At 40.8% G+C, this 72,089-nt stretch overlaps 1 protein-coding gene across 4 annotated transcripts; it reads left to right on the forward strand.

The window, feature by feature from the left end:
- The first annotated feature begins 11,411 nt into the window (after window positions 1-11,411).
- On the forward strand, window positions 11,412-56,227 carry LRRC3B (leucine rich repeat containing 3B). 4 transcript variants are annotated; one of them, XM_030943157.1, is made up of 3 exons: window positions 11,412-11,523; window positions 54,964-55,137; window positions 55,224-56,217. In XM_030943157.1, exon 3 carries the CDS (start codon window positions 55,225-55,227, stop codon window positions 55,906-55,908), a length of 684 nt encoding a protein of 227 aa, XP_030799017.1. In that variant the 5' UTR covers window positions 11,412-11,523; window positions 54,964-55,137; window position 55,224; the 3' UTR covers window positions 55,909-56,217. The 4 variants fall into 4 exon arrangements, with proteins under 4 accessions (XP_030799017.1, XP_030799014.1, XP_030799016.1 ...); XM_030943156.1 differs by lacking the exon at window positions 11,412-11,523 and adding exons at window positions 11,544-11,738; window positions 20,757-20,847 and having other exon boundaries at window positions 54,964-56,217; XM_030943154.1 differs by having other exon boundaries at window positions 54,964-56,227.
- Window positions 56,228-72,089: the final 15,862 nt, after the last annotated feature.

Below are 72,089 nucleotides of genomic sequence, written 5' to 3' on the forward strand. Positions count from 1 at the left end.
CACAGGAATATTTAGGTAGTTAGCATGTGCATACTTTGTAGCAGCCACAAATGATGTAGTTTGGAGGGCTGCATAAAGGAGCAATGGGTAAGCATGGCTTATGACAGGGTCACCTGGTGCTCTTCACTGCTCTGCTATTGATGGGACTGGGAAAATGATCGTGCAGATATATCCCCCAGATCTGATCACTCACTTGCAATGTGAGGAAGTTTACACTTGGTCCCCAGACTAGTGACTGCCCTGCAAGGCCTGTTTGATGACCTGAGATTTAGAGCAACTCTGAGCGAGCGTTTCACCACAATTGTGGCTAAGGAGCATATTACCTGTTGGTAATAACTAATGGCCTATTACCATTTTCATGAGTCATCTGATTATTTGATTCAAAGCCTATAAATCAAAGTTTGCAGTTGCAAGACTTTTAGCAGTACACCTCCAAATATACTTCTTTCTTAGTTCTGCAAATGTAGGGAATAACTGCCACAGGGAAAAAAATAAAAGAGAAAATGCATTCCTAGTCAAGTGTATGCAGTATATGATGCATTTCACATACATACATACACACTGCAACAGTTTTCAAATTCATCCTTCTTGAAATAATTTTAGGCACAAAGATTTTTTTCTTTGAAGACCTGTAATGGCCAAAAATCTTTAATTTTATACTGAATTTTATCTTTCTTAAACAATAACAACTAAATGTAGTTAGGTGAGAAACATGAGTTCTTTGACACTCAAAACACCTTACAAAGGAGCACAGAGTGCCAATTCATCATCATACCCCACCATGTCAAATGACTCATGTTGTTATCAACAGATATTTAAAACCAAATTCCATGGAATTTCAACTGTTTACTGCACTATCTCTGAACATTATTTTTGCCAACTAGTATTGCGTATGCCAATATTGCAATGTTTCTTGCCTAATTTGGCCTGGGCATTACCTCAGATTATGAACTCCCATCTTCTTGAGCAGTTAGCTTTTAAAGACAAAGATGCCTTGTAGAATCTGAATGCAGTTTCTAAAATCTGAAAACTTCCACTAGCATTTTTGCTTGTCTTTGAGCTGGGTAAGAGTTGAGCTATTTAATTTTAGAAAGCTGTCCAAATAAGCCACTCTTGTGCTGGTGGAGTAGTGTGCCAAATACTAGCCTAGAGCAGAGCTGCTTGGCACTCTTAAAGTCCTGAACTAATAGGCTCATAATGAAAACAATTCAAACCAACCTGTAAGAGCTATGGAAAGGCCAATGCACTCCTCATTAAAATGAATGTTTCTTCATTGCCATTCTGTGGTAACAGGGGCCATGTTTTGACTCACCCTCCAAAGTGTGCACAGTAATTGTGCTCTAAACCTCTCCACAAGGAGATTCCTCAGTACATATAAATGTAAGACAGGAAACAAGGAACCAGATGTATATCGTTGCTTGACTTAGAAAAGATAAGGATCCTACTTCAGTTCTGTCTTGAAGGCTTAAATGGAAGAAAATTGCACAGGCCTCTTTCTGCATCAGGGGTGGATGCTGTTCTGACACCTGGTGCTGTTTAGCATGCCCAACAAGGAAGAGAGGAATGCTGCATAAAAAATCTGCTTCTTTGTAGGTCAGATACAGATACATGTCTTGACTCAGTGATGACTAATAAGAACTTCAAATTCAGTTATTTTTTTCTTTTCCAGTATACAGTTCCAAATGAGTTAAAGAATTTCTTTCCACCCTGTTTTTTACTGAATCATATTGTTTCCAAGATCATGATCTTCTGATCTCGTGTATACACAGAGATCTTATGATCAAAATGTTTTCAAGTACTCGTTTCCCTCAAATTCATTTTTACACATATTTTCATAATGCTTCCATATGATCCAGAGAATATTTGTCCTAAATTGGAAAACTGATGTACAGCTCTTTCTTTACCTGTTCTTGACTTTTGAAATGGATCTGTCTTTGGTTTTAGACAAACAATGCTATATCAGAAATGTCTTATTAGTAAAAACAATAATGTAGTTGATGTTTTTGTCCTGACAATGTAGCATCCTATATAAGATCCAATATTACTGTGCTCATGCTGCATTTCTGCAAGCACAAACAATGCATCATCACTGGGCAATCGTTTTGCCAGATGAAGGCTGTGACTTTGTCCTCTGTAAGCAGATAAAACTAGACAGAGGGATTTACAATGAAATTCTTTTTAGTTATCATGCATAAGTCCACGGAGCTTCTGAAAATGGTCCCTCTTTGAGTAATTTTAATATGTTTCTAAAAGATTTAAAGTGATATAGGCTCTGTGTCAGAATTATATGTATGGCTATTTTGAAATGGTAGTGTAAAACCCCAGCTGCACAGCTTTATCTGTGTTCATATTTTATTAATCAGTTTCTTTTAATGTCCTCACTTCTATCTCACTCTCATTATCTTCCTTTAAGTCCCTGCCCAGCTATTTCCCAGAGACCATTTTAAAATTAATTCTAATGATTTTAGGCACTTTTAAGATGATTTTCATCATAAGACTGTTCTCTTAGTGAACTAAGTTGTTAGCTGACAGCAGTATTATTTGGAGATCTTGTCTTACTGTTTCTCCCAAGCTAGCAAGAGTCAGGCCAAACTTGGTCTAATCCTGTTTACTTATTTACGATTTAAATAAATTTAAATGAATATTCCACAGAATAATTGACTCCCTTAAAATATAATAGGAAAATAAAGAGGGTCTAAGCTCCAGCTGTTTTTCAGAGAGGAAGACAGCTCAGGCAAATGCCGTGACCAGGCTCATTTCCTGCAACCAGAAAAACCCTGAACACATGGGGCATTTTCTCCGGCCTGTTGGGAATCTGGGGCAATTTGTCCCCTCTGATTAATGATACTCCATTGAATCTGAAAGAGCTCTTGGCAGACCACTGATTGTAAGTGGGATCTAATGTTTTCTGGGGTTAAACACTCTGGATGGCAACCTTTAGTGCTTTTTAACACAATAGTGAATGAGAAGGCTAGCCAGGACTTGTGTTAGTTAACTAGATTAGTTAAAAGAGTGAAAATGTCTGATTTTACTGACATCCAGAAGAAATGAGGCAATTATGCTTCAAAGATTTCTGGTTACTTGAACATCTTTTGTTTTATCATTGTTGCTGTGTATCTATCACGAGTCTGTAACTTCAGCTTTGGCAATTTGCCTAAGATCAGTGCCTTGTAACAAAAAAATCCCTTACTGGCCTCCTTTGCAGAAAGTCCTGCCTCTCCAATTTCCTAATAAACTAGAAAGACAGTGTTCATGCATGTTATTTCTCTGGACGTCTAGTTCTGCTATGGTGCTTCTCCATCCTGGTTGTACTGGCAAAACTTAATTCAGTGGGGGGCTCACACTGGACTTTCTGCAAAATTCTCCAAATAGGAGACTGTTGAAAGGTGATAATAAGAGTCACAAACTGTGTTAAATCTCCACCAGCTTCTTTCTAGAGTTTGATTTATTACTGTGGAGAAATCTTAGGATTTCAATCTTGGTCCTCCCTGGTGTTCAGCACAAGAGAAGACTAATAACAAGGGATGGCTAATATCTGAGAAGGAAATCTTCACACATAGGACATATATATATATATATGTTACTACAGATCATGTCATTTCCCCTGTAATACCTGTTATTACACCGTAACATATTTGTCTATATCAGAACACACCTGTTATTACACCAAAACATAATTTTTTGTGAGACAATTTCAAGGAAGATAAAAGCACTTTTTTTCAACAAACTGGCTGCAGAAAAACAACAGCGATCTCATAGTAATAACTGCTTTTATGGAGTATGTTTCATCTTGTGAGCAAGATCTACCTTGAAAGTAAATTGTATATACTTTCCCATTTTATCTAGATGCCTAAGCATGAGGTATCATTTAACCTACATATTGTGTTCTCCCAGTGTTTCTGTAGGTATTGTTACAATTATTGTTATTGTTGTTGTGTTGTCATTCAACACAAGACTTAGGCACATAGTTTACTTTAAAACCTTTAAAAGGCTCAATTGAAGTCAATACCAGTACTCTTAGTACTCTTGGCACATTATTATGAGCAGATGTGTAAATAGGTGCAGGATCAGTATTTAGGTTGGCAGCTTCTTTGGGGCACAACATGCTTCCATTATTGTAAAAATACCACATAAAAATGTGGAAAAAAATGCATTTTCTGTAAATATGCACAATATCCCAGCAAATTTGGCTAAGAGTTTTGTACATAACAATACTAGACATAATTAAAAAAAATTCAACCTAAAACCAGTCAGTCAAGCCAATTATTCTGAAAGACTCAAGATAGCACATCCTGGGTACCATGTGAATTCTACCAGAGCAATCAAGTTCTGTAAGTCCTCATGATACTGTACATAAAGAAAGAAATATCTTCAATATCCTCTGAACGGTGTCTCAAATGTCCACATCTCAGATGGCTGAAATGAATAGCTGTCATGCTACTGTCAGTTGTTGCTGGACTACATTTTAAAGTTTGTTTTTTCCTTTTCTGTTTAAGGAAGACAATAAATCCAGCAAAGTTTTTCATTTTCTGCCCAGACACCTTGCAATCTGCTTCTGGGATAGTGCTAGTTGTTTCTTATATGTGCCATCATAAACAACAATTCTTTATGGAAAAGTCTTTTCCATCCAGCTACTAAAATGACAGCAAAGATTATGCAACAGAGGAGTTGCTTGGAAAACATAATTTGCAGTCTGTACATACACTCAATGACACAAGCCCATTTCTTAAATAAAACTGTAGTTTAAGAGAAACCTGTGATAAATCTAAACTGAGAAGAATATATTGATGAGCTAAGGGTATAATGTGTCCTTTTCTTCTACCCTTCAGCAACAAAAAATATCCACTTTCTGTAGTGATAAGCATTATATGAAGCTATACCTACTGTGATTTTGTAGGCTTCCAGGTGCAAACATCTTGGGGATCTAATACCATTTTTGTTTTTAAATAATTTGCAGTGTCACACTGTTCATTGTACTGACTAGTGGCACACACAACACTTATTTTACAAGTATATTATTCAGAGGCAGTAAGTCATGGAGATGTGTTTCTACCTTGTTTCACCAGTCTGAGCTCATCTTCTCTCATTCCTTTTTATGACTCTTTGGCTAAGATGTTAGAAACAAGTTTTCACTAATTATGTCAGTCTATACAGAGAAACAGCTAATCTGTGTTTATTCAGTAATTATTTTGCTGGATGCAGCCACTCTTGCCTTCTAACCACACCAAAACACCACAGTGTGTTCATAAATGTTTTGCCAGAGAAGGTGTTAAATATCCAAGTTTTCATGCAGGGATGCTGAGCACCCTCATGTCATGAAGATGGAACACCCCCTAGTTTAAAGCTGGAAGTCTTCAGACACCTGCTTTCAATAGGGCTTTTCCACAACCAAGCTGCCGCTCTGTCCTGCAGTTGTGTCTGTCAGCCTGGGCAGGATGGGACTAGTGATGGCAGAGGCTGTGAGGACAGGTCTCCTCTACTACAGGCAGATACCTCTGATAACTTCTTCTGATGCTTGCAAGGCAAAGACCTGCAAGCAAATGGCAATATTTTGTGTTTGTGTGTTTTTAAATTCTGGTGGGAATTGCTTGGTTTTTGAATTCTCACTGAGTTCTTCTATCTCTGACCAGTGGCACTGGAGACTATTTGGTGCTTGTGGCTCATGGTGTAACCATGGTCTGAGAGCCCTGGAAATTGGAGGCTGTTGTTTTGTACAAGTTTTAAGTTTTCTTACAATTTAAGGCCAAGAAAGATCATCAAGATCTGTCTTGCATATAGGTGCCTACTAAATGTTGTACATGTATGCCAAGGCTGAGAGAACCACTTTCATTAGCCCGTAGTATTTTAGTCCTCGAGAAACCAATCTAAAACAGTGCCTAAAACAGTACTTGAGCTTCCTATGATACTTGAGAACTGATTCGGCATGCCCAGACAACCACAGAAAAAAAATCCATGCAAAATATCCACCATGCTTGCCAATCTGAGCTATTAAAATTTCTACTGCTTCTGGACTGGGCTTAATTCAAACCCAAGCATCAGATGTCTAAAATAATTTTCTGCATTGGTTTAATCTCTTCCTGGCTACAGCAAGATAAATAATACATGGTTCAAGGGAAGGCAAAAAGTTCTTCTGCAGAATATATGAGACCAAATATCTCTCAGAGGAGTGGAGAAGAGATTCTTCCTCTCTGCTGTAGGCAGCCAACTGGAGCTCTCAAGTATGGGATTTGATTATACTTATTACCTTAATGCCAGCCTGAAAATGTCTGAGTGGGCAGGGTGCAATTCAAGCCATCTTGTTCCAGCCATAATGGAAGAAGTTGCACAGATGCATTGTTCTAATGGATGGGGCCAGAGGGATCATCAGGGGATGTAGCCTGATGTGACCCTCCTTCCCTCCCTGAGCCTGCTCTGTCCATTAGAAGTTCTCCCAGAAGATGAAGTAAAGCTGTATTTAAGAAAGACAGCCTTTTTTAGGACGAGATCAAACAATGGTGAGTGCACCACCTCCCTTCATAAGCTGTTACAGAGTTTAATTACCTTTACTGCTAGGAAATTGCATCTGATTTCAAGGTTGATTACATCTAACCTGGAACTTCCAGTCATTGGATTTAGTTGTGCTTTTGTCAGCAAGAGTGAAAAAGCCCACTGTTGTTATCTATTCCCTGCGTTCTCTCAGTCTTTTTTTAAGTAGAATATGTCCAGCTCTTTAAGCCTCCTATATCAAGACTTGTACTTGACATACAAAATATTTGGATTTTCTCCAACATTTTCTCATCATCTTTAAAGTGCAGGCACCAGAACTGCGCTTGATATCTTTGAAACATGCAAGGACTGTGCTGAATCCTTTCCTCACCAATGTACACAGATCTCATGTAAGGGGTGATTCGGATAATCACTTTTTGAGTCTCTGCTCTCTGAGACAGTGTCCATTCCTACAAGCTTTTGGACTGTAGTGAAATTAATTTAGTGTGCTGCCTGTTGGACAGTGATCATTTAGCCAAATCAAATTACTGCAGAAGTAATATATCTTCTTTGTTTATTGCGCTATATGCAAGCCTTTAAAGCAAAGATTCTATCTCATGGCCCGAAATGCCGAAAACAAAAGAAAACAGTATCAGGCAAGACTGTTTCTGATTCTGCTTGGAAATCTCCTCACACTGAATGAAATCTCCCCATTAAAAGGCTACATTTTGAAATTTGTCAGTGAGACACTTCTTAATCCTCACAAGAGGTGACCTGTTAATTCCATGTAATGCAAGACTTGAAATCAAAATGTCATGTGGTATTAACTGCCTTGTAGAAATCCAAGTACCTCCTATCAATACAGCTGCTTTTCTCCTGCAGACCTGTAATCTTTTATATAAATCTTCAAAATAACCAAAAATTCCACAAGTGTACGTGTTGAGAACTGCCACTAACCTGTTTTGACCAGGATTAAATAGATTTATTCTTTTTCTAATATTTAAGTATCCCAGAAACACATGCTATCTTGTGAGAAGACCAAAACTTCAGTTGCAGCTAATGGATGGTGGGCACATAGCAGAAAAATATATTTCCCTATTTATATTGTTCTCTAAATCAGAGCTAGGTGGAGTATGAGCTGAACTAGTTGAGCTTATTTACAACCACTGTTTCTCCCTCAGAGTAAATGAATTACTGACAGTCTAAGGATCTTCTGTTATTTAAAATAGAAATTCTCTCCTAAAAGTCACTTAATCTCTTTCCTATAAAGGTACTAAGTAAAAGAACAACAAAAGCTTTCAAATTATGGAATCTGCCAAATACAGGAACAACAGAAACTACTGGTGCTTCTTAAAGGGAGTGTTTATTGCCCAGTCCTCAAAGCCTTGTGAGAGTATCTGTGCTTAGATGGTCTGTACATTGCCAGCACAGAGCTTAAAAAGATTAAGAGACACAAGGGATTTGTACTGGCCCTCTGTAAAGAGGCCTTTGATTCATTACTGATCTTCTCAGGGCAAAAGCTCATCACCTATACATGCAGTAGCACTACCCATGGGCTGAGAGGAGAATGAGGACTCCTGGTACCATCAAGCCTAGAGAGAGAACAGAAACAGGTATACAATCTAGGAATGCAGCTATAGTGTAAACATTGTGGTTTGTGTTGCTTTTCGTATTTCCAGGTTGCAAAATTTCATGCTTTTTGCTGTTCTCCTGGCTCAACACAGACTACTGCTCTGGGCTCTGCCCATGTCCTCCCTTGGAGTATGGAGTAATCCCAGGGAGAATGTGCCCCTGACATGTCTTTGCACTGCTCTCTACAAAAAAAAAAATCACACTCTAGACCATGAACAGAATATTCTCTTTAAACTCCTAAGCCTGTGCTAGTAGAGTTAAAAACGTTGTGAGATTTAGCTCTTTAATGTACCTACATCTAGAATATTAATTTCATACCACTGTTGGCTATGAAAAGAATTGATCCTGTAATGAAAGGAATATTAGTCAAGGGATAAAGAGAAGGTCACTCAATTTATCTCAGCACTGGAAGAAGCGGTATTCTTTGCTGATTTTGTAAAAAGCTATTAATGTCTCAGAAAATAAAGGGAATAGATGGTACCAGATGATTCCTTAATATAGCCATTGAAATAATTTGTTAATATTTATACATTTTTAAGGATCTTATCCTGTAAAGTCTTGTTTATATGAATAATCCGTACTCACAAACAGCCTTGCTGAATTATGGAGGGTTTTTTGTGTTAGAAAAAAAAATCATTTGTGTAAAGATCAGTACTACCAGGCCCTTAAATATTTACAAACACTCATCAAAATTATTTTATGAGGGAAACTGAAGAACCATCTGGTATCCCCTGTAATTTAACACTCCCTGATTTTCCTAACTATGTGTAGAAGTCAGCAAATATTAATATTTTCTTTCTTATCGGAGGGCAGCCAAATTACCTTATCCTTTAAACTTACACTCCTTCCTAACAGAGGAATAATCCTTTCACTTTTCACTTCTACTTCTGTAAAACGGACAGGCGATGGCTGTGAGCCAGTCAGCAAATCTGCTGCTGGGTTTGTTCAAGAACCAAAGTTTCTTTCACCTAGAATGATAATATAGTCTTCTGCACACAACCACCATGACATCAGCAGTATTTCAGTCCTTAAAAATCTGTGACATTTTTAACAGCAAGTAGCTGTGCATCCCTTTACAGTAATTTTCCCCAGAAAAAGTACTGTGTCCTTCATTTCAGAGATTAATAAACAGCCACTTTTCAACTGAAGTTGTAGATGCTTAGCTGCTCTCAGCAGTGTCTTTGAATACAAACCTGCAAACCAGCTACACATGTGCAGCTAGTCAAAATTTTTTTATTAGGTGCAATTTCAACAACAACAACAAAGTATTTCTATCTCTTTGTGAAGTTCTGTTTTCCTTGGCAATTGGACTAAAATCATTAGGATGAATGACATCATGGCTAATGCAGTAAGTTATGTATGGTAAGATCAGTCTTCTCTTATATTGTTATGATATTTAACAATGCAAACAGTTCATTCCATAAGGTACCATTAGAGGTTGAATTTTAAAGGGAAATGATTGAATTTTTTTTTTTTTTGGGGGAGTGTTGAGCCAAATGAAAAGATTTGCTAACTTTTTTTTCTTTCATTAAAAAATATTCAACAACAGCAAATCACTACGAGGAAGTTTGCAATACTGGTAATGTGGTGTATTGCAACCAAGTGCATCCATTCTGGGTACTACACCCAGCTGCCATATATCTATATACCAAACAGTAAAAATATGAACACAAGCTGTATTTGAAGGAAGGGATGCTACACATTAGATTTTGGATTTGGGTTATCAACAATGAATAATATTTTTCTACTACCTTAAAATGAATCTGAGTTGGTTTCAGCTAAAGGAATAAAACTCACAAAGCCTGAACATTGTTTCCCATTGCAAATAATACAGGGCTGCTAATGCAGTCATGGCTTCAGTCAGTTTCATCAGCTTTGTGACATAAACACACTACAAAAAGAAATGCATGCTCATGTACTAGTTTTTTTTTTAAACTGATTGTGTTTTCAAAGCTGGGTTGAGTCAGTCAGTGTGAGAGTTGTGCAAGGAACTAATGAAAGTGAGTTTTATCAAGTTGCTTTTTGTATTTGTTATTTTCTCTTATAAGAATTTAAAATGATAAGCATACCTATAAGCGTTCATGAACCAATTTGCAAATATTCCTAGGAGAAAAACCAGTGGGTTTTGCTATAGTACCAAGGCCTGGTCCTGCATTATCTTGCTAATATGATTCAGATAGATTACTCAGGGAGGTAAACATCTACTGAGATAAAAACTCACAGGACTGAGATTTAATGATGTAAATTGAGATTTGGCAATGCATTTCTTTTGTCCCCCGTTCCCTCAAAAGACCACCTCTCTGTGGCCATAGTACTGGTCCTTCTGACCTAGAAGTTTCTTTTTCACAATGGCTGATATGGAGATAAAACAGTTTTGTATAGTTAGAGGCAAAAAAACAGCCCAGAGGAAATCAATGCCAATTCATTTTCTGTTCCATGAAGCATCTTAGGCAGCTTTCACCTTAAAGCAAATCAGCTAAGATGGATTTTTCTAAAACCCATCTGCTCAGGTGCTCTCAACTAGAGACAAGCAACAAAAATTTTGCTGCACAAAATGAATAGAAAGTTTACTTGGCAGAGTCAGAGTAGAAAAGTGCACAACAGAGAAAGTGTGTTCGAATGAGAGAGGCAACCAATTGGTGATGTTTCCTAAAGTCTGGGTTATGACAGGCCATGCAACTGCTGCAACACAGCACATTTCACAGAAGCACCTCTTGGAGAATAAAGTCACCCTCGCAAGAACCGTGGTAAACCCGAAGCAGGATGTGAATAACTGGATCAGCACAAAAGATTGGTGAGGCTGAGCATAGCATAAGTTCACCTATGGTAGCAAGTATTATACATTGGCAATGACAGCTGTTCACTCAGATGGCAAACCAATTAATCTTATTCGTATTTTGCTGGGGAACCTGGTGGGCACTGGGGGGAGCAGAAGCACCCTCTGAAGGTACCCCACGGTGCCCCCGAAGGCCGGGCTATCTCTCTCGGGCGGCCCCTGCCCTGGCCCTAAAGCTGGGGAGGCAGAGGCACAGTCAGCCCCGAGAGGCAGCCAGGCAGCAAGGCAGCATCCCCCATCGCGGGCAGCACCTCCCCGCCGTGCGCTGGGAACGAAACGGAGGTCTCCTCCTTCTCTCCCTCCCCGCCCCGCTCTCTCCTCCCTCCCCGCCCGCCTGCCTCCGTGCCTGCAGCCGCAGCGCAGGGCAGGGGAGCGGCGGCGCGGCAGGCACAGCCTCCCGGCGGAGGAGCAGGACGGGCGGGCGGGCGTTGGCTGCGCCCGGCCCCGCCGCGCCGCCCCCGGCTCCGCCCGGCGCTCCCATGGCGCGGCGGCCCCGCGCCAGGTGAGCAGCGCTGCCTGTTGCGCCGAGCGGAGCCGAGCGGAGCCGCCGGGGCCACACGCCGAGAAGTTTTGCGGGAAGGCGCCGCGATGTGAGTTGCGGCGCCCCGCGGATGCACTGGGTGGGAGGCGGCAGCTTCGGGAGGAAACTCGACGGGCAGGGAGCGGGGGGAAGGCGATCAGCGCTGCTGCCTCCGAGGGGTACCGCCGTGCCGTGCCGTGCCTTGCCACCTTGCCCGGCAGCGATCGGCGAGGGCCACCGGCGATGCCCCCTCCCCCAGCCCGTGCTGGCGAACCTCCGGTGTCCGTGAGTCCTGGGGGGTGGCGGGGTCGGGATTCCGCCGAAGCAGCGGGAGATGGGGAGGGAATCCAGAGGCGGAGGCTCTGGGAAGGAAATTGACACCCTCTCGTTTGGGAGCAAACGAGGGATTTGGGACCCGCGGCTCCCGATCCCGTACGGAGCAACATCAGAAAAAGGGGTGGAAAATAAAGCGCCCCTCCCATCCGTGTGTGTTCCCGGGCGCCCGGCCGCTGTCCCTGCCCGGCCGGCTGCGGGCGGGCTGCCGGAGCTCGGTCGCGCTGCTCAGCGTGCGGGCGGCGGCCGGGGCGCCGAGCGGGGCTGCCGGGGAAAGGGGGCGGCGGGGACGGGAGGGAAGACGCCGTGTGTGTTGCCGTAGGATTTTTCCACTTTGAGACCTATCAGGACCAGTCGCTACGGTTCGGGCGGCGGTGGCCGCGGTGCGGGGGAGGGGGGAAGAGGGCATCTCCCTCCGAACGCGAGCAACAAATGGCAGCGGGGGCGGTAGCCGGGCTGCAGGACAGCGGCGCTGCGCCCAGGTGAGCTGCGACGCCCCCGCTGCCCGAGGAGGCACCAGGTAGAACCGTAGCGGGTGGCGCTGGAGCTGCCCCGGGGGGCTGTGACGGGGTACGGGGTGCCCCCGGTCCGGGACAGGATCGGGGGTTCAGGGGTCCCGCGGCAGCGGGAGGCTCCGTGCGACCCGGCGCTCCGAGAGGGGAACGGTCGCGACCTCTGAGCCCGCACAGAAATGTGGGGATCTCTTGCAGCAAGCGGGTACTGGGTACTGTGGGAACCGCGGGCTTTTCTCTTGCCTTTCTGGCAAGCTTCACGTCCAGAATTTCCCTCGCCAAAAATTTGGAAAATGCCTCAGATGTGCCAGCGAGAATTCTTCTTTCCGTCTTTGCTTCTGCCTTCAAAAATTAGGAGATTTTAGAGTATCGGTTAGAAAATGTGAAAGCTATTGAGGCTGCAGGTTATCGTCCCATCTTTCTGATTGTCCCTAGACAGCAGAAATGGTGTAATTACAGAATGAAAACAGCCGAACAACTTGAAAAGCATAAATAGACCAACTACCTAAAGAGTCAGAATGAGAACGAGGCAAACAACATTTAGTGCTCTCCTCAAAGAAGTAATTCTAGAGTTATTTACATGGGTATGAAAATGACAGAATAAGCTAAAGCTTTTGAGATTATTGGAATTAATTAAAATATAATAGCCATGAGAAAATGTTACAGATATGGTAAGGAAAGGAAAACAACCCTTCCTCAAGCTGAAAACTCTTGACTGGGGTAGCCTTTTCTGAATGTTGAAAAGACCTGTCTAATAATTTGTAGGTTTAAACTGGAAGATGTGCGTCACGCCCTACTGAAAGCAGTAGTTTGAAAGCTTTCATTTAGAGCACCACGATGTTCATATGGCTTACCTATTGATATTATTCTTAGTGATTTAATTTAAAAGTATAAGTTCCTAGTTTGGTTTAAAGGGAAAGAAAAAAGCTGTAGAATGAACTTAATTTGCAAAACCTTTGCTACATTCAGAGTCTAATTTTCTAGTTAAATTTCTAAATAGTAAAATTGATCAGGATTAATTATAACTGTGATTGCAGCAGCCCTTACTTGTGCAAGTTGCCTAGATTTCTGTGGGATGACTTCTTCAAGTAATATTCTGATGGCTCAAGATGGCAGGAATCAGGCCCATGGTCAGAGAGTTCCAGTGTGCAGCACCGTGTAGGGCTGTGCCTGTTGGTGCTAATGAGTTGATTTGGACTTTGGAAGAGAAGAATGTGAGGTTAAGTCTGGATCTCTTGCATTTATGCAGCTATTGCTGGCTGGGTCACTGAACCCTGATGTTGCCATCCCCTGAGATTTGCTGTAAAATTTGCGCTGACTTCAGTCCAGCCGAAATGAGCTCCTGTGTGATTGTAGTTTCCAGTTGCCTTAGGGGGGATTGAAGCTGCTGAGTGTCTTGGAGATCAGGGCCTGAGTGAATGAGGATTGTACCTGCAGCTATCAAGAATCAATGTGTTTTGCCTCAAATGTGAGATTAATTGAAAGAGAAGTATCGTTTAATAGGCATATAAGTCTGTGCTCTGGATCCAGTCCTGAGCTAATGAAGTCCATGAGAGCTTTGCTGTGTATAAATGGAATAGCAAGATTTAAGGGTAGAGGTGTGATTTGTCTTTTCCATGTGCTTTATGGATCTGTATTTCAAATCTTTTGGGAGGTAGGAAATTCTTCCTGCTCACACTGAAACAGCATTAGAGTAACTAGAGTAACAGAGCAAGTGCATGATATGTCAGCTCAAGAAATATCCTCCCAGCAGGAGAACTGGAATTTATAAAATGCAGCTGTATTCAGAAGTGCTAACTCAAGTGTCTAAAGCCAGAGAAAAAATGTATTGCTTCATTTCAAAAGCACCTTTAGATGTTCAGTTAAATAATAAGATGCTTCTGAGTCTTGTTTTTAAGGATATTTCCCGTCACTTCACAAGGAATATTTATGTGAGTAGTGCAAAGGATACATGGTTCACTGGCAGGAAGATTTTAAACTTTTTAATGAAGTGGATGATTTAAACAAGAAGGAATATGGGTAGAAATATTTCTTGTTGCCACTTCAGTTAATCAGAAGATGAACTAAGGAAGGTACTTTCTCTCAGAGTGGAATACTGCATTTGTAATGACTTACAGGATTTGCATGTAACTACTGTCCTTGTTGTCATCTGCATGCCTGGTCCTTGGATCAGCACTCATTAGAGAATGCAAATTAAATTAGTGTTCTGTGGCTAGCAAAATAATGCCCCTAATTTTGCCTCATTCACTAAGCTTTGTTCATAAGCTTAGAGAAAACTCTTGTGAAGTAATTTAGAAACTTACAATAATGTTAAACAGAACCTTATTTCAAAATGATGCTATTTTGAGCCAAGAATAAATTATTTGAGTTCATAGAATATGTAGCATTTACCTTGGCTTGTTTGGCCACGCATTTTTAAGTTGATATTTTATTTACTAAAAGTAACCTCTAGGAAGCGCAATTTTGATAGGGCACTTCAATACTGGTATGAATCAAATGCCAGTATGTCTACTGAAAGTACAAGCAGAAAGGATTTAGGAATTTCTCAGCACCTTCAATAAGTATTTTTAAAGGGATTACAGCCTGTGAATGCATGGATGAACAGGGCATATCTTTTGCTCTTAAATCCAATGTGCTGTGGGTGAAGTAGCATCAAATTTAGAGATGTTTTGGTGAATTTAATCTCTGCTTCTAGTTTCAGTCCAGCTCTTTTCATAAGTAGTTTTTGTGCTTCCGTCATTCTGGCGTGGTTTGTTAGTCTGGCTGCACAGCAGACTTGCAGGTGCATCCTAGGGGGAAAAGGAGTGTGATGTGGTATTGGTTTTACTCACTGCTTCATCAGAGCATCAGATAAACAGTTGCTCTAGAACTTGCTGTGGAGGAGGATGTCATTAGTTCACAATGCTTAAAGATGCATGATCCTGCTTCATGGAGATTTCTGTGTGTGACTGGTGCCTGTGTCTGTACTTGCCACTGATGACCTGCTCTGCTTATCTCCATCGGCACCTGTATCCAGCACTGGCTTACTTTGAGCTTGGAAATGCAAATGCAATGCTTACTGTTACCAAACAACAGAGCATCTTTTATTTCTCTCTCGGGGCTCCACTGAGTTCCTTCACCAAGCAGATGTTTTTAAAAAACAGGCGTATTTCTTACTGACGTCCGCAGTGGATGTGGGGAAGTCCTTTTCATAAGGATCATCCCTGCTCCTGAGTTCTGTTTCCCGTCAGCAAGGAAAAGGCAATGGTTGCTGAGTTTCAATGGTGTTTCTTTCTCTGGAGAGTATGAACTTTTGTAGTGATGAAAAAAAGAGAGGTAGACAAATGGGAACAGATGAAGAAGGCCTGATGCTCACAAAACAGGGGAGAAGTAGATGACAACAGGGAGAAAGTAGTGGCTGATCTGAGTAGTTTGACTCTTGAAGTTGAGGTGATCTGGGCTGTACCATAACCCTCTGGCTTGGCTTCATGCTGTGCCATGGATTTGTCATGGCCCTGCCATGGGCCTTCAGAAAAGATGTGTTGGTTGATCTCAGTGGGACTAGAAGCCTTGCTGAGGAATTGAATTTGGCTTTTTGTATCTCAGATCCACTGACAGAAAGAAGATAAAAAATGCCTCTTGAGGAAATGGGACTGGTAAAAAGCCTTTTCAGAGATACATTGATCTGGATAATTGGACTTTTTACTTAAACAGAGATGAAAATTACCACTACAGATCTTGATGTACTTGATTAAGGTTTACCTCTGCTTTTCAGCTAGCTAGTGTGTGTATTTTAAATTAATTTGCCACTTCATTAATAGCCATTTCATAAAGCTGCTAACTTATCCTTTGAGAAGAAGAAAAAAGTTAACCTCTGCTTGCCATATAGTACTATAAAGATACGCTAATAAGAAAAAATGAAAAGTGATAGAAGTGAGTGACCATACATAAATGGGATGCTACTCTGGCCTGGAAGCAGGAAAGCAAATGGACACTATTTAATTATTTAAGGAACAATAAATGAGAAGTCCGGTTCTCAAGTGACAGCAAAAGGAGAGATGAACAGAATTTTAAAAGGTTAGGAACGGGAAACAATGCATAAAGAAAATAGCAGGAGGACAGGAAGGGACCAAAGGGTCAGGGGATGGACTTGCGATTTCTATGGAGTTTTCAGCTGGAAAATATTACCTCTATATTGTGGTACTTGCATAACGGCCAGTATTTCACTCAAATTGTGGAAGTTTAGTGCGCAATGTCCTCCTGGGGGGTCACTTCATGTTCCCACTTCATCCTCTGGATGCACAACCTCAGTTAATAGGGCATGTGCTTCTAAAGATGGCATGTCTTAGGTGTCAGGCTCTCTTAAGAGGCTTACTTGGTGGATGTTGTTAGTTGTAATGGTGCTGTCATTTACTTCTGTCAAAGTTGCTTCCTCCACCAAACAATAGCATTGGTTTTAAACAAAGTATTTTTTGCAGTTCACCAAAATTGGGTTACACACTTTTGAAACTGTACTCACTAAAGATATGTTGTGTGTAAAGATTATTAGTATTCAACATTTCCTTACAAATGTTTGCATTGGGAGTTAGTACATGAAAAGCATGTGAAGGCTGTTTCCCGTATGTAGATTACAAATGTGTATTGTTCTGGTGGAATTTGCTTCATGCAAAATATTCTTGTAATGCTTACAAAGTATATATTTTTGTGTGCTTGTGAATAATTTGCAGCAAAAGCGTGAAGCCTTTGGACGTGGGAATAAATCCATGGTGCTTGCCATTGTAAAGGCATTGCAATTAAAAGAAAAGCACTGGGTCAACAGTGTTGAGTTCCTGCTAATATTCCCTCACCTTTAAAAGCAGAGACAAATGCTTCTTCCTCTTTAAAAAAAGGAGCTGCAACAAAAATGTTGTATGAAATTGCTTGTTAGGTCATATATGGTTAAGCAAGCGATGGTGGTTATATATCTTAGTGATGAAACTTCATCTTATCAGCATTAAAACCAAAATAAATTTATGTTACTGGTGTTTTAATTATTGACTTTTTAACCTGTTTCTAGTCTGTGTTTGGAAATGAAAATAGGCACAATCTCTTAAGACTTCCATTTCAATTATTTTTATTTTTAATTCTTCACATAGCAGTGTTTGAATATTGCTTTCTATACACTCTTTTATAAAAAAAAAAAAAGAAACCCAGAAAGCCTTTTCTTACACTTCTAAAAATACTTCTGTAATGCTTTTTTTCATGTGAAGATTTATTTGGAAATGTTGATATTCTGTTATAATTATCTCCATCTATGCAAAAAAAAAAAAAAGGCATTTGCCAGGAGCAAAAATTGTGGAATCAATAGAAGTTGCAGAAGAGGGAATGTTCTCAACAGCAGGAGACTGACTGTTTGCAAGGCCAGAAGTTGGTAAATCCAGGGGTCAGTCTTTATGGTAAATCTTGCTAGAGCTGGGTTTGGTTTTGTTGGGTTTCTTTCCCCTAGTTGTACTGCAGATGGTCTTTAAAATTTATCTTGATTCTTATGTCTTATTAAATGTAATTATTGTTATAAATGTCAAAAGAGTGACCCTTAGTTCTTTTCTCCTAAAATGAAGTTACAGGCTTATTCTGCCATTGCAACCTTCAGATAGTGTGATAGTGTTTCTAAATGTCCTTTTTGCCCTTGTTTTCAGCTTTGTTGACACCAAGTCATTGAGATGAGAATTGGTGACTTTTAAACAGTCTATTTTTAACAAAGTTTGTAATAGAGTATTACTGTTTATGAATGTGTGTCAGTTCCAGTTTGCACTAGCACTAAAAGGGAAGGCTGGTACCAGAGGAGATCTGCTTCTAAGTCCTCATTTTCAGCTTTCTTGTTCTCTGGGTGTTCTTGGTCCTGTTCTTCAGGTGGAGTACCATTTTTACTCTGCTGCTACAAGGACATCTCTTTTTCAAAGCTGAGATATTTCAAACCGAAACCTTTTTCAAAGGAATGGTCTATATCATGTTATAAAATGAGATACAAGTGGGAAATTTTGGTTTCTAGGCTCTTCTAAGTTAGAGTGAAATAACTCCTCAAACTTCAGATCACAGTATTTCTTAGACCTTTAGTTGTCACTTCTAACACACTGCATATAACCAAAGCACACAATTCAAATAGAATAAGAACATCTCAGCTTTGGCTGAAAAGCAGCACATGGATGACAGCATGCAATCCAGGTAATCCTTTCTTTTCCTGTGTGTTTTGAGGCTGCAGTGCTGACATGTCATGTCCCTATATACTGGATTTGTAATCCCTTCCTGGTTATAAGCAGGACCATTGTCATTGAAAGGTTAATATTTTCTGTTCATAAAATGTATTGGTCATTTTCTCTTTCCAGAGTCTTTCACAGGTTTTGCCCTTTGACAGAAAGCATTTAATCTGTATTCTGCTCATCACTTTCATCAGTTACTTGGTATACTTATTGGCATCTCTGATGCATAGTGGGTGTTAGGAATAATTTCTTGACAGAAAGGGTTATCAAGCATTGGAACAGGTGTTTGAGTCACCATCCTTGTAGGTGTTTGGAAGATGTATAGATAAGGCACTTAGGGACATGGTTTAGTGGTGGACTTGGCAGTGCTGAGTTAACAGTTGGACTCAAAGATCTTTTCTAACCTAAATGATTCTGTGATTCTATAAATACTTATTTTGCTAGAGTAGGACTTGACAGGATTTAGACATGCAAGAAACCTAAATCTTTGGCTCAGGAAACAATCCTGATGGATACAAATGGTATTTCAATAACTTTCGATCCAAAAATGTTTCTTGCAAAGCGACAGGACTGTTCTTCTTGCCAGTCATGGCAGGTGCTCCATCTGTACAAATACCACCTAATTTGAACGAGTCAAGCTTAACAGTTTTTTTTTTCCCACTATCTGCCACATTTTCAACAATTTTTTCTCTATTCCTTAAACAAGTGTGAGGTGAGGCAGCAGTGTGGAATGAAATGGACAGAGGCCAACCAATTACTTAATTGTAGTAGATTTTTTTCAACACATTGAAAAGCAACAGTCGGTGCAGTGTCAGTAGCATTGCAACTTCCCTTGGTTGTGGGCAAAAAAAGAAAAAAAATTGCATGAATCTGTTAAAAATGGAAATGCGTGCTGTTGTGTTGTCTAATGCCATCTCAGCCCTTCCCATTGTTATGCTGTGTGAACAACTATGGACATATCAGCTGTGTCCTGTTTTTTCAGTCTGGTTTGTGCAGCAATAATTGATGTACCCTCTTGTATTCAGGCTTTGTTTTCTGAGAACAGCCCTTTCTCACAAGCTTGCCATAAGGGATATTTGCTATTACACCTTTGTCACTGATTTCAGCTATAAATACACATCTGATTTCACAGATGCTTTTTTTTTTCCATGTAAAAAACTGTCATGCTAGGGATCTTTCTTGAGGTGAAATCTGACCACAGGTCAGATGCAATAAAATATGTTTTTCATCATTTTCAGGATTAGTTTGTGTAAAAGTACCATTCCAGTCTGGACTTTCCATGACTGTATTATCACCACAAACATACTTTTACAGACCCTGACTGTTCTCCAAAGAACTTCCCTGAGAGAAACAATCTCTATGCAGTGTCAGCTCCATGCACTGTCATCTTAGTGGTTTTTTTCACTGTGGCATGCATGACTTGTCAGGCAATGCTTTGATGATAAGTAAATGGATTTTAAAAGCTTATGGATGTTTGAATTAACTGGAAAATCATTTGAATAATGTAAAGTGAGTGAGGTTACTCAGGTCCTTTATTTTCCCCTTGCTGTGGGCTTGCAGAGTAGGTGTTCTGTGGGGTCCCAAAAGGAGTCTTGTTGACTGGAGTTAGTGTGTCTTGTTTCATTGCAGCAATGTTCTATCAGTGAGCTGAGACTGCTAGTTTTAAATTCTGATTCTTGAAGCTGTGGAGTGCAGCTTTGAATACCGAGTAAATGCTTGGGCATTTGCAGAGGGAGACTAAAAATATTATCAGGCTTGCAGAGCAGTTCTTCATTAATGTAAAGCATTGGTGGGCTAGGGGCTGATTCTGTGACCTCATGTGTTTTTCCATTCACTTGGCTGCTCCAAGTAGCCTCCTCCATTTCCTATGCATCCACAGTTTCCTCAAATTATTTTCAAAGGTATTTTGTTGCCTTTCTTCTAAAAGTATGTAAGGCTTGACCATTGAATTTAATAAATGTTGTTATTGAAGTAGAATTGACAGTTTTGTAAATGTAGATGTGATGTGTGTATGAGGAGTTAATATGACTTTAAAAGCATTTCTTCTCTGCCTTTCCCACCTTGTTTCTGCATTTTGGACCAGCCACTTGCAGGTAAAGGGCACTGACAGGGGAACATTTTAGTGACTTTAAATACCACAGCTGACAGAGAAAGATTGAATTTTTAAGGATCAGCTATCGGGGAAGTTCACTTCAGTATTCCCATCTAGGAGAAAAACCAACCATGTTTGTTTTTAATTACAGATACTGAGCTTGTTGTGGTCAGTTGATGCAGAAGTAGCCTGAATGCAGAGGTGGAAAGTTTGTGGTAGTGAAAATTGGAGATTGGTGAGAGGTGAGCTTCTTGCTAACATTGATATAACTCAGATTCACTGTTTTTACTCATACACGTGACTGTTCTTGGAATTACCTAGCAGCATTTGGCATGGAAGTGTTGCTCCTGGAAACAGTTTCAATATGAGAAATTAGCCATAAACTTTGACCCTTTTCCGGTATAACTTAGACTAGATGGCTTTATTTGACAACTTAATAGTTGTACCTAAACTGCCTCTAAAAATATTTTGTACTTGAACTTTATTAGTCTTGAATATATTACTTTTTCAAATGAATTTTTGTAGTTCCTACTAAATAAAGGATGATCCTGGAAAAAGGAAATTAAAAGCAAGTGATCTGTATCTTCACTTACAAAACAAATACAACATAAATAATTACATTCTTCTCAACATTTTCACACCAGAATGGAAAAAAAGAAAAAGCCCATCTGTGTAAACCTTCTGAAACCTGTTTCCTGTGCCATTGCCTGTACTCCTTCAGGTTAGAGAGAAACACTGTATTCTTCAGATGCCATAAGGAGAACATCGCTATTCAGTGGTTGTGGCAACAAGCAAGGAAAACACTGGGCTGTGCTGTAGCTCCCCATAATGGTGAAAGCCTTTAATTTTTCATTAGGGATTTGACCCTTGGTTCATTTGAAGGGTGAACTTGATTTCTTTGCGCCTACAGAAAAAAACCCAAACCAGACAGACTAAGCAAAAGCACTGGCTGCTGTCATTACTAATTCATCAGGTGTGACGGGGTTGGTGTTCTTCAGCTTGGGTTTGCGTGTCAGGATTTAGGGACAATGGAATGAGAGGGAAGTGATGTCTATAAAGAGCTGTCAGGGATGTACCAGATAAAATACCCTTGTAAGAAGCCTCATCTGAAGAGATGAAAGGCAGAGTAATCAGCACCTGCAGAAACGTTTCCTTTAAGGTTTGTACTTCTGGTGAGAGGTAAAAGATAAAACACGCCACTAATACTACAGCATGTCCTTGCTAAGCCTACAGCTGCTTTCTTGGCAGCCTCAATGGAGGCATCTTGCTGAGCCCTGAGAAAATGAGTGTTTTGGACATGCAGAGGTCATGAGGATTTGTCAAGGCTGGGACATGAGCCCTGGTGCAAAGGCCAAGTCACGGAGCTCCTAATGCATCCAGGGAGGCTTCTCAGACAGGAGCTCAGTCTCTGGGCTCACAGCTGTCAGCAGTGATGGGCATCCCTTAAAAGTTTGCTCAAGAGCTGAGCTTTTCTACAAAAGTAGAGTTTCTTTATCGGATGGGTGGCTGGTCCAGGGTGAAAAAGGAATTACGGCAAGTTTTTAGTACCTTTAGCAGTTCTGCTGCTGCCAGATTCAGTTACACTCTAAAACAATAGTTTGACTACAGTTACACTCTAAAACAATAGTTAACATGAGTATTGTCAGTGTAAGTAAACAGTGTTTTTAGTTGCTGTTGTTTACATGAGGCCTTCATGGTTGTCATTGAGGGCTACAGGAAGGCTATTCCAAAACCTTACTGAGCAAAAGGGCTCAATTCCTTTTCCCTGATGAGTGGCATCATGTAGGGGTGAAATGGGTAGATGATATTTGTGGGGCACTGGGTGGAAGAGAGTCCCCATGTGACTTTTGCAATATGGGTTTGTAAAATTTTCTAACTTGCCAGGCATTTCTCCTTTGCTTTGTTTTGCTTCCCCAGTACTTTTAAAACCTTGTTCTAGTTTTCCTCTGGACCAAAGTGATGCTTAAAGAACAAAGTCCAGGAAAGATGTTGGTACAACAAAGAAAAAAATCCTAGAAGAGGCTTAAGAGGTCTGAAATGGGAGATGAATAGTTCTTTTTCTTTCTTAGGGGAAAATGGTCCTTCTAAATAAGAAGGTAAAGTGTTCTCAGGTGACAGAAGAGTCTTCAAAATGCTTAAACAATAAAAAATCTGTGTTTCCCAATCAAGGGGAGAAAGATGTTTTATATAACATAGACCTGTAGTAAGTTAATAAAAAGTAAATTTTGTGTAATTTTCCTTGAAAGTATTTTGATACTAATGAGAATCTTTACAGTCTCTAAACTTTCTAGAGCTTTCTTTTTATCCTGCTATCTTCCCTTTTCACTGCCGCTGCTCTCAGAAAAAGCTGTTTACCCTCTCTTCGAGGTGTCAGCTACAGAGGACTCTTCCAAGGCACCAACTTGACCCTTTATGTGGGCTAAGGGTTGCATGAAACAAGGCAGCAAAAGTCTTTCAGTACAGGTGCCTGGAACTGGCCTTCCTGTACCCTTGCTGGAGCTGGTGGGGAAGAAATTGGATTTTTTGAGAAGAAGAAACAACAGGAATGTGCCTAGGTTCAGACCTGAGACTAGGGTTGTGCAGAGGTTGTGATTAGATTGGTATTTAGTTTGGAAGCATCAGTATTATGGATTTATTTTTTCTTTTTTGCTTGAAAATCACTCATATTTAAAGATTTCAGGTAAACCTGTGTCTGAGCTTGGTGGAATTGCTTTGATTTATGTGGGTGTAAGGCATAATAGATTTATGTCCATAATGTGCATGCTGTCTCAATTTTTTACAGACTTATGCAAAATAATAATGAAAACACCTTGAGAATGGATGTTATTTGTACTGATTTGAGCACAGATGGGAAGTGAGGTATTGTTCCTAACTTGCAATATGAAAATACTTGAAATAACTGTTTCTGGGACCTTAGTATCATCTATTGAATTCATATCTACCCTTGTCATCTGACAGACTACTAAAACAAGATTCTGCTCAAAATGATAGAAGTGACAGTCATACAATGCATTTCATTCCTGCTGAGCTCTGTTAGGTAGTTAGTCTGGGGAGATTTGGATCTCACTTCAGTTATTCAAGGGCAGTCCTTTGGAAGCGATTTGCAGGATATGTAATTGTGCCCATAAATCCCTCGCTCCCCCCTGCAAATTGGGTAGAATTCCTGTTGCCACCCTACTGTGTTGAGGAAACAGCATGTTTTTCCCCCCTCCTTTTTCAAAGCAGTTGTGGTGAATTCCCTCTGCCACTGGCCATGTTTTCATTCCTCTGCAGTGTGGTTACATAGAATTGCTTCTGTGTTCTGTCAGTGTTTGATCCCTTCCAGTTGGCAGTGAATCGAAGAAATCAAATGTATGGACACCCAAAGTCTGCCCTTAGCTACACTTGTGAAAACCTGTGGCATTATCTGCTTGGCTTGGAAAGGCTTAAGAAATCCCATGAGATCCGCTCCGCTGAAAGTCGCTCTGTAAATGTTAGACAGGGCTGTTGTTTTTGTTCTAGTACATTTTACTTTAAAGCTGCACCTGAGCTGCAGTTGATGATACTGTTTCATAACATTGAAAAAGAGGGACAGATTTGGAGTATGAGATGTGCTGTGCTGTCAGTGGAGTTTGTCACTGAAACTGTCGTAGCTGGGTGCCACAGCAGTGTCTGTGCTGCGAGAAAAACGTGCTCATTGGGGTTCTGGTTCCTGGCAGTGTTCAAGCCACTGGTCACCATGCAACCATCCTCCTCAACAGCCTGATCTCCTTTGGGAAAGAGCCAGGGCCATCTGCTAGCACGGTTGGCAGAAGTGGTGTGCAGCGTCCTGGGGTATCTTGGTGGATATCTTCTGATCTTGCAGAAGAGCGAGTCCCAGGCAGCAGAAGATGTTTCTTCTGGACCAAGAAAACTGTGTTTAGGTCTGACACGTTCCTAGCATCGTCCAGTATGGAGGAAGCACGGGTCTGAGGAACCCTTTTGGTCTTCTGGCTCTGGGGAAGCTCTGGGTACTGGCCCATGGTGGTGTAGCCGAATGCCCTGTGACTGTGAAACACAGTGTAAAGGAGATGTACCTTGGTGTATGGATGGGCCCAATATGATCCTTTTCCTTCATGTTTAGTGCAGAACCACAGAAAATAATGTTCAGGCAGATACTGTACTGACCCAGCATCTTTGACTCAAGCCGATCTCTACCAGTGTGGAGGATACTTCATGCAGCTGGTCCACAAATAACCAAAGAGCTTGAATAGCTGTATAATACTTATTTTTGAAAGTGTTGCAGTGACCTGAGCAGATGGAAGTTGCAGTCAAAAAGGTCCTGCCCTGAGTCATTTACTTTAATTCTTGGTTTCTGTTTCTTGGGATCCTTGGTATACAAGGAAGCCATGTGAGGACGGTAAGCAGAAGATAGGATGGGCAGGTATTATGACACCTCCAGGACTGTCATTGGGTATTTTTATCTACTTCTAAATTGTGGAAAATTTTCAGAAGAAGAGTTCTGTGTATTTTTTTCCTAGACTGAATGAAAATTTTGCCATTGGTTAATATAGGAAGGAAGTCAGAAATATCAGAATTACACGTGAATTATTTATGTATCCAATTTGCTGCTGTGAATGGAGGAACAAGGATCTTAAATGCTGTTAATTACTGTGGATTTTATTTCACTGACTATGGTCGTAGCTGCAGGCCATGTGACCTGGCAGTGACCTGGGTGCCATGCAGTTTAAGGGCACTTCTGGAAGGGAGGAGGGAATGTACAGAGCATTCATTGCTGGGTAGTCAGCTGACATCTGGAGGTTTTATCATGTTAGCAGAGAAAAGTGATGTTTTTCCTTCAAGTCCTGAAGGATTAACAGCTTTGTTTATACTTCTTCTACTATGTCCAGAACAGAAAAAATGATAGGAAAAAACTTACATTTCTGTAGTACAGCATCTTCACATTTTTGTTCTGTGCTTCCTATATTCAAGGGATTTCCTAGCAAGAATAGAAACATCTGCAGTAGCAGCTCCTATTTATGTTAATCTTTTCCAATCAGCATGCAGCCTGAAATAATTACAATAAATGAACTGTCTGCTCCAAACACTCACAACTTCCATTTATTTCAGGCTTCTTTGCTTCGCAAGTCTGAGAACATAATCCTTCATTCTGCTCTGCTTCATCTCCTTTGCATGAATTTATCCAACAGTATCTTTTGTGAGCTTCATTAACAATGGTCATGCCATGATAAATTACATAAATTGAGAAGTTTTTAATTAACTAAGTTAACAAAACAGCCCCGCAAAGCATAATAAATTTAATTAAGTAACATTTTCCTGTAATAAGTTTGCACACGAGGTGTGTAATGAAGTAGGCCAAAATAAAATCTGTAACCTGAAGGTTTTTAGATTTCATAGCTGCAGAAATAGTTTCTTTTTGTAAAAGGTATTTTTATAAGACGATGTGCTAAACATACCTTGTTGTGCAAAGGATTATGCTAACTTGGCAGAAAAACAATAGTTACTGACAAAGACATGACTAAGGGTATGTTAAAACAGAAGAAGACATCTTCCAGTCTTTCCCCCTCTGCTTCTGCCAGAGCTGCTCCCCAGGTCAGGGTCATTTTCTCCAGCTTGGCAGTGGTGCTTTGGCTCTAGTTGGGTGGGTTTTTTTTGACTCTGGACAGAATTTACAGGTGTTTTTGGTCAAATTGGCTAACGTATGTGGTATAAAGAGAACATTCAGAGCAGAGTCTCCTTGCTGGTGCTGTGTGCTTTTAGCTGGGCTGCTTGCCCAGGTATGTGGGAAGGAAAAGTAAGATCAGCCTTGGCTCATGTGTGGAGTGCTGTGGAGCGACTTTTCAGGTGTCCTCTGCAGTTAACAGCATCTGTCTTTGCTTTTTCTTTCCTAAAGTTGCATCCAAAAATATTAAGATTGTTATCCCCTGCCTCCTACCCTCTTACACAGCCCAGCCAGGCTGCTTTTGCTTGGGCAATGCTCCCACCTAAGGAATTGGGTTCAAAAATAAGAACTTTGCTTTTCGTTTATGTCCAGGACAGCTTTGTGACAGTAAATGGTACTCTGATTTTGATGGTGAGACAAAGAAGCAATTAAATAAAAAACAGTGGGATAGGACACAGAAAGGAATTCTTTAATTTATCAATATTGGTTTGCATGTCTCCCAGACACTCTGCAGTCACAGAGAGCAGTGCAAAGGGAGTACGTGGGTACATCCATTTACTGTTTTGGTTTGGTGATGCATAAAGTCAGAGTAAGGTTTTGTAATTGTCTTTCACAAGTGCAAATGATTGTGTATTGAAGGCTTTGAAAAAAAGTTATCAGTATTTATTATCTCTGTAAAGTATCCTTTTTATATTTTAATTTAGGGCTGATTTAGAGAGACAAGTTTGATGTCAGCAACATCAGTATACAGTTTGGGGTGGATCTCTGGTTTTTTCAGCCCACTCACATTGTTTATCATCAAACTCTGAAATGAGGGAATGGGACTTTTGGACATTCTGTGAAAAATACATAGCACTATGTCATCTAATTTGTGTGTGCATATAATTATTCTGCTCTCTGCAAGAGATATGTAGTATTTCACCAGGTGAGGTCTGTTGTGAAGATGGAATGGCAATTTACCTGAGCTGGGGTATAACTCCTAACCAGAAAGGGCACAAAATTGTGAGAGGTGGATCTCTTACAGTTTTCTGACTCACAGACTACAGTTAATTGTCCATCAGAAGACATTATAAAGCCTTTCAGCATGTGTATATATCCTATCTCTCTCCGTTCCTGCCTTTTTACAATCAAGAGTGAAGCAGCCGTGTAATTCTAGAGAAGGTAGGAGGGCATAAAGTTTATGTAGCAGAAGCACATCTATTTTACAGAAAATGTCCCACTTAAATTTTAGGGTTCTACCTGAACAGTTTGAACAGTTGCCAGACAAACTCCCAAACTTGTAGGGTATTGCACAGAAATCATGATTGTACTCCTTTGTAGAATTCGGGATAACCTGTAGCACTCATGGTAGTCTGGTGCTAAAGAGGGGCACACAGATCTGGAGAGCAAAACAAAGTGAAAGGAAAGAGTTGATAGGAACAAAGAGTAGGGGGAAAAATTAATGCACAGAAGCAGAGGGGAAAATTAGTGAAGGAAATACAGGAATTAAAATACAAAGTGTTGGATGAGAAAAGCAGCTCACCAGCAGTCACTTGCTAGGGTGAGAACATTGTATGTTCAAGAAGAGATTGAAGCAGACTTTCCCCGGCGATTTGTGAATCCTCCAGGTGAAGGACCTTGAGATGAGCAAGAAGACCCTTTGCCTCCTGAAGTATTACAAGTTAGGTAGCTGAGGCAGAGGAATTTTCTAATAGTGTCTGGAAAAGAAGATATTAGAAATTAAGGTCTTGATGACAGGAGTATGTCAAATTAATGCATGATGTATTTTTGGAATTATACAATGTGTCATCAGCCAATTTTGTTCCAGGGGAAATGTGACATCTTCTCCCTTGTGAGTGAAGTTTCCAAAGGGCTGAAAAGCAAGGAAAAGGGAAAGCAAAAAGTGAAGTTGTCAGGTGGAGAAGAAAAGCATCGCCTGTGGTATTTAAATTGTATAAATTGGTGTTGATGTATCCTGCTCCTCAACCCCTTCTGATAGCTCTGTGTGTTTTGACTACTACACCCGTTTTCCATTTTCAGTCTGTTTCAGGACAGTAAATTTTACCTTGACCTGCGAAGCCAGTCATATCCTTTTACACAGCAGTGACTTCCCAGGAAGCAGAAACATGAGTCTGTACTGTTGCCATGAAATACATGCTGTGCCTTGCAGCAGATCTGTTTCTTAACTCACAAAAATGTGTGCAATAGGATTTTACTGGGCTGCTGAAAACATTTGAGCTGCAGTTTTACATACTGTATTCTTGTTTCTTCTGCTTTCAGGACCTGGACTGTTTACAAAGGAAATGTAGAGTTAACATCTGCAATCTGATGTGGTCTTCCTTTTCAGAAAAAATACTGTTTCTGGCATTCATGTTGGGAGAGAGGAGCCATCCTTTCCAAGACTTTCAGTATAGGTATAAAAATGTTCATAGACCTGACAGTTAGTAATTATTATTCATTGGTGCTACTGTGCTTCTAGTACAGTGAACATATTTTTGAAGTAGAATTAAATCCAAGTCTCTCCAGGGGCTGTTGGTATTTTGCTAATGCTAAATTAAAGCGTGCCATGTGCTGTGCACTAGAGGTGGTCAGTGATGGCTTGACAGAACTTATTTGTGTGTGTGGCAGGGGTGCTCTGAGTCACTGCGTGGTAGGTGTGATGCAACTGCAGTCTGGTGGGAAGTCACAGCCCCTTGGGATTTTCATGAGCAGGAAGGAGACATTCCCAAGCTGCTTTCCATCCCGCCTGCAGGTTAGGTGGTCCAGCTCCTGGAGTGGTTATCCTGCACAGCCAATTTTTGTTCCTTCTGCTCATCACTAATCCCATTGCTTTTTCAACTCCCAAGTTGTACATACTTAAAATGAGAAGTAAGCTAATTAGAAGCCGTGAAATAGAGGTGAAAGCTGAGCTTCCTTAAAAAATGAGTAAGTGAAGAAGCAGGTCCATATTGGAGAAGAAGGGATGTAGTCTTTATAATCTTCAAATTTATCATCCTATTAAGCTGTTGAATCATGTGTTTGGATTTATCAATATAAAGATTTAGTACTATTCCATCCTTGGGACATTCTAGCATATGTTGGAAGTTTTTAGATGGCACTGCCCTTTTTTGAGCACTCATCCTCTTAATACATTTTTTTAATTACTTTCCTTGATGAGGTCCTCACCCTTCTCAGCCAGACACTTGGAGCGTGTTCACCATGCCCAGATGACAGTCAGTGCACAGGATGTTGCAGCATGGCTGGGCTGAAGGGTTGGTGGGGAGAGAACCACCACAATTTAAACTTGTGAGTGGTGCACCTGAGCCGGCAGAGTCACTGTGTGGAGAAGTTTCCTGAAGAGCTCAGCTGAAGGCCTTATTCCCAGGTTCTCCTTCTTCCCACTCTCTTTTCCTTCTCTCCATGAGGGCTAAACTAGCTCAGGCAGTCATGCAGTGGGTGTGGAAAAGGTTCCCTGGAGATGGTAGATATGATCTCTGTAGAGCATGCAGGAACTAAAGGGAAATTAATGGGATGCAATGCTCAGGTGCAGGTGAAGGACTGGGGGGGAAAGTCCCCTGATGTGTATTGCACCCTCAGTGATCCTCAGTGCTGCCTTGGAGCAGAGGAGGAGAAGGAGCTCTGGCTGCAGCTCAGTGCTGTGGCTGGTTAAGTGGAGACAGAGCAGAAGACTTCAGGAGAGCAAAACATCTGAAAATTCACAGGGCTAGCGTGATATTTGGGAATTGCTGTGTGAAATGGTGGCATTTTGGCAATTTGTTTTGTAATCTGTGATGACAGTAAACTGAATATTGAACAGCTTAAATCTAAGCAACTGTCATTTCATGCTTTGGTGAAGAGGGAGTGGGTGAGTGAGATAGTAGGGGTAAATTGTTAATAGGAGTGAAACCAATATGTGCAGCTTTCTCTGAACCTGCCCACCTCTTTTTTTTTGTGTAATATTGAGCATCTGGGGCTGTGCTATCGCCGCTTACCATCACTAATCAGGCTATAGATCTCTGGGGACATGCTTTGCTCTCAGTTGCTGTGGTAGAAGTGTAAGCTTATTACCTAGATTACTTGCATATAGACCAGCAAAATCACATAAACAGATTTTGAGCCTTTTTTGTCAGTGTGGTTCATGAGACATACTCTCATTTTTTGAATGCTTTTTGTTTAGTCAAAGAAGAAACCACTTGTACTCAAAATGAGACAGCATTTGCACTGTTGCCTTTTTTTTTCTTTGTGGAAAATTGTATTGCTTTTACTAGAACTAAAATTAATAGAGTTCACTGGAAATGAAATTATTTACTTTGTTTAAAAATGACATTTTCGTAGTCCATAGTCTTCATGCCTGCCTGTAAAAACACAGAACACAAACTTGACCAAGTTAGTTACAGAAGTGTTTGCTGCTGTAATTGAATTTCTTCAGCTGTTTCAAGCATTTTTCAGGGAGATTTTCCCCCTTCCTTGACTTCCATGGAGTTTTTATCTTAAGTATCCCACTGGTGACCCTATATATACCTTTTAATTCTGTGTTAGGTAGGTCTATTTATGAGTTGCTGTTCTAGACTGCTCTCTCCAGAGATGTAATTTAGGACTGGTGTTTCATTCATTACTATGCTTACCTTGGTCCGAATCTACAATTTTGTCTGCTCCTTAACTTTCAGACCGATGACTCATTCCTTTGCTTCATGGGATTGCTGCATGTGATCTTATCCCACTCTGAGATGAGCTTTGGAAATGAGCTAACAAGAAATGTTTATAGCGTTCAGCATAAATCACAATTCCACAGAGAAACCTAAGGAGAAAAAATGGAAAGAAAAGAGTATCCTATTACTTGGAGATTAATCTATACCTAAGGGACTCCTCGTTTTCTCCCAGGTAGCAAGTGACAGGACCAGAGAAGATGGCCTCATTGCACCAGGGGAGGTTTAGACTGAATAGTAGGAGAATGTTCTTCACTGAAGTGGTGTTCCAGGCATTGGAACAGGCTGCCAGGGAAGTAGTGGAATCACCATCTCTGGAAGCATTCAAAAGGCGTGTGCACGTTGCACTTGTGGACATGCTGTAGGGATGGACCTGGATGTGGCCAGGTTAATGGTTGGACTCAGTGATCTTAGAGGTCTTTTTTAACTTCAGTGATTCTGTGATTTTTAAACCATTTTAATTATCTGTTTTGTATGACTCACTTGAGTCTTGGTATAGGCAAGAAGATGCTCTCTGCCGCTTTTTAACCTTCATGAGAAGGTGTGCAGAAGCAGATTGGTGCTTCCATTCAGGAACAGGGTGTAGCAAAACCACCTGTGGGAATCCATGTGAAAGAAGGAATCTTAGTGAGATGTCCATTGTATTTGCAGGCATTTTCTTTAGAAGAGCAGTTCCCTGCATGCCATGTCCCTGCATGACTTAGCAGCATCCTGTAGGTGTGAATGCCTGTCTCTGCAGAGCAGGATATGCAAAAGATGAGGGGATGGGTGGTGGAGGTAGACATGGTGACTAACTCTTTATTCCTGGAAGTGCACCCTCCGTGTGGAGGACGGCATTAAGTGTGTCCCAGATAGGCTTCTCACACTGCGTCATTGCTGGGGATTAAGCCATTTTCCCCAAGGATTCTGTACTTGGCAGAAAGCTCTGCAGGAAGTGCTAGTGTGCCTCCAGATTTAAACATATCAGCACTTGCATAATAGGTTTATTCTTTATTATCCACCTTTTTTTCCTATTCTGTGGCACGGGCTTCAGATACTGCACATGATGATTTTGCTCTTGCTGCCATGTGGTCCTACCACATGGTGAAGGAAGGATGTCCAGACTTGAATTATTCCATCTCCCAGAATCTGATGGTTTTACATTACTACTTCACTTTGTTTTCTTTCTAGTATCTCTTCTGGTATTTTTATTTTTATTTTTATTTTTTTAAAAATCAAACATTAAGGCTTGTGATTGCTACCACAAGACTGGTTGTTCTTATTTCCAACTAAAAGACAATTAGTGAACTCCAACGGAAAGAATTATCAGGGTGTAATTTTGCCTTTTTTGAGGAGGCGGAGGGAATTCACTTACATCAATCTTTCTGTTTTGCTAGATATGTGAAGACCACAAGGCTTTACTTCTCTAGGTGATTCTAACATGTTCATGCTGATTTTGAATGATAAGGGGAAATTTGCAATAAAGGCTCGTCATGAAATTTGAGGAGTGAGTCCCTTTATGCTCAAGGTAAATGAATAATCTCTTTCTGTATTTAGGTACAAGTCCCAGCCATCCCTCTTGTTGATGGTATCCTTTAAAACTAACCTGGGTTATTGTACCTGCAGAGTACAAATTGTGAAATGATACCACGCAATGCTTTTGTGGTTATCTTTTTGTAAGGGGTGTCATGGTAGCTAAAGGCAGTGTAGAGTTTACACTCAGCATGTTCAACTTGTCTTCTTAAGGCTGTATTCATACCCCTTTGTAGCCAGCCACCTAGGACCTGTTTTCACCTGGTAAATGTTTCTTTTGGCCATTTGGAGGGTCTGCATGACTACAGTCCACAAGATCCTTCTTCAGCCTGGCAAACCATGTTTGCACAAGTTAGTAGCTAGGTGGTAAGGGTCAAAGCTGGGATTTCTCAAAAGTCTGTGTATTAGGTTCCTTCAGAGCACAGGAAAAATGTGAAAGAGGAGCATGGACTAATTCTGTTTAACAGCTTGTACAAAATATATGTAGGAGTGTAAAGAAGAAACTGTCACTACTGAATCTCAGAAGAAGTAAATGTAAGAAAAATGTTTAGAATTCAGGGAAGAAGGAAAAAATAATGTGCACAGATATAATGTGAACCATCAAGTTCTTGTTCAAAAAGAAAAGCTATTCAAAGGCCATTTGGGAAATTTGGGTAGTTTTCAGTGGGCATATTCTGTTGTATCTTGCTACCAGTTAACAAGTCTCTAAGTTTTTGGTGCATGTCATAGTTTTGGCACATACCACTGCAGCTTGCTGACTAAGGCTAGTGAAATTTGTTTTTACTGAGGATGGGTATCCTCATAGGACATATATAAAGAGTTTGGCTGATTTATTCTTCGCCTTTTGAGAGAGCTAAAATGTTCATTACAAACAGCTTGTAAAATAGCAAAGAGCATTTTGTTGTTAGTGTTATGTGAACACAGATTTTCTGTATGGTTTTATATGAAGCAAACAGAAAAAAAGCGCAGCAGTTTACCCCACGTATTTGGCTTCTATCAATATAGAAAAATATTTGCTTAAATGGATGTGACTTCCGTTTGGTGTTATAAAGGAAAATATGTTTGTACTTCACTTCTTCTCTTTGCCATACTGTTTAATCTTGCTCACTTTATGTACCCATGCTTAAATATACCATATAATATAGTATTTTTATGAATTATCTGGGCATTTGAATTTCCTCTGCATGGCCCTTTTCCACCGTGAGAAAAGCAGTGAGCAGTGGTTTTCAGTGCTCAAAATTAATGGCTGTGGGCAAGTATGTGGTGGGCTCCTTTTTATTAGGCTTAGTACCTAAGGGAGCTTCTCTTCAGTGTAAAACAGTAGAAAAAATTAAACTTGTTGTCTTCAAGTGTAAAACCAAATTGTTCAGGTTTAAGAGGAATTTGTCTGCTATCAGTGTTATTACTATATGAATTTCAAAAGTATTTCTGTTACTGTGAACTTGAAAATTCAGGTGGTAGTTGCTTTTTTTCCCCCAAGGCAGGAACTACATGATCCTATAGGTCCTTTGCTTACATATGGAGGTTATCCTCATGGATGACTCCCTCAGTGGCTTTGGAAAAAGTCAGGTCAAGCAGAAGTGCCCCCCTTCTCACCTCCAGATTATCTGGACCTGTAGAAGTGTTGCGCAGAGGTGGTATGCCTTGCTTCTGCAGTGTCTTCTGGTGCTTGAACTTTCCTTCAGAGCTCAGACTCCTGGCAGTCTCTGGGATTTCTGGGTTAAGCAAATAGCCTGACAGAGTGTTTGGATCATGCCAGGAGATGAAAACAACCGTGCTGGATCTGCTGGAAGATAGCAAGAGAAAGCCACACAGAATCCCTGAGCGGATGCAGTGACAGATACCAAGCACACCCGAGGGCTCTTTGTTTGGCAAGCTGAGGACCAGCATAAAAAAGGCATTTTTTCCTTTTAAGGCTACAAATCCCAACAGGAAGCTTCAGGGAAAACCTTGGTGGCTTGTTCCTGCAGAGTTGGGTTTTTTTCTCTTGGCAAATGTCATATCCCTGTAGAGGGTTGTGAATTGGCCTCAGATGTTCTAAGAGAGTATTGTAAATGAAGGATGGAAAAATGTATTTCCTGTTACAATCCATTTGACTGACAAAATTAATAACAAAAGTTGGAATTTTAGAAAGCTTGTTCAGTGGGCTTGTTTCATGTGAAGCTTTCTAGCTACACTTTGAGGATTATCTTCTGTAATTTGTGTATAGAAAACAGAATGGAAGTTTCCCCTTGTTTTCTTGCCAGCTTGAGTGTCATTTTGGTGCTCAAAAGCAGTTAAAAAAGGCTCAAACTTCTTTTTTTCACTCTGTTTGGTTTCTTTAAGAGCAGTGTTTTTAAAACAGCTTGTATGAGAGTAGGCACCTAAGTTGGTGTTTGATGCATTGAATTCAGTTAATGGCTTAATTGGTCTATTAGGTTCTTAGGAATTTATTTACCTAAATAAATTGACTGTGTATGACTTGTTGTCATTTAAAAAACTTCTCCTTTCAAGAGTTTACAGATAAGTTTATGCATATTTACTGGGGATATTGTCATGCTATCAATTCAGTAATTCAATTTGTTGACTTCAGTTACAAAAATGAATAAACATTTGCAGTCTTGGTCCTTTGCTTTTGGATGCTGGTGTGAGTTAAAAAAGAAGAATACTATTTTGATTTAGAGTCACAGAGCAACACAGTAATTGTGTCTCTTCAGTGTTAGTTGGCTAATATAACCATTTCTCAGGAAGCACTGTTCTTGTGGAAAGGAACTTCATTGCAATTAATGCTTTACACCATGTTCCTTTCAAATAGTGTTTGTAAAAGAGAACATCTGTAATTGGATCTGCTTACTTACTGTAGTCAAAGTGGAAACTATACTCAGTGGTAAGATATTTCATAAAATCTGAGTGATAGAAAACATCTTCACCCAAGCTCTTGTTTAGAGTATGTGTTTATAACTAACTCTCTGTTGCAAATGAAGAACCCCATGAATTGCATCTGTTCTTTTCAGACCACACAGGTTGTACAGTCATATGTAACATAAAGAGGAAAAAAAAAGTGCATCTGTAGGATTTAAGCATTATGCTGCAAAGCCTAGAATTAACTCTTAAGTTCTGCTGCTTTTGAGTATTTTCTTCTTGAACTGTAGTTCTTTCAGCTGTTCTGTTTAACTTGATTGGAAGTAATCATGGAATGGCTGAGGCTGGAAAGAATCTGTGGCGATTGCTTAGTCCACTGCCATGTTCAAGCATGTTGCTCAGAGCTGTGTCCACCAGGCTTGAATGGAGATGCCACAACCTCTCTCAGTAACCAGTTCCAGTCAGGTGTGACCACCCTCACAGCAGGGAGAGGGAAAAAAAGAAAAAGAAATTATTTTCTTACTTTCAGATGGAGTTCTCTGTACTTCAGTTTGTGCCCATTGACTCCTGTCCCTTTGCTGGGCACAACTGGGAAGAGTCTGTCTTCATTATTGTCTCCCATCAGTTGTTTATACATACTGATAAGACCTGCCCTGAGCCTTCTCCAAACTGAACAGTCCTTGGAATCTCAGCCTCTAATACATCAAATCTTCCAGATCTTTTATCACCTTTGTGGCCTTTGCTGACTTGTTTCAGTCCATGTTTTGCACATACCAGGAAGCCCAGGACTAACTCAGCTCTGTGCGGGTGTCTCACCAGGGCTGAGTGGAGGGGGAGGAGCATCCTTAACCTGCTGGTGATGCTCTTTCTAAAGCAGCCCATAATGCTGTTACCCACCTTTCTGTGAGGGCACACACTTTGTATCTGTCAGGACCCTGATGCTGCTCTCTGCAGGCCCGCTTTCCAGCTGATTAGGCCCTAGCATGTAGTGATGCATGGAGTTAACCATACCCAGGTGCAGAACTTGGAATTCACCTTTGTTGAGCTTCATGAGGTTCCTGCCAGCATGTTCTCCAGCCAGTCCAGGTCCTTCTGGATGGCAGCACACCCACCTGGTGCATCAGCTGCTCCTCCCTGGTTTCTGTTATCAGCCAACTTGCTGGAGATTCTCTCCCACCCTCCAGGTTGGTTGTGGAAATGTTAAATGATGTTGGTCCCAGTACTGACCCCTGGAGTACTCCACTAGTGATGGGCCTCTCACTGGATTTCATGCTGCTGTGCACAGCCTTTTGAGCCCAGCAGTTCAGCCAGTGTTCTCTCCACCTCACCATTCACTTGTTTAGTCTGTACTTCATCAGTGTGTCAATGAGGATGTTTCAGGAGAGCGCATCAAAAGCTCTGCTGAAGTCAAGATAAATAACATCCACTTCTTTCTCATCTCAGCAGGCATCTCATTGCAGAAAACTATCAGGTTGGTCAGATGTGATTTCTGCCTTCATAAATCTATGCTGACTATTACCAGTCATTTAATTTTACTCCATATGTTAAGGTAATTGTTCCCAGATTTATTTGCTGATCACCTCCCTGGGATTGGAGGTGAAACTGACCTGCCTGTAGTTTATGGGATCCTCTTTCTTGAAAATAGGAGTGGCTTTCATGCAGTCCTCAAGAAATTCATCTGATCCCTATGATCTTTGAAAGATAGTTTAGAGTAGGCTCCTGAAAACTTCAGTCACCTCCCTCAGCACTCATGGATGCATCCCCCCTGGATCCATGGGCTTGTGTATGTCCAGTGTGGTTAAATGTCCCTTCACTGGATCCTCCTCTGCTGACAATAAGCCTTTATGGCTCCAGATTTTCTCACTGGTTGCAAGGCCCTGGGTTCTCTGAGCACAGAATATTGAAGGAAGAAGTACCTTTTAAATTGATGGCCTTTTTCTTTGTAGTCTTTCTTTCCAGAGACAGAGATTCACTTAATGTGCTTTAGACACAAACCAGTCCTGTGCAGAGTGCATGTATTAAAAAAGTTTGGAGTCTGTTGATAGACCTGTATTTAAATTAACCTATTAATGTCTTTCCATGATTACACTAAAAAAGAACTCTTCACAAAGCAGTATGAAGGTGCGACTTTTTCCTGTGTGCTTTTTTCCTGTGTTGGCTTGGCTGAGTGCTGACTGCAGAGATGTGTAACAGGAGTGACTACAGACAGTGCAGCGATTTCAGAGGTGATTTTCATGTGTCAGAACAACAAGGAGAATTAGTGTGCAGTCACATTCATGTTGCCATCGAGAGCTGTCGTCCATGCCTGAGCAAGGTTGTTTTAAGCTTGCAGGGGTGTAACAGTCCCAATCTACAAGTGTTTATGTGCAGTTGTCAAATGGGGAGAAAGGAGGAGGAAGAAAAAAGTGAAGTTTTATTTCCAGCTCAGCAGGAACCTGACAGCTCCTGAGCTCAGCAGAACCAGAAATTGCTGCTTCTTGGGTGAAGCCATCAGCCTGAGGCAGGATTTTGGCTTCTGCCTTCTGAGCTCCAAGCCTGGCAGCAGTCTGGGCAAACAGGTGCAAAGCACAGATCATTCCTTTGCTGCTGAGCATGTGTCACTGATGGGGAGCAGAGGTTGGTCAGCCCTGCCCTCCAGAGAGACATGGGGCATCCACGCTGAATGGAGTGAGAGCTGAGGAGCTATTTGTCCTCAGCAGCATTCATTTACCTTTCCAGCACGGCTCCACCAGATTTAAGTTCATCATAACTTTTTAAAAGCCTTTCCCTTTCTTAGATTCCAGAAACAGCCAGTGACTGTCAGAGGGTTGCACAGCACTTAGGACTCAGCCTGGCAGCACGTGGAGATCTGCCAGGGTTGCTCCTCCTCCTGCATGGAAGACAGAATGGCTGTGCATGGGAACTGTGGCACTGCCTCAAAATTAGTGGGAGGCTGGAAGTGTTGCAGTAATTATTCCCAAGAGTAGTTGTACCAACTTCTGGGCTGCTTTCTGCTGGCACTGCTACACATAAAAAGGTTGTTTATTTTCCTCAGCATATCTGCTGCTGTCATCACATCTTGTGAAGTCAGAATTGCAATGTGTGTCTGCTCATGGTGGACTGTTCATAACACAGCCCACATCAGGTGTCTCCTGTGAAAACACATTGCAGGACCTCACCACAACCATCTGAGCTTCTGCTTCAGATCATTGCTCAGCTCCTGAGTGTGAGCCCAGCCAAGCAGCATTCCGTGGGGCCACCTTGTTCACCTGTTCATAAAAAGCTGCAACCTTTAGTGCACCAAAGAAGCACCTTCTCTTTGTTTTGAAGAGAGCTGACTGAAAGCTCCAGAAGGAGAAACTGATAAAGTACCATATTTTTAGAAAGACAGAAAAATGCCAGCATGGTTTAAATTTTGTATTTTGGTTGAAATTTTTCATGTTGTATAATGTTTTTAATTTTTCCAAATATTTTTAAAATTCATGTTTAATAAAGAAAACATGTGTGTTCCAGTAACACTAAATAGCCATTAAAATTTTAGTAGCAGTATTGATATGGATGCTATGAAAAAGGCAGCAGAAATAAGAAACTACTTAGCTGAAAGAATGCTACTGTATAGGAAAAGATATTAAATTTTTTTTTTCCTCTTCATTAAACTTCAGGCCATGTTTTAATGAGTAAAGGCAGGGTGTAGCATTTTGCCTGGGAAGTACTTGGGTAACTTTAAATAAAATATATACTAACAAGTTATAAATAGAGTCTTTTTTCCTCTCATTTTACTACTAAAATTTATTCTAAGAGAAGCGTAGCTATTTATTTTGTTATTAATAAATGATTGCCTTACTAAGGCAGATGTTAAAGTCATTGATGGAGAACTAATCATTCATTCTTAATGGAGCTTTTTGTACAGCCATGAAAGTAACTTTATAATATGAAATGATGATGTGATGGGTTAGTATGGTAGATGAATTTGGAAGACACCTCCTGGATTGATGGTTGACATGCCCATTCCTCCCTGTTTGCAGACGTTTTTGCCAAAATGCATTTTTGTGTGCATCTTTGAAGAATTCTAGAGGGGTTATTTGCAAAATTACAGCTTTTTGGTGGAAGGAGAAAGGAGAGGTTGAATATATTAATCAAAAGGGAAGCAGACCCATCATAGTAGCCTTTTGGGGCTGTTGAGGCTCATTCCCCAAGGAGACATGGGCTTGCCAGCCTGCAGTGTCCTTGCTTGCCATGGTGCAGCCATGTGGTGGCTGGGAGCACACACAGGTAACCACGCTGTGAGTGTCTCCCTTATGTGTTCTGGGGACACTTTTGAGCTCAGAGCACTGTGAGAGCCCTGGTGGTGCAATAACATGTGGCTGTTAGCACTGTGAACACCCTACTGCTGCTCACGTGTCATGGATCAGTGTGAAGATGGGTTGACCAGCACTATGTTGACTGAGATTTAACACTGGGCTGCTCCTCAGGCTAGCAATGGTTTTAAATGTAGGATTGCAAGGATGGGCTCTCCTTGCAGCTGGAAGAGATGGAAGATCTGTCATTTTCAGAAAACATCCTTTTGGGGTGCATGCAAACTGTTCCTGGACCAGAACAAGTGACACTGCAAGGTGTATGGCACCACTTCATTACAGAAGCTTAATCTATTTTAATGTGCTTGAACTAGTCTGTTATCCTCACTGTCCAGTGGGGAAGGGCAGGATGGAACTAGAGGATACCTTTGCCAGACTGAAAGCAAGAAGGGAAGCAGTCAGAAGTGCAGCAGTGCTCAGATCTGAACCAGCTTATGAAGATGGCTGCGTGTTGCTGCAGAACTGTGGCACTGCATCTATGGCAACTAAGGAAAGGAGAATGACTAAGATAATGTTTCCCATGATGGGAAGCACAAGGAAAAATATTTGAAAATCCTGCTCTCAAGTGATACAGTTTGGTTTACTTGTGGTGTTCTTCATAGTACATAACCTGGGACTCGATAACAGTGTTGTTTAGGCCATTTGGACTTTTTTGTATGTCCTGGACTCCTGACTTTATTCAAATGTGAGAATTGAATGCTTAAGAGGTAAAGGTGCCTTCAAAAAAAGGAGGACAGTTAACAGGGCGCTTTTCATTATTGACTGTCATTGTGAAGGTGTGTAAATATGGGGAAAACTGTTTTTTTACCATACCAGTGTATCTCTCTCTCTATTGTATTAGTCAATAGGATGCTGCTGCTGGGCTGTTTCATGGTTTGTCATGTAGCTCCCAGAAAGATGGTATAATTTATAGAACTTGTTAAGGCTTGGCAGTTTCACTGGGCTCCAGACTGTAAGGAGTTCACCCTTGGGCTTGTGAGCCAGTGTGGTCTCTCATGTGAAACTCCCACATCTGGCTTCCTCCCTTCATGGTGCCTGCACAGGCCTGAGATTCACTTCTGCTTCTCTTTATTCTTCGCTATTCCTGCAATTCCACAGGCTTTTCTTTCAGCCTTAAACTTTCCTGTAGGTACCACTATTCTTAGAGCCTCTATCTTTTTGTCCTTGAATTAGTAGGACTCTCAGTGAGACAAGGACTTTTTTTTTGTAGCTGGGCCATCTCTGTAAGAGTCCCTGAATTGTAATATTTGCTTCTGACAGATGAAAAAAAGTGAGTTGCTTTGAACTCACATGCTTTTATTTGGGCCAAACAAAAGAGCAAACCAAAGAAACAAACAAAAAAGAGGCAAGTGACAAATAAACAGATGAAAATGTCTTAATTTCAAAAGAATATCCATTATTTATTTGCTTTGCCATTTTATTTCATTACTTCTCCATTACTTTTTTTTTTTTTTTTTGAAGGAATTGTTTCAGGAGAGGAAATAGAAGTCTCATTTTACCAACCAGTGCCCAGACCATTTTGGGGAAGTGTGATACAAGGAATACTGGCAGATAAAGCCACTATCGTAGTTGTGCTGAACACACCTCACTGAGAGTAGCTGTTGCTTCAGGAACTCGAGGAGAAGCAGGCAAGAAGGAGAGTGTATGTATGCCATGTGCCAGGCACAGATTTCCTTTGCTTTGATTTGACTTTTATACATCTTACTAGAAATGAATGGGTTAGTGACTGGACAGGGACTGCAGGTGACACACTGGGGCTTGGCATACCTGGGAAAACCTGAGGCCACTTGGACTCCTGTACTGAGTGAAGAAATTCAGCTTTATGGCTCTCCTGGAGTCTGGCTGAAATAAGACTGGTAGTAAACAACTTATGTGCTAATCGCAGGGTGCCTTAGCGTGCAGGTGGTTTGGAACAGAAGTGGGTGCCTTTAAGCATTGTTTTATGGTGTTGTGCGTTTCAGACTGAAAAATGGCCACAAGCTTTATTACTTCAATATTAACACTTTTTCATTACTCTCTCCCTCCCCCCTCCTGCAAACTGCTGCATTCATCCATTATAGTGACTCTTGTTTCCCCTTCACCTGGCGTTTTTCACAGCGTGGGGGACGTGGGTGGCAGGAGGGACAGCTGAGGACACCATGGACCTCGTCTGTTGCCGAGTGCTGCCAAAGCCCAGGCTGCCGCCAGATAACCTGTTGAGGTACCTTGCAGAGCCTTCAATGATGACAGCATCCCTCCTGCCATTTCTGCTGGTTTCCAGTGACCTGCAAGGGGACTGTACCTCTTAGGAGACCTTTTCCCATTAGGTTTTTCCATCCTCCCTCCTGCTCCTTGATGGCAGGGGCTTCGCAGTGCAGATGTTGTTATCCATCCTTTCCCAACTCTTGCAATCAGCTGTTTTCACTGCGCTTGCCACTGAGGGCTGTGTGCCAGGATGTTTTATAATTGGGAAACAAGCAGCCATGATTCACAGGATTGAATTTGCCCTGTTTTCCTCTGCAATGTGGAGAAATGGTGTTAAAAAGTTTTTTTAAAAATCCTATTCTTACATTCTCTTTCCCATTCCAAGTGTGTCAGGTTAAGTTTATCTCTGTGCCAATGCCAACAGTAACCAGAGTTAAATTAGCCTTCCTGCTTGCTCTGCTTGGGTTTCACTTTTCAACAAGCCTTAGTAAAATAAATTGTGCCCCACATGTCTTTAAATTTCATTATCATGACCTAACTTAATTTGCTATAAATTATTTCTACCTGAGCTTCTTCAGCTGTGAACTTGCAGCCTCAAGTGTCTTGCTTATTGGATCATTGCCCAGCTAATCAAGATTTTTTTTCTTTCCTTCACAACTCCTGCTTTTTGTATCAGCTAGGTCTGCCAAAGTCAACTTGGCTGTATAACCTCAGAGGGGACACATGAAGAGCTGATACACTCTTGTCTTTAAAATAAGGCTTTTATTGAACCAAGTTTCAATCTGTTCCTGTTGTGCTCTAGTGCTGCTGATAAAGACTTCTTTTCCTTTAGTGAAAATGTGACCTCAAGGGTTTGTTCTCTTCTTGGAGGTAGCCATTGCAACACTTCATTTTGGCTTTTCCTTCCTTTTGTTTTCTCCTTGGGAAAAGCGACTGACTGGAAGATTTCTGCACACTCAGTGTCAAGCAGCTGTGCCTTGCTTTTGTTTTTTGCACAGCTAGGTTCCATGTCTAATAAAGCCTGGTGCTTATTTCCACTGAGAAAAGCAGGTTTATTTTTTTTAGAGCTGTTCCTTTCATTTAGCAGTTGGTGATAACTTTTATTTCAATGCTGTCAATGTGGAAGGCTCTCTCGCCCCTTACCAAGCTGATAAGCTGCAAACAGGCTAAAGATTTTTGCTGAGTAAGGGTCAGAGAACCAACCCGTAAAGTATTTCAGCCTGCAACCTCAAGTTGTAATAATGACTTGCTATCATTGTATGTCCTCAGAAGAGAAACTTAATACAGCAAGTTTTATTACGACTTTGGAGAAGTCCTACTACATGGTTTAAAAAAAAATAAAAATTACCTGACTTCCTGGGAAGCCTTGGGGATGCTCCAGGGCACTTATTTCAAAATGAAAACATGCTGATTGTTGGTTAGATGTAACACATGTAATTTGAACCGTTCCTTAATGGCGGCTGAGGGCCTGATGTAACTCACCAACAGATTAAAAAATAGTCAGTTTGTTTAACTTTCATTTGGAGAAAGTGGTAACATGGAGCTCTTGATGATGAACAGTGGAACATTATCTTTCAGTGTATCCTTTCTTTTGAGAACAGACGCTTGCTTGGTGTCTGGATCCTGGTGGAGCAGAGATGTCTGCTAGGGCAGTTTAACTCTTATGGTGATTGTTGATACAGGGTGCTGCAAGAACAGTGGGCACAAAAGGTATTGCCCTGGGCACATAGAAGTCTTCTCAGTTCAGACATGCTTCAGTCTGACCTAAATTTTTGGGGTCAATATGAGGCTTACTGGTAAAATGACACGTCATGTGGCAGGCAGGGGGTCAGATTAGATGATCTAATGGCTCCATCTGGCCTTAAATTCTTAATTAGGGAAGTGCTGCCAGCACAAGATGGCATTGAAGCTTTACACTGCTAGATTTTTCTTTCTTGGGAGATCCTCACCTGAAGCAGGGCTGCAGAAGTTGTACTTGGGCTAGTTTTTTCCACAGCTTCTAATGGTAGCAGCAGCCAGCAGAGCTAAAAGTGGGTCCTGATGGGAACTTAGTAGTCTTGCTTTCATGAAAGTACTAAATCCCTGAGTTTGACTATTCCAGATTACCACATGTTGAGCTTTTAGAGCTATAATGATACCTAAATATAGAGGGAAAATCTATTATTAGGACAGAAAAAAAGGGTAAGTTTCCCTGGCAAGCTAATGAAAAAGAAATTACAGTTATTTGAAGCTGTTCATGGATTAAAATATTAGAAGTGGGGATGTGGTTTTGGGTGGATGGTTTGATACAGTAGGTTATGATACTTTGCTTGACACCTTTAGTGCAGAAATGGAATGCTCTTGGCTCTCCAGCTATGCAAATGGCAGTGTGCAGGTGTAATAACCATTGGCACAGCAAAAGCAGCATCACTGATCAGCCAGTTTCTTTGGTGAGGTCAAATGGCTTGCAGCTAACTCAGTGTGTCACTTGATTGTAGGTTACTTGAATGTCTTTTAAAGTTGCTTAATTGCTTATTGATCTCATAATTATTCCATACTTGCTGTCTCTTTTGCTATTTTCTGAATTATATTGTTAAATCACAATTTTAATTTCATTAGGAGAAGCTTGTGGTTTTGAGCATTCACTCTTAGGTTTAGAGCTTTTAATTGGAACTTTCAAACTTGATTGGTTTCTTTTATATGCTGGTACACATTTTGTTTTTCTTGCATTTTTCTAAATGAGTTACTCTACTTCTGCATGCTTCTTTAAGGCACTGTTACTTGTTGCAGACATCCTTTTCATTAAAAATCCTTTCTTAGGATTTTTCCTGCTGAAGCTGACAAGTTTCAGCAACAAGATGTAAACAATGGTTATCTGCTGCTGTGGAATGCAACAGGTCTGTCTGGATTGGCCCATCTTGGATGTTTATAATTAATGGCCAATCAAGGACCGAGCCATTTCGGATAGAGTCCGAGAGAGCTGCTTTTGTTATCATTCTTTTCTTTTCTATTCTTAGCTTAGCTAGCCTTCTGAAGAAACCTTTCCTTCTATTTCTTTTTAGTATAGTTATAATGTAATATATATATATCATAAAATAATAAATCAAGCCTTCTGAAGATGGAGTCAACGTTCTCGTCTCTTCCCTCAATCAAGAACCCTTGTGACCACTGTCACAGTTACTATACAGGTGGCATGTTTCAAAGCACAAGGAGCTGAATTAATAACTGCTGAGGTACTAAATTTTAACTGCTGTCCCCTTTTGCTAATTTGTCTTGTGGGTTTTTCCCTCCCCTTTAAGATTTTTTCAGAGTAATTGCTCTGGAAGTGTGTTCTTTTCCTTGCTAGTCTCATCTTGTATATTACTATTATTCAGGTTGCTTCATTTTAGTAATAGCTTCTGCTGACTTCTTTCCTTTCAAATTCTTTGTGCCATGAATTACTGCTCTATGTTTGTGTCACTGGGAAGTTGTGCAGGAAGAGAAGCAGCCTTGGCTTCCTGGGTTTTAACGCAGCAGGGTAATCTAGACCCAGTAAAAGCAAGAGTTTGTGAAAGTGGGTGCTGAACTGTCACTGGGGCACTTCCTCTGCTCACATCTGTATTTCCTGTTGGGCTGTCTAGCCCAATAAATGGTTCCATCTGTGGTGGCCCATTGTAGTTCCTGGGAACCTGCTCTGTGACAGAAGGTCAGCTGGAAAAAGCAGCTTTCAGCCATTCTCTGTTTTGTTCTCCTTCTCCCTGTCCTGCTTTGGAGTCCACAGCGCCTCTCACAGCATTCCATGGTGCCCAGGTGTTTGCTGCCGGCAGCTGTCCTGCTGTCCTGCTGCTGCTTTGGGCACTGATGGCAGCTTTGCAGAGCCACCACCGTGTCCCTCGCTGAACAGTCCCCTAGGTCAGCACGCTCATTTCTGCCTTGCTGACCTTATTATCAGCACAGCCTCCCCAGCCTAATTACAACCTCTGTCTTCTACTAAGTTGCAGGAGCATTTGGGTGAACCTCAAATGAGCCTAAAGATCACAGTACACAAGACCAAATAAACACCTTTAAAAGTAGAAGAAGGATCTCTAGGTGGTCTGAATCTTGCTTATCTTTGCAATAGCCTTAGTTCCTTAAAGGCCTGTCGATTTCTGATAACACAGTTTTGTTAGCAGGGGTTAGATTTGCATTTTGCAAAAATAGAATGAGGTCTTCGACTGGGCAAGGACACCATCTGCAGTCACCAGATGCAGTTATCAAGATTAAATTGCAAGACTTGCCACTGATTATGCTGGTAATCATTGAGGTAATCAGTGTAATTATCTTGAGATCAAGACAAGATTATCTCTGATCTGATAGATTCTGCCTAATTAAGTTGAGGGAGCATCCATCATTAGCTACTGGAAAGAGTATGGCTCCAACTCGGCACTTGTCTGTTTCACTTTGACCATGTTGTTTTATAATATGGGAGAAAAATAAATTGGCAAATATTGTGAAATTGACATCTCATGATGAAAGCATTTTCCATTGGGTTGTATCACATTTCTTGAAAACCTACAGCATTCCTTATACATGAAAGGCTCCTAGGTATTCTCCTCATAACCAGACTTTAGAAAAAGACTTTAGTCTGGATCTCTTTACCCAAGGAAGATGAAGCATTTCCACTTCAGGTTATTTTAAGCTTTCAGAGTATATTTTTTTCCTACTATAGATCATGTGGAGGATTGACTCAGCTGCAACTGGAAAGGATTTTCTTGCCAAATAGAATGGTTGTTGATGTTTTCTCAAAAAATGTGACTGAGACTTGGTAGAATATAATCCCAAACTCTGATGTACACTAATAATCTAGAAAAAAGTGATGAGGCATTGGAGAGGTCTTGACAAGTAGTCGTTTGTGTGTGTTGGAGCATTTTCCTTTAGCATCTGTAATGTGGTTTTTCATGTTCTTATATAGTGGTATAAAAATCTTTTTGCAGATGTGTTTGCTGAGCAATAACTGGCATATCTTGAGCCTTTATTCATCTCTTCTATAGGTTTTCAAGACAATTACTTCCGAATATAGTGATAAATGATGTTAAAGATTATAATGTATCTTACATCTTGTACCTTTCATTTTTAACTTGCTCTATGTTGCAACTACATGTGCACTGTAAGTGTATGTAACTTTTTTTTTTTTCAAATGGCATAGGTGTGCACACAAAATGCTGTTTATATTTCCCATCAGGATATATTGCTCAGGGAAGGGACAGGAGCCGTCTGTAGTCTGCATCAGATGAAGAGGGTGCAGGAGATAACGAAGAGAAGTAGGCAGCACTGAATACCTTCTAAAAAGCAGGTGATTCAATCTTTGTTAAGGCTCAAAAGAACGAGGTCTAACAGCATCCCCAGCAGTTGTTTCTTTAATTTCCAGCAAGTTACCAAATTTCATTCCAAGAAATGTGTTGCCACGGAAGACTTCCAATAGCAAAGCATCATAGGAGATGATTGGTAATATTTTTTCTGTCATCAATCTGTTATTATATCTGCTAAGTTTCACACAATTATTTATCAGCTGAGAGTTGTGAAATAATTCCTGACTTGATGTGAAAAGGAAAAAAAGTCAAATACATTTTTGAACATGAACCCAACCCATCAGTCTTAAAGTGCTGATTCATTTGCCCACACAGTATAATTAAGATGTTAATCTGTAATAAGGAGTGATACATTCAGTGATCTCACAATCAGAAAGTAATTATAGCTTAAAATGTTCATTTGGCTCTCCTCAACCATTTTATTACTCTGACAGGTAAGGTAGGGCATTCATAGCTCAGGATCTATAAACTTTGCTTCTACAACTGGAAAAGGTTTGCAGTTATATATAGATGCCTATACTGGCTGTTTTTTGGGAACAAAATGTCGACTGGCATTCTGAGTCCTGTCCTAGGGGAGAATATTTCAGTTTGAGTACATTTAGTGTTTCATTAGATAATGAATCCATTATGTAGTTTAAGTTCAGGCTCACACTGATTAATCATGACATTTCAATTATTCATAGAATCAGTGATCTTTTGCACCCCTTTTTTCCCACCTCATTTGCCGTTGGCTTCTATTAATTTCTCTTTTTACTGCTTTAGGATTTTTCATCTTGCCATATTCTGAAATCCTGAAACTCTTCCACTGCTGGAGACTTTCATCTGGGACTTTAAATGACCTTGCAAGCAGGTCATGGCACCTCTCTGGTTTGGTGCTTCATAGCATCTTAGCTGCCTACCTTCAAGGTGGCTGAGCTGTGGAGCAGCCAGGCCTCCAGGTTTGAGGAGTGACAGGGAGAGATGTGTGAAAGGCACAGATTGTCCTGGGAATCCAAACCAGGTTCTTGTTTCATCTGCTGAATGGAATTTCCTCATGTTGTCCTGGAGCCATGGAGAGGGTTGAGTTGCCTGACTCGCAGTCCCTCTGTGCAGCTAGTGAGATTGCCCTTGTCCTGGTGTGCTAACAGCACATAGGTGGCATTTTTTTAAAGGATTGTGTTGTTTGTTTAGAGGAATTCAGTTGGTACCCATGCAATTTGATGTTCAATAGTGCACAGACAGCACAGAGGTCGGAAGTGGCTGCTGTGTTCCCCTTTGGGTCCTACTGCTCCGGTCCAGCTCCAGCTCTCAAGTGTGATCACTTTTCAGCTCAGTGCCCACTTGGTCAGTCAGTCACATTGCCATGGTGTAGTTTTATCATATATCTATAGGTGCGTAAAAAAACCCCTCAACTTCTTATTTTTTCATCAGTCTTGTGTTTTCAAAATTTGTGGGCTGATTCAGCCTGCAGATGTTGATGGAGCCAGGCAGGATTTGATGGAGGTTTTCCCCCAATGGGCACAGACTCTGCTGGCCTCCAGAGGCTCAGCTCTCTCAAACCTGGGGCACAGGACAGCCCAGTGTGCAGCTTACTGGGAGGTCTGTATTTACCAGGAGTGTAAGATTCATTAAGGGTAGGAGGTATATAAATAGTTCTTTCTCCATATATCTTCTCTGTTTTAACTCTTCCTAAATGGGCCATTAGCAATTGTTTGGGAGTAGTGGTGGCAAATCTCTTTCTTTGGATTCAGATAAAATTGTCCTGTCCTTAGTCCTCTAGCTAACTGGAGTTTTCAGCTGGAAAATCACCTGTTAATTTTAGCCTATAATCTCCATTTTATGGCTGTTTTGTCAATACTTATTGCAAGGTAATATTTTTAGAGATAAAGTATTACATGGCTTTTTATGACAGTGGGGAAAAAAAGGGGGGTACAAAGTCATCAACCACAGCTCTATGGATGGGGGATAGCGGGGTGGGGAGTGTGTGTTTTATAAGAAGCAGACTGGCATTACAGGAAGCAGAACTCGTGGGAAACAATGTATTAGAAAGGGGCTTATTTTCTATTTCAATGGTTAATTTGCTAAACCGATGTAACCCAAAAATATTCAATATGGCAAGGTTAAGACCTGTTTTAATAGAAAATAGAAAACTAGATTTATCAATGAGCATCTTTTCTATAAACCAACATAGTCGATGTCTTAAAGGAGGGAAAAAAGTTATTATAATGTCAGGTCTTTCAAAACTATGAAGCATCTCAGTAATTTTCTGGAAGTTAAAATAATGATCTTTTTCAGTGCTCCATTTAATGGATTTTTAGTTATAAAACTTTAATATTTATTCAAAGTGCAAGTTTGCTTTAAAGATGTCTAAAAAAAGAGCCCTGTAGGAGTCTCATTTCCTGGACTTTTCTAATTCCGTATCAAAATTCCGATGCTGGCACGCAAGAAAGTTGTTACTCTGAAGGGTAGGACTTTACTTAGACCAGGCTTGAAAAGTTGAGCTCTTTTTCAGGGATCTCCTGAGGGCTTACTGAGAGTTGAGAGCTTCTTTTGAAGGCAGTGGAGCTGCCCACAGAAACAGGAGCTGTCTCTAGATTCATATGTGAGTTGTATGGGCTGTATGAGAGGAGGATGGGAGGCACCCTGATAGGTGCAGTGCATCTCTCATGTGGGGGGCCTGCAGTTGTTTGTAGGGATACCTTCAGTATTAACTGAGAACACAGTGATGTTTGTTGTGGACTCTGTGATCCCAGGGATTGTGGAGCTCTGCAGTGCCATTTGGGATCCATTTTCAAATGAGGGCTTCTCTGGGTACTGTGCCTAAAGTTAGTAGCAAAGTCACTTAAGCTTTACAGCTGTATATCCTTGGAAGCGTGGTAAGCCTAGGCAGGTGAATTGTGCATCAGTCCCTGTGATCCACATTCATAGGAAGCTGGATTGTACCTAATTTTTTCCAGTTTTTCTGGTGGTTGAAAAGTGACAGACCAGACAGATTGAGTATAGTCATGATGCAGCCAACAGCTCACCCCCTGTGGTTGATCCATTGGCTTCTTCCTTTTCCCTGTTCTGATCCTGCCTGCTCGTTTGAGCACATCAGCTACAGTAAAAAGAAATTCCTTTCTACTCATGGAGCCTTCGGTAAACTTTAGTACAAACTGTGTGTGCAGTTGCTGAGCATTAGTAGTTAGCTGTGACCCCTGTGACATTGCTGGAGTAATAGATGCAATCCTTTTCATCAGTGGGTCCAGCTTTGAAGAGAGATCAGAGAGCTGTTGCTTATTCTTCCCATGAGTGTTTGGCAAGCAGGCAAAACAAGTGAGGATGCTGTGTGTGAGTCTGGGGGCTCTTGTGATGGCATGTACCTGTGTGATCCTGTTCTACAGACTTAATTTGTGGCCCTCATTCTGTAATTTACAACAGGAATCATCCCATAAAAACATTTATATTAAATACATTAGGTCATGGTTTTGTCTTTATGTGTGAGATCTTGCTTGATGAAGAAGTGTCAGGAGAAGGGTAATGGTCTTGATTTTTCCTCAAAAAAAATGTTTCGGAGTTCACCTGACACTGTCTGAGAATTCAGGTGAAATTCCAAGTGTTGTCCTACTGGAACAACTTGAACAAAGATATTTTACTGTCACAGGTTTTGTAGTGCTAGGAAGTAATTTTTGAAGGACCCTACTAAAATGTAGATTCACAATGCCTGGAGAAGCCATCTGCTGAACAAATAGGTAGTAAATCCCCCTCTTGCATCTGAAAGATACAAATTTTCAGGAAGAGTGTCATCGACAAATGGCGCCAGTGATTTCACCTGAGGGCTTGAGGGTTTGTGTGTGTTCAACGTACTGTAGGCAGAATACCTCTCAAGGTTTGTTGTAGTCTCTGCTTTTGAGTCCTCTGAGACCAGTGGCTGGCTCTCAAGTGCAAGGATTTGGTATCTGTTCCATTCTCTCTTATGGAGGCAGGAACTGTGTGAGTACTTGGGTGATGACCAAAGCTGCCATGTGGACTCTGAAAGTCTCAACACTGCAGTAGAAACCACTTCCCCTAGTCAGACATATTTAACTAAACATGTATGTCTTTTTATGCATCTTTTGTTGTCTTAGTATTGCCCTAAACAACAAAACATCTCAGCCTGTGTCATTTTTTTGGCTGTTCTGTGATGGTTATAGGATTTCCTATCCTCCTCTGTCTTTCTTTGAAGACAAAACAGAATAAATTAGTATTGCAGGCTGTCTTGTCCTGCAGTTTATGTGTGACTTTCTTGAGTCTGTGAAGTCTTTTCCCATGTCAGTAGTTGGAGGCACCAATGCTTCCTCACATCACTGGTTCTTGTGGGGAGAAGTTATCATTCAATTAGATAATTTAGTAGTGTTGCATTCAGGAGCTAAGATACAGTCTCTGCACCTTGTTTGTAGTAAAGACAAACACTTGCAAGTACCTGACACCTGAAGCTCAGTAGAAATCTCACTATGTATTAAAAGCAGTGTGTTTTCCCTGAAGATTTTAGGATTTGTACATTTTCCTACATTGTTGGACGTAGGCACTGAGTGAATGGTCTTGGGGGAACTTGAGAAAGAGGAAGCCTTGGAAACCTGTTTAAATTGCAAGACTCTAAAGAGCTCTTCTGTGCAATCTTTTGTCTGTAGTATTATTCCCCTGCAATATTTGACTTTGTGTTAGGTATTCTATGTTTGTACTTGTATTTTAGAAATGTGCACAAAAAGCTTTTTTATACCATCGTGCTGCAAGTGCTCCTGGTATTGCTGTCATTTCCCTGTGCCTTCGTTCACTTTTTAATTTCTTTTTTTCTTTTTGCTTTATTTGCAGATTTATAATTGATTCACAAATTTATTTTAATTCTGTGTCTTTCATCCCTTTGTCTGTAGTCATTACTGTTTCTTCTGGTATATCTCTATTGTGTTTGTTCCAACTTTGACACCTTCTTTATTTATTGTGTTCCAAGCAAGAGGAAATTAGATACAGCTCAAGAAGCCACAGATCTTCCTACTGGCATTAGAAATATGTGAATCCTAGTTTTCTTTTCTTTTCTTGCAGTCACCAGAAGTAAAGAAAGTTCTTGCTCTAAGTTTATTGTTGAAAACAAACCTCAGATATCCCTTCGATCGCATATTCTGAAGCAAACAAAGCTCTGTTTACCCTGACTGATGCTCAGTCCCATTGTGTTTCTTCTGGTTAATTTACTGGGAATTTGCTGAGCTTTGTTCTTACTCAGACAAGTTTTGTTGAGTGGGTTGTTAATTGCAGGTTTAAACTTGTATTTGCTCTATCTAGCAACTTAAAACATTGTGAGTTCTTTCCTCTCTATATTAATTTACTTAGTTAGGCCTTTAGAAGAGGCACTGCTTCATTAAACACTATCCTGTTTCGTCAGTAATGACTCTACTTCTTTCTCTAAACACATTAATGCATTAAATAGGTTCATTTGTCTTCAGTGGGATCAGGATGTTCTACAAAGGGACTTGGGGCCTCTTTGATACATGCTCTTTGGTGGTGTAACAGTGCTGTGGAGGACTCAGCAGAGTCTATGCTGTATTTGCAGGTTGACTGGGTTTTTTTAGCCTGTAATGAAGCAAATTTGATATTCATTTGTCACACTCTGATGGGAACGGTATCATTTTTGTGCTTCTATCAAATGAAGCTCCCGAGACTACTTCAGGTATTTGCTCTTTCCCCCCCATCTGTCCTGCAGCAGAGCTCCAGCGCCAGCGGTGGGAAGCCATTGTGTACAAGCAGTAGGTGATGAGATGATGCTCCTTCTGTGGTGATGAGCTGCTGCACCACTCATCTACTCTTCTGGTCCAGCAACACAGTAATGAGACACATGAACATGAAGGGAAAAGAAAATAGGTGGCTGTTTTTCCAGGGGACAGGCTGTCCTGCCACAGCACCCAGGGCTGCTGGAGAAAGCAGCAGATTGCCAGCTCCGAGTGCCAGGGGGAGCAGCTGCCAGCTCCGGCTTGGCCTCCGAATGGGCTGCACATTTTAGCAAGTACTTAGCGCTTTTGGGCAGGCTGGGGAAAAACAACTTCTGTAGCAGATTTCTGTCTGGTCTGAAGAGCAGACACTGCAGTGACCAAAGAGCCAAAGGGAGAAATGGGAAGGATGCACCCACCGCAGCAGGGCTCTTTCATGTAAACCCTGTTTTTTCCACAGAGGTCATGAAAGATTTCATTGACTCGGGAGGTGCTGCCTCACCTCTCTTTCCTCAAAGGAAGCTTTTAATGCTCTGCCTAGTTCCCTTCTAAGGAGTTTCACATTTCCAGGGTTGACTTCACAATTTCTCATTTCAAACAAGTACATTTCTTTTTAATTTTAGAGTAGAAGTTTTATGGAATCCAAGTGTAAGCTTTCTGTTTAGGTTCTTGGGCAATCACTGATTTAAACAATAGGTAAGTTGAAGATTAGCGGTGATACATTAGTCTCCCCAGTAGCTGCAGTGAGAGTATGCTGAACTTGTGCGAGCATTCCCAAGCCATGGAGTAATCACAAGTAATGTACATGCTGTTAAGATTGGTTTGGGTTGTTTTATTTTTCTTTTCCTGTGGGGTTACTGACATACTGAGCCTCAGCAGAAAGGGTTAAATAGAACTTGAGCTATGAGTTTGAAATTATGCTTGACACATCCGATCCATATTACTGCAATGTGTCAGCAACTGCAGTTGGTATGTCAGTTCTGCAAGTAAAAAAGTGATTGCAATGCAATTTCTCCTTTTTCATGTAAAATCACACATATCCTCTGTGCAGGGATTTTCTTGTTCAGTGGGCTACAGTGTGGATTTAGAAAAAAACATAATTCATTTATATGTAAATACATCCCGAAGGCTACACATATCTGAGCTTCTACAAAGACAGAGAGCATGTACATGAAAACAAATGGACCTGTTGTTGTTTTAAATTCATAGTTTACCATAATAGGGGTGGTGGTGGGGAGGAAGGGTTGTCTTTGAAACCATATAGGTCAGCATTTCAGACTTCTGTATTTGTATTCCAATTAAAGGAGAAAATGGAAAAGCTTCTGGATGTTTGCTATTTTAAAAGCAGCTTGAGGGGGGAGAAGCAGAAGCAGTATTTTTCATATGTCCTATTAGCAAATTACATGCCGTGAATACAATTTTTTAGTGTTTGGCTCATATATAGGTTTTGTGAGTTTTATTTGTTTTGGAGGGTGGTGTATGTGAGTTCTTGGCAATTGTTCCATTTCTTTTTGTTACATGAAAAGAAAATTTTCAAAAAAACTGAAGGTATAAATTCTGTCTGTGGCTCTCACCAAATGCTGGGAGGTACAAGAAATCCAGCATTCTAAAGCAAAGGAGGAGGGGGAGACAAACAAGGAGATGGCAGGTGATTGTGGTGTCTTGTAGCAGCATTTGCTTTACCTGATTTTTTTTCCTTGATATAGTAAAAATATTTCCTTGCTGAAGTACTTGCGTTTGGACTTAAAATAGCATAAATTATTTGGAGATAAGTTCACATTAACCACCACATATTCCTCACTTAACCTGTCACTGTTGCTGGAGATACAAGTCTTAGCTCCTATCAATGCATCTTCTACTTCAGCAAGGGAAAATGCAATTTAGTTTTATAGCTGTTTTAGAAGAGTCTGTGATAAAAGCAAACCAGTGCCTTCTCTAATAAGTATTAAAGACCAAACCTGTGCAATTTGTAGTAAGTGTACTCTATCCTCTTAAAAATGTCCTGGGGATTTATGCACTAAACCCAGATTAATGCTAATATGAGTTACTTAAGATAATAAATCATTCCTTTGGCGTGGCATTTCCCTTTAACCTCCTTTTATTTCTATTTTTTTAAATGAAAACAAAGTTAGAATTTGAGTTTGTGGTATAAAAAAACCTTTTTTCCTTCTTCTCTGTAGGCATGCTTCTAAGAAGGGTATTGACTATGAGGAAGCCCATGTGCTAGTAACCAGTGTTTACTAATCCTGCTGAAGAAAATGAAGCCACGTTTCAGCTTTGCCGATCCTTTTCCCACCCTGTCGGCTGAATGAGAAATGGTCGTGTGATTATGCTGACACCCCAGCATGCATTTGGTAGACCTGTGGTTAACTCGTTCCCTCTCCATGTGTCTGCTCTTACAAAGTTTTGTCCTCCTGATACTGTGCTTTCTTTCTGCCAGTATGTGCCCGAAAGGCTGCCTCTGTTCCCACACCGGAGGTCTGAACGTCAGCTGTAGCAATGCAAACCTCACGGAGATACCCAGAGATCTTCCTTCAGAAACAGTCTTACTTTATTTGGACTCTAATCAGATAACATCTATCCCCAACGAAATTTTTAAGGACTTGCACCAACTGAGAGTCCTCAATTTATCAAAAAATGGGATTGAGTTTATCGATGAACATGCCTTTAAAGGGGTGGCAGAAACCTTGCAGACTCTGGATTTGTCTGACAACCGGATTAAAAGTGTGCACAAAAACGCTTTCAACAACCTGAAGGCCAGGGCCAGAATTGCCAACAACCCCTGGCACTGTGACTGCACGCTGCAGCAGGTGCTGTGGAGCATGGCCTCCAACCACGAGACGGCCAACAATGTCATCTGCAAGACCTCTGTGCTGGACGAGCATGCGGGGAGACCCTTCCTCAACGCTGCCAACGACGCCGACCTCTGCGACCTCCCTAAAAAGACTACTGACTATGCCATGCTGGTCACCATGTTTGGCTGGTTCACCATGGTGATCTCCTACGTGGTTTATTACGTCCGACAGAACCAGGAGGATGCACGGAGGCACCTGGAGTACTTGAAATCCCTGCCAAGCAGGCAAAAGAAACCAGATGAAGCCGATGACATTAGCACTGTGGTATAGTATTCTGAATACAATGACTGCCTTTGTGATGGAAACTAGAGTTGGATGACACTAAAACCAGAGGTTTACTTCTAACGTACATTGTAAACATTAAGACTTTTGGGGCTTTTTTTTTTCCTGTTTAACTGAATTATGCCACTGTTGACCTTTCTAACAGAAAGTTTTGTCCGGGTGGTAAACTTCAATTATTCTCTGGTGGTATCCTAAAGCAAGTGAATTAATATGTTAACATTAGTTTAGACCCATTCCACTATTTAATAACGAAATTTATTTTTTTAATTTAAAAACTAAATAAAAGCTTAAATTTGAACCATGTAAAGCAGAGTAATTTGTTGATCAGAAGCATATCCAGTGCCAGCACACTCTTGGCTTGTTCAGTGCCCGTGAGGTAGAAGAGAGGAGCGATGATGAAGTGGGCTGTGAGAGGTACAGGATTGGAGTCCCCAAAGGGCACATCTCACCCATGGGTGCAAGGTGAGCAGCTGGTGAATGGTGGCTCATTCTGTGGGCTGCCTGCCACGGTGGGAAAGGGGCACAGTGTGGGCAGAGCAGAGTGCCTGACTCTTGAGCGTAAGGGACTGATGCTTGCTTAACCTCTCAGAGGGCATTTTGGCAGTGCTGGGGAGAAGGCAACCAGGCACTCAGGGCATCAAATAGAGGTAAGCCAGGGGCATGTGGTGGTTTTCATCTTACACTCACTTACTGCCTTGCATGAGCTTTCTAAGGAGAAGCTCTTGTTGATGACACATCCTCCTTGGTTAGCATTTTATACTTTCCTGTTTCCAGGTTCTATGTGACTGTCTACCCAAGCCCCCCAAACTCTGTGTGACCTCCTGCAGGACCCCAAAGCAGTAGAGTTAAATACACATGTGTGTCTAAAGAGAGCAAATAAAATGGTACACTGTGCTGGCAATATAACAAACTCTACTGAACGGGACATGCAGTGTCTCTGAGTAGGCTGAGCAAAATTACTTCCTGATGTAATTCCCCTAATTTCTCTGAAATTTCCTTCAGAGTAAAATTGGTCTCATTTCTGTCACTGTGTTCCCCAAGCAATATTTAAGATCCCAGCTAATATGCTACTGTGGGAAGAAGCAGGGGGAACTAGCTAAAAGATGACTCTAAGCTGGAGGTACTAACAATCAAGAATTTGGTGTTGTTTATTCACAGCTGAATGCAGGAATTTCTCCACAAAATTTGAACATAATTATTTAACATTTAAGAAATCCTGGTCAGTCTTAAAACACTTTAAAAACACTTGGAAGGTTTTAAATATTTAATTTCAAGCAATGTATTCAAAAAGAACCTCTCTTCCCAAAACTGACTAAGAAAAATATTAATCAGTTATCTTTAGGTTTTCTGGTTTTTTCTTTATTACTTGGTCCATGAGATAGGCTCTGGTATAGTTTTACCGCAGCTGAACTTCTGGCTTTCCAGCTTTAAATTCTGACTCAAACAAATGTAAACAAAGTTAGGCATTACTCTGTAGAAATGATGGTTCCAAGAAGATAAGAAGATGTTTCTTTTTACTGTGTTTACTTCACACCTTTCTTTCCAAAACTACTTTCTCTAGAAAAGCCTAGGTGCTGCCTTTTGAAGTCAATGGCACAAACTTTTACACTTTTATCAAAGTTAAGCCCTTCAAGGAGTTACTTCATTTACAAAACAAATTTTGCTGAGAAATGAGTAATTTGGTATATTTTTATCTATAATACCTTAGCATGTAAATACAGATGAGAGGAAATGGATGTTTCCTTACTTGCAGGAGATAGCATAGGATAGAAAATAAGAAGGGATATACATAATACAGTGATTTTTTTTTCTATTAAGATGTTTCAGGAAAAGTAGAGCTGGGACTTAATAGCTTAAATGTGATTAATTTCTCTACCCTGATTTTCTTACTGAAAACATCCATATTTTTCTTTCTAAATGGTAAAAGATAACTGTCAACATTATTTTTTTCTTAAAACGGTGATTTTTCTCTGCTAGTTTTCTAGTGTTATGCTCTATGGGTAAGATCTGTGGTAGTGTATTTGGTCTGTGTGTATTAAGACTCAGGCTTTATGTGTTTATTTTATTCCTAATTTGGTACACTATTAGATACAGATCTCTTCACTGTTAATGTACATCATATTCTTAAGTCTTTGGTAGCAAGATTTTGCACTGCAATTGCCACGAAGTTCAGGGGTTGAGTATGAACAGAAAATGTGGTGATCCACATTCTGGTCTTCCCAGGAAAAAAAGAAGATAATAGAATTTTTATTTACCAAATAGATGCCATGCAGAAAATCTACTACATTTGTTTCTAAGCTTGAAAGGGGAAAATCAGAAGCATTAGAAAGCAAAAAAAGGGAAGTAAAAGGAGCAGCTGTAGGCTTAAACACTTGAAGGTGTCATGGAGTCTTGCAACGTGTTTAAATGTGCAGTGAGGTCTAGGAGTGAATCTAAATCAATTTCGAAAAGGATATCACTCTACTTCCACACCTAGAAAAAGAGCTAAACAAGCTAAACTAGAGTAAATGAGATCTCTTTTAAAAACAATCTTTAAACTCTAGGAGGGAAATCTAAAGAAGGAAAATATAGGAGAATATAAATTCTGAGGTTACATGTAAAGCCATAGTATGGGCAAAACTAATGGGAACATTTTTTCCTAAGTGGGAAACAAGAGTCCAACTAAAGCAAGAGCCAAGAGTTCATCAGGTATTAAGGGACCACTGTGAATAAGTAGAGCGAATGTTTTGAAAGAAACTAGGCTAGCAGTTGAGAAGGGGAAAAAGTCACCTATCAATAAGTTACTGGTTAAAAGATAAGAAACAAAAGTAAGAAGAAATCATCTGTTGACTTGAAGGAGAATGGTTACTGAAATTTCTGAGGTGTCCCATGGAAATCAGAATGGGAGCAATGCTGTGTAGTGTATTCCTGGAGAAGGGAATTGATAATGAGCTGATAACATTTGTGGGTTATAAACAGTTATGGAGGGCAGTCCAGCCTACAGCTAACTGTGAAAAAATACAGAAGGTTCTCACATTTCTAAGTTGGCAGATGATGATATAAAGAAGATTGGATTTTGTGTGAATAATTACAAAGTACTGCAGATGGCACATCTGAACATGAGGTTATTCTCTAAAATGGCTGTAATCAAATGGAAAAAACATCTTGGAGGCACAGTGGGAAGCTCTTCAATTACAAACACCAGAAATTATTAGGAGGGAAATAATCAAACAGCGTGGTGGAATGGCATGATAAACCACTGAATAAAATCTGTGATGAGCACACATCTGGAGCATTGCATTTCAGTTTTCCTTGTCTTCAAGGAAAATGAACTTACTTCTGAAGTACTGAATATGTAGAGAAAGATAATGAGATAACCAAGGATATGAAGTTGTTTCCATAGGAGAAGACATCTAACATCCCCAGTCATGGAGGTGAGATGACATTAGAACTCACTGTAATAATTGGAGTAGTAAACAAAAGGGAAATTCAGAAGCTCTGATCTCTGTTTCTTGCAACAGAAAACAGCAATTTGGTTAGACAATATCAGGCAATGGATGCTGGGTTGTAGAGGGCATGCATTTAAATGAAGTGCAGATTACTGTAGAGAAGAAAACATATTCAGAGGTAAGACTATACAAATGCTTGGAAGTCAAGGTTGTTAGCAGTTAACAATGGTAACATTATATAGATACAGTTCTCAACAAGGAAAGTCCCTGCTCATCCTAGGAAGCAGGGATGGTTTCCCTAGGAAATGCTTACAGATTTGTGCTTCTCTTACTCTCCGAGACGCTGTTGTGGGTGTTTGTTGAGGAGAAGGGAAGGTGGGCTTGATTTGTATGGCACTGATGCTCTCGTATGTCCAGCGGGATGAAAATCAAGCTGCATTCCTGAGAGGCTGGTATTTGTAGCAGAGACAAGGAGATTTTCCGTGCATGGGCTGGGAATGAAGTCCGGGAAAAGAAAAATCCTATGTAAGTGTTAGTGTCTTCTCACTGTGAATTGCAGCACTAACTGCTGGACGAGGTTGGAGCACTCCGTGCCCAGTTGTGCCAAGACTGTGTTAACTAAAGGAGTGGCAGCTTTCCACTGGGGATCTGTGGAAAAATTAATTCAAACCTTGCTTAACATATCAAGACAAATTGATACTATTCTTACAGCTCACCTGGTGGTCCATCTAGAGAGGATGGGAATTTCTCTGCAGGTTCTTCATTAAAACAAGGTTAAGGAGTTGATTTTCACAAAGAAATCCCTTCATTGTTGATTCTTCAAGTGAAAACTGGTGTGATGAATCCTTGAAAGTGTAAGTACTTCAACAGTGCCACTTACGAAGGGAAATGCCTGGAAGCTTTGGTTTTGTTTTGCTGGAGTCAATCTGAGGAGCAAAAGTCACCGACAAGCATCAGACAGAGATGTATACATGCCATGCCATAACGATATGTGAAGGAGGTGTTTTTTGCATGCCAGTGCATCCATGAGTATGTACATGTGCATGTGCAGATGTATGGATATACATCTCTCAAGCTCAGTCATATTTCCCTGTGGTTAGTCGTGTTCAGTTAGCTGTACATACACACACATGCAGATAAAATAATGTCTCCTTTGGATGCTTTCATTTGCCCTATTTAATCATGAAAGGAGTTGCTTTGTTGCTTCAAAGCCATGATTCATACTGCATTTAAGCCAAGTACACCTCCATCCTCAGCCTTTCACAATGCTCCCTGATCCCAGTACCAGCTACACAGAATGTGGAAGAAAATGAGGCGACACTGGTACAGCTCATGCTGTTTCTGAGATCCTTAGTCACATCCATTGGCTACCATATCGAGCTCTTACAGACCTTTGTGAACAACCTTTTGTTTTCCAGCTGGCTCAGAAAGCAATACAACTTCCTAGAAAGCAAGATATTTAGGTGGGTGATGTAATGCCTTCAAGCTCATAAGGAACTGCCCTGTTAGTGAAAACTGGACAGCGCAACTGCAGCTCATGTTCCTGGATCAGTTCTCCTCTTCTGCATTTGTAAATTAATAGGTTCTTGGCATTACAAGTGTGTTTGGCTGTGTTTTTCTCCTAGGAGATAGTTATAACCCTTGGAGGAAATTCCTTGAGTTGGCTGTGGGTCTGAATACAGCTGCTAATTCCAAAAGAAATGCCAGAATGAAAAATGAGATGGTTTTAAGATTTCCCTACTGCAAGGAAACTTGAGAAGCAGTTAAGTTTTTGGAAATCAAACTTCTGTATTATTCTTAGTGCTGATTGAGCTTTTAAAAGCACATTGTGAGCATCCTGCTGCTTTGGTGGGGCAGTCTGCAAGCAGATTTCCTAACAAAGCAGCAATTTCATAGCCTGTTAGGGGCAGATTGAACTGGACATTGAGAAGAAAAAACGCCAAAACCAAACCAACATGACAAAACCACTAACAATAATAACAAAACCCAGATAAACAGAAAAACCAACCAAATAAAAAGTCCATGTTAAGCCATCTGTTTAGGTATCTTCATCCTTCGCAATTAGTAGTCACTGCCTTATAAAGAAAGAGTTTGTGATCTCTTGAATTCTTCATAGCTCCATTTTAATTTGGAAAAAATAGGTCTTTTTAAATACATCTACCCTAACACTGGTAGTGTATGAGCTGACTCTACTCATATTTAAATGGAGATTGAAGTTGAACGTATTAGCTAAACCTTGTCTGCACTGAGGTCTGTTTCTATGCCTGTCTGCACATCTGTAAAAAAACATTTAGGTATATGTTAGAAAAATCCACATTTTCTGTACATAGATGTGGTTATAAAATCATGCTCTTTCAAATATGCTTTGGAAGTTTTTAATATATAAAAGCAAGGGGAAAATTGGGAAGGAAGAACAGACCCCAGAACTTCCAGGTTGCCTTCAGACATCAAAGCGGGACAAAAAGGAGAGGAAAAAAAAAGCCCTATCAAAACCTATTCTTTTTTTCTTCCTTTGAGGATTAGCTTTGTGCTCAATGCTGCATTTCATGGTTTACCAATTTTTTATTTCTGTACCTAAGCCAGATTAGCATTCACTTTCAGCAAAGTCTCTTATAAATGGAGTTCTTAGCCACAGAGAATACTGAAACGTATCATGTTGTCTGAAAAAAAACCTGTGACTGCAACAAATAAGCCCTCTAGACAGTATCTCTATACCCTGTTAATTAAATTTAGTGGCAAAGGAAAGCAGTTGTTGAATTAAGGTAATACTAGAGAGATTTCAGGTTCTTAAGTAGATGCTGGCTTTTATGTTCTTAATGTGACTGTGTGGGCAACCAACACACCTTTTCACTATTTCAGAAGCTCTGAGTTCTGGTGGCTGGTACAGGACACAAAACCCTCCGTCCCTTTCTTTGTGTAGTCCTGAAGGACAAAGGCTTTGGGGAATGCCATGTCTGGGAAATGCCACCCTCACTGAGAGCAGTTTGTGCAGAGTCTCACCCCAGCACTGCCTGCTGTGTTGGTTTAGGCCACTTGTAAAAGGAGGGAAACTGCTCTTTGGATGAGGTCTGTGAAGCCTCTCACTCTTGAAGGGACTTGCTTACCACTAGTAGCAGATACATCACAGGTTAGGATCCCAGAGACTTCATCCTTTAAAACCATAGGGAGCTTGCTTTCCTTCAGAATGATACAAGTTATTTTTGGTACATCAAACTTTCCAGTACTATAAACTGAAAAACACCAGCACAGCCTGTTTGGTTTTCAAGACAAGGGTGTCTAACCACATTGCAGCTGTACTCAAACTAGAATATTTCCCCTTGTCTTTAGTCTTTTGGTGTTTAGTGTTACATTTGTGGTTGAATAAACTTCATGACTCTTCAGATTGAATCTTCAAGCAAGCTTGTTTTCATTTACCAGAAAAGATTTCCAATTGCTATTAATGGTAAATCTCACTGGGAAATGTATTAACGGGTCAGCAGAAATTTGTTCTTTTCTCATGTTTTTTTGCAAGATTTATGAACTGATTAATATATTAGGGATTTTTACAGACCAAATTATGTATGTATGCATAAGCTTTTTTTATGAACAGGGCCAACCAAGAGATTAACAAAGTGAAATTTGCTGATTCTATTCTGAAGTTCTGAAGTAAAAAAGGATGATCTGTTTAGGAGAGCTGGGTGAGGTATAAAGGTACTTCTTCAAACAACAAGCTCTGAAGTACATGGAAACATCTTTTTGTTTTCAAAAGCTGTGGCAACCCTGAAGCTATAGTTGCAGGATAGCAGATGTAAATTGCAATGCTGAAAACAAGAATTAATAATTAATTGATCTTTAATTGATAATTAAAGAAAATCCATCTCTCCATTTGGTTCTCACCCTGTGTAATGTACTAAAATTCCTGGCTGAACTTGAAATTGTGCTTTTTTAGTTAGCAAGCTTTCTTCCCAAGTTCAGCAATGTACTTTGAACTGTATGTGAGACAGAAGTTTTGAGATTGCCTTCAATGAGATCAGCATTTCTACAATAAATGTGTTATTGATTCAGGCTGAACTGAGCCACCATACTGGCAATTGCTTTTGTACTTTTGAAAGGGTTGATTTGGGTTTAACATCATTAACAACATTAACAATAATGACAGAACACAGCTCTGCAATGGTGCACCCTCAGACTTCTAGTGTGGCAATGAGGAACTATCCTTTCCTTATCCTGGTGGCAGATAGCCATGACAATTACCTTAATTTCTTATTGTTTATATGACAAAAGGCATGTAGTGTCTTTCTTGCATTTGGCTCTACATAGACCTCTGGAATCTCTTAAGTATGTGTGTATGAGGACAGGCTTTCAGTGTGAAGAAAAAGGAATTTAAGAGGGTTGACTGCATGTAATTAGCTTCCAGTAATGGATCACATTTCAGGCAGCCATCACCCACAAAGTTACTGTATAGCAAAATCACTGGAGTCAGCAGGCTTCTGGAAAATACCCACCACTATTGTTTAAATGCTTGTGTTCCAGTATTTTTCCACAATTATTTTTGTTTCTGCAGCATTGTGTTCTCTCTGTGAGCGCCACTATGGAGGTGATTGTTTTGGGAGGAAAGAGCTCTGAATTTCCAAGCTGTCCTGAGGGTGTGGAAAAAAGGTCTTTCATGGAAACTACCTCAATAAAAAATATGACAGTACATAATTGTGGACCTGAGGAGACCTGACACACATTTCACACCTGGCCCCTGACTGCCTGAGTAAATAGATGCCATACTTAGCACAGAGAACAAATGGTTTGGGCTGGGAAGGGTGAGTCATTCAAAGCCGAGTTGCTTTTCCTGAAAGCACACAGAAATGCAATGATTAAATAGGCTTTACATTTGGAAAATCCTGCAGGCAAGTCTTTAATCAGTCTTGAAATGCTTTTCCATGTGCTGCCGGTAGATTTGTTTTGACACAGCGTGGTGATGGCAGCTCTGGGTACGGCAGTCAGTTTTAGCTGCAGAGGCGGATGGGTGACGACTGCTCACGTTACGTGAGCTCAGTGTTGGGTGTCTGACGAGTGTGCTCCTTCTGCTGCAGGTGCTGCACTGAGCTCCACGGAGAACCAGCTTTTCCACACAAACTGAGAAGATGCCTGAGCTGTGTGGGCTGCCTGAATTCAGGGAGAGTTGGCTGATGGCACCCCTTGCTGCAGGCCTGTTGATGCTGTTCCTGATGAACTTGGTTTGAAACACTAGTTCTCATCCCTTGTGGAAAACCACAATGGTTCATGACACATGGACCTCAGCTGTTCCAGCTTCCTGTTGCCATACATGTTGTGTGTGTGTGTGTGTGTGTGTATGTGTGTGCACTTGTGTGTGCACTTGTGTGGGTGCAGCAGCATTTGACTCAGCTAGGTCTTGCTGGTGGGAGAGCAGAATTTCTGTGCTGGACGTTGTGAGTTACTGTGTGTACAGATGATAATGTTGGATGGCAACAATATCCCTGGGAAGCTCTCTGCACACTTGATGGCGAGTGGGTGGGAGAAGGTCAGAGGGTGCTTGCAATAATCATGTGCTATTGAAGTATTCATATAAGTGGTTCGTGTTTATTCTGGTTTCTCTTTTCTTACTGGTTTAATACTGGAGCCTCTTCTGTAAAAATGAAGGAGTAATTAAATCATTACTTATCAGTAACGCCACAATGTTTCTGCCGTAATGAAGAAGCGCTTAATTACTGTATGTTACATGTCACATCAGAGCCTGTCACGTCGCTTTTCTCTGGGAGATTCCCCAGGAAAGGAGTCAGCCAAGTTCTTGGTACATTCCTGCCTAACTGCAGAGCACACAGCTGAGCAAAACACGCCTTGTTCACCTGGCAGCCATGCTCTGGGGGTTTCTCTGTGTCTGTCAGAGGCAAACTATCTACTCATCTCTCAAACATTGTGCGTTTCCACACGTAAACTTCATTTCTTGTTGGAGCAAAGATGTCATTCAGAGGGGATAGGTGAAGGGTGATGAGAATCTGCAAGTTATGCTCCCAGGGAGAAGAGAGTGGCTGAGGTGGATGAAGCAGAACTTGATTTGTGTCAAGGGGTCACAGGAGTGCCTGGAAAAGTCAATAAAACCCAAAAATTTGGCAATCTGTATATGGGAGAAGCCCTGAACACTCTGCAGAGAGTGGAGGAATAGGAGGAAGAAGCTGAGGTAAGACGCCTACCTGGAGAAGATGCTCTGCATGGAGATATGCATTCATTCAGGCACATGCTGGGGTGGGAGGGGGAGATGCAGGGAATTCCCCTGTTCAATTGCCCCAGCCCTTGCTGACACCATGCCTTGTTTTCCACCTCCCATAACACCATTGATCCTTTCTCTGCTCCAGAAAGGCTGTCTGAGCTAGGAGACGTATTAGGAGGTTTATGCTTGTGATGGTCAGTTAGCCAGTCCCACTTGGGCTTGGCCAGAGTGCTTTTACTTGGACACTCCTGAAGCTGAAGCTCCTGAAACCTGGGTTGGTGGAAGGCATCCCACCACCAGCACTGCTCCTGCTGTGAGGCTGTTTCCCACTGAGTGGGGCAGGGGAGAAAAGCTTCCAGCCTCTCTGGTGTCTGTTGGGTTGATCTGCCTCTGCCATATTGCTACCCCACAGCTTTGCTCTTCAAGCTGATACTTGGCTCTTCCCTGCCCAGCCTTCATCAAGGGCTGAGGAGGAAAGATATTTTTCTTTCCAGGAGGTGAATCATAAATAATGTCCATGCTCTGCTTTCCCACTGAAAGGTTTTTAAACCAGCTGCATGTGCCCTTTGAAACACAGGGAAAATGTAGTGTATATAATGAAGTCATCCCTTGTATGCTTCTATCTGCTTTCTATGTATTTTTAAAAATTTTTAAGCTGGGACACCACCTACCCTGCTGTAATGTCTGCTGGGGTGACATACAAAATGTAGAGGCTCAGATCCTTACCCGCAGTAGTTTAAATGTAATTCCATTACAATCAATAGAGCAGTTCTCATTTATCACAGTAAAGGTCCTCTTGCAGAAAGTGTTTTTAACTGCCAGAATCCTCCCTGAGCATGAGGGAAAGAAACCCATGGTAATTTGGGGGGACTATTTAGCCACTCTACTTAAAAGGTTCTCCTATTTCAGTTGTGCCTAGGGATTCCTATCAGAGAAAAAGATGCTGATAAAGGGGATGGTTTAGCACAAGTTTAATTCAACATTGACTTAAGCTGTCAGGGCTAAGTAGATCAAGAAGAATAGCACTCAAATTATGACAGCTTCAAGGCTTTGTAGATAAGAGAATCTAATTTTAATTAGGATCTTCACTGAATTTTGAAAAGATCATATTGTTTCATCAGTGCATAGAAGGGCAAGAAGAAACATGAACTCTTCCATCTTAAAAGTAGGAGCAAACCTGTCTTTTGTTTTATCCCAAAGCCTGTGAAGGCCAATATAACTCCTGTTCTTTTTCCTGGAATTATATGGTTCAATATTATTGTTTCAAAGCTATCACTATACTGAAAATGTTGTTGCTATACTGCAAGGCCAGTAAAGCAGACTTTACTAAAAGCAAGATTTTTCTTCAGCTGACTGAAGACATGCCTCCCTCCCAGTTTAGAGGTATCTCCCTCGCCCAACAAGATTTTAAAAAAATTAAGTTACTTTTAAAATCAGTCTCAGGCTTTGTCTTAAGTTAAAAACTTTTAAACTGGAGTTTCATTAAGGTTAGTGTTTATAATGCTAAGATTGTGTCACTCACTCTCATGAGGAATGTATGGATAAATAGTTTACAAGCAGGCATCCTGCATTTAAAAAACCTTGTTTTGCAGGTTTATGTAACTAATTTTAGATACAGTGGCTGTCTCTACCCAAGATCTTCATCACTGTCAAGGAAATGAGAATTTCTCAGGTCTACTATCACTGTTAATTTATTAAATGTACTCAAGCACCATGAATGTAAACCCTCCTTGTCTGTTGCCAGCATCTTCTAGGACCTCATCATTCTTAGATGAGAACAGATGGGAGGCTGGTCTGCTGAGGTGCTTGATATCAAAAAAGGCTGAGAAACTCCTGTTGAAATAGAGGAAAATTGTTCAAATTTTAAACAAATATACCTGGGTGAAGCTCACCTTTGAAGGAAAGAATCTGTGGAGCATGATTAGAAAGGTGTTCAGAAAACAGATGGTTCACTTTTATTGTTTCCCTCTTTCACTTTTGAAAATGAAGTCCTGCAAAATTTTACAGTGATTGGAGAAATAGAAAAGTAGTGAATTGCCACAGCCAAATGAGAGGATGTTTAATAAAAGAAAGGGGGTTTTTTAAGTCAAATTGTCTTAGACTCTGCTAATTTATTTTTCAGTGGCTAATTAACTTCAGATAAAAGAGATTGTAAAGTCTTTAATATCAATTTCGGTCCTTCATGAAGATGCAAGAACTCGAACATCCTTGATGCATCCTTTATTAAGCCATGGAAAGTGTGAAAGACTAAACTCTTGATCTTTCAAATTGATCTAAAGGAGACAAAAACCAAGAAGATTTTAGCTTTATCCTCTTCATCTGTCCTTGACCCAGCAGCTGTAATTTAGCCACCAAATTGATGGGGAAGACAAGCTTCATACAAAATATTTATCTTCTCTCATGTCAGCTACAATGGAAGGAATATTTGGTGTAGAGGTTTTAATTTCTTTTTAATTTCTCAAAGTTTCAAACTGACTTGTGCAGCTCTAAGTATACAGAAACTTAAAACCAAATTTGCAAAACCTCAAGCAAAAGTCTGATTGAGTTTATAAATCTGGCCTTGATGAGGAGATTTAAGGCTGGATTATTCAGATTGTTTTGGAAGTCAAGGGGATTAAAAATTTCTCTTAAATAAGGAGGCATCCTTTAGCATCTTCTTGATGAAGACAGAGATTGTAAATGCCTGTTTAGGAAGATAGTAAAAGCCAGAAATCAAAGTATCTTTCTTTAATAAAAATAATTATTCATTTCAAAAGTGCAGGGCAGCCTGGGAGAATTAAGACAAGCCCAGGACCCCATCTTTTTGTGCTAAGCTGTGGTGCTCACAGATGCTGAGTGAGGGTCTGTGGGGATATTGCTTCAGGTGGGGTGAGAATCGAGTGGAAGGGAGCTGCTTTTTCTGGCTCTGCATGGGGAGAGGGCAAGGTGTGGCTTCACCAGTTTGGTGGGTTGTCAGTCTGATCATCAGCGAGAGTTTGCACTGCTCCTGCCTGCATGCCTTGAACCTTCCCCACCATGCATGGGACTGCTGTGGTGCTCACCCAGATCATCTCCCATATGGCCCCCCAGGTGTGGGAGTGCTTGTGGCAAGTGTTTCTTCCCTTTCCACTTTGATTTTCTTCCTTTCTGTCATTCACTGAAGGGAAGATTCAGTCCTCTGTGCCAATGCAGAACAATGACATACCCCAGCAGGGCCTAAGGGCTGGGGAGTAATCTGCAGATATATCCAGCTCCAAGCCCTGCAGAACAGTTTGTCTTCCCCACTCATGTTTAGATACAGAGTCTCACGTTTTGAGAGTGCTGTTTTCTACAGGCAATGTGCTGTCTGTATCTTCTGCACACAGGGCAAGGGGGGCTCTGGTATTGTAAGAGCAAAGCCTAAAGAGCGCCTCTAAAACACATGCAGCTTGCTAGTAACCACTTTTAAAGAGAGGACATTGCTTTTATATCCTGTTTTCTAAGACTATTGCCAGAGGAAAACTGCATTTACTTCAATGTCTTGAATGAGGATGAAGGGCTCAGAGTATCCAAATTCTTGGTTACTCATTGGAACTAAAGGTCTTGGTATCAGATATCACATCCTAATGGAGTATTAATTAATCATCTGGCTGGGAAAGTCTGGGTTTAGAAATATGTGACATACTGAAGTGCTTCCACTTTTGCTCATCAAATTCAGCATGAAGATCAATTTGTGCATCTGCAACCTCTTCAAAAGTAGCTGACAACAGAATGGCTTGTTTGCTCAGAGACAAACTTCTGTGGCTTGTTACATGATATGGAGTATCTGAGTTCACCTTCCTCTCTTGTATTTGCAGTTATCCTAGGAAAGGGGGTTGGGGAAACAACAGGAAACCTTGAGACAGACTAGGATAAAAAAATATACTCTGTGACAGAATTTTATGATGGAATAAACTGTGTTTTATGTTATCCCCTTATACACCCAGCTGTCTAAACTATTTTCACTCACCTGAGACCTGTCAGTGTTGGGAACATCTGCTAAGATGTTCCCCTGATGATGATGGGTATGACATTCAGCAAAACACTTGCAAAATTTTATATGTAGGGGGATGCCATATGTTTTTCCTGATCATCCCTATCTACCATTAAAGAACTCTGAAGTTCACTCAAGGTTTTCCAGTTGGCTGGTTTTGAATTCAATTATCAAAGACCTTACATTACTCTTAAGCCCTCAAGCACATTTGCACTTGCTCCCCCTTGCTTAATGTACTTGTTATAAAAGTAAAAGGTACTGTCTTTTCTTAGACTTGTGAATATAGCTGAGAAAAAGGGGGGGGGACCCAACAGACAAGATCTTCCAAACTGCAGAAGAAACTGAAAAAACTCTTGCTTGTTTTTTTTTCTCCCAATTATGTCAGTTGGCTACGAAAACATGTCAACTTCTCCCATGTATCTTGCCAGAGGCCTTATGACAGCTAAAACAATGCTGTTGCTGTTTAAATGGATACAGTGTTTTCAACTTTTGAGAGGAAGTAGTATTCATCATCCCACTAATATTGATATTCAGAGAAGAGACTACTGGTTTACCAATCAGCTGCTTATTTTACAAGTCTGTCTCAAAACAGCCCCAACACCACTGGCCACTTTTCAATATAATCTTGTTCCAGCCCACTGACAACATTTAAGACAGAATCTTCTGGCAAATTGGAGAAAACATGAACTGGTAAATATGGAATAAATGGGATTTCAAACAATCCAAATGTAATGATTGTCACTAGATGATCAGGAAGAGTTTTCCTATTACTAAACAGAGTTTGGACAGATTTGCTAATCACATCTGTCATTGCTGCAGACTTGGTCTGCAATTTTTGTTGCTGCACAGCCCCAGACACCCTTGTCTCTGCTGGAAGAGTATAATCACCTAGTGAGGCTTCCTGAGCATTTCAGTGCCACTGCACCATCATAAGTGACCATGTGCAAGGCTAATGTCAGAATTTCCAGTGAGGAACAAGAAGCCTCTTGTGCACAGAAGGCAGAGTATACTCAGTATACTCATGTACATAAAGCACAGGTTCACTCTAGGAAAGACCTGAACAAAATCTACATTAATAGAATGTAATAGAAGTGGTGACACCACGTGTGACCAGTTGCAGCGTTTCTGATATTTCTAAAGTGATTAAGTAGAAATAACCAAACCATGAAAACATTTTTGCTGCTCTACAGGCATCTTGGCACCATTGTGTCAGCTTTGCAGGGACAGCCAGTGACACATTAGTCAGAGGATAAGGTAATGGGTTCACAGAGCACATCAGCAACAGATCAGTATTTCAAGCAAAACAGAACTAATGGAAAAAGGATCTTCAGGACATTTCTGCATGAAACAAGCCAAGGGGAAAATATTAAGAGAACAAGAAGAGCTATATTATCCTACTAAACTGTGTTTTGTGATGTTGCAGCACAGAATTGAAGTTGGTGCCAATTCTTGTCTTTTAGAAGAGATTTCTAAGCATTTGAGAAGAGTTGGTTCAAACTGATGTGGAAAAGTTGCCTTCTTTTCTTTTTGAGAAGTTGTTGATGCTTTGCAAACAGGTCAAAGCAGTGCTTAAATTTTCCTGGTTTGTTTTTGGTTTTGATGTTATTCCTCAGTTTGAAACAAAATGTCTTACTTTACTACTCCATAGAAAAATTATATTTTAACCTTGAGGCATATATACTAGTTTTATTTCATTTTAGCCTATTCAGCTGCAAAGCAAGTAGTGTGAATCAAAGCTGTTGGTTTAGATGTTTTATAATTTGTTGGCTTCCATTTAAAGCCAATAACCCTAACACTTCGTGACTGTGCTAGTTCTCAAAGAAATAACACACACATACAGCTTTCATTGATTTTGGGAAGGCTGGAATGCTATTCTGTTAACATTTTAAAAGCTATGAAAACTCTCAATTAAACAGTGTGATTTTTGTGCTATCGAATTATTCGTTAACCTTACTGAAAGAGACAATAGAGCCCTTTTAGCCAGTTGTCATTGCTCGGTTATGCTGAGGTGCACCATCCTGAAATGGTTCATAGGAGGCTGCTCAGTGTGAAATGGATGCAGTGACCCAGCAGTGCATCTGGGGAGCCAGCTCTGCTACAGGGCTTTCCATTTAGCCACTGTGGGTGAAAACTGCTTCTGGATGCAATTATCCTGGCACTGTGCGAAGGCTCAGCAGTCAGACAGTGCTGCTCCTGCAGGAGTCACAGTCTCTGGGGGTTTAAATCAGTGTAGTGAGTACCATACTACGCTGATCTACAACAGCGAGGGCATCGCTCCCCACGAGCCTGGCAAGGGTAACGCTCGGCTTCCTGGAGCACAGCAGCCTTGGAAGGAGGCTGGTCTCAGCTCTCCAGGAACGGAGTTGCTCCTTCAGTGCATGGGAACAGTTAAGCTCACTTGCACAAAACATATGTTGCTTGCATAAGATACATTTTGGGTGAAAACTCTGCTTTTAATTATAGACGGTTGCATAAAATGTCAGTGATTAAAGCACAGATTTAGCAGTATTGTTGGCCTGAAGGATGCCAGCCAGAAAGCGTGTTTCTCCTC

Source organism: Camarhynchus parvulus, chromosome 2 (genome assembly GCF_901933205.1).
Source record: "Camarhynchus parvulus chromosome 2, STF_HiC, whole genome shotgun sequence".
In the NCBI taxonomy this organism is placed as follows: domain Eukaryota; kingdom Metazoa; phylum Chordata; class Aves; order Passeriformes; family Thraupidae; genus Camarhynchus; species Camarhynchus parvulus.

Excerpts from the sequence above, each read along its gene's own strand:
- LRRC3B (XM_030943154.1), top strand. The coding sequence starts at position 55,129 with ATGCATTTGGTAGACCTGTGGTTAACTCGTTCCCTCTCCATGTGTCTG.